The sequence below is a fragment of the Gorilla gorilla genome, chromosome 7, assembly GCF_029281585.2.
Source record: "Gorilla gorilla gorilla isolate KB3781 chromosome 7, NHGRI_mGorGor1-v2.1_pri, whole genome shotgun sequence".
Taxonomy (NCBI): domain Eukaryota; kingdom Metazoa; phylum Chordata; class Mammalia; order Primates; family Hominidae; genus Gorilla; species Gorilla gorilla.
The window spans coordinates 31,425,233-31,497,321 of NC_073231.2; the positions used below are offsets into that span (position 1 = coordinate 31,425,233).

The 72,089-nt window shown below is 43.8% G+C and overlaps 1 protein-coding gene across 5 annotated transcripts; it reads right to left on the reverse strand.

Moving 5' to 3' along the window:
• Positions 1–24,935: 24,935 nt before the first annotated feature.
• STMN4 (stathmin 4) lies at positions 24,936–47,011 on the reverse strand. Of its 5 annotated transcripts, XM_004046817.4 has the most exons (8): positions 46,755–46,862; positions 32,344–32,434; positions 31,030–31,125; positions 30,311–30,391; positions 29,688–29,896; positions 28,598–28,789; positions 27,858–27,911; positions 24,936–25,538 (listed from the first exon to the last, which is right to left on the reverse strand). In XM_004046817.4, the coding sequence occupies exons 2-7, from the start codon at positions 32,354–32,356 to the stop codon at positions 27,891–27,893; spliced, it is 612 nt and encodes a 203-aa protein (XP_004046865.1). In that variant the 5' UTR covers positions 32,357–32,434; positions 46,755–46,862; the 3' UTR covers positions 24,936–25,538; positions 27,858–27,890. The 5 variants fall into 5 exon arrangements, with proteins under 5 accessions (XP_004046865.1, XP_018888383.1, XP_004046864.1 ...); XM_019032838.4 differs by lacking the exon at positions 30,311–30,391; XM_004046816.5 differs by lacking the exon at positions 27,858–27,911.
• Between the last annotated feature and the right edge of the window lie 25,078 nt (positions 47,012–72,089).

Sequence of the window (72,089 nt, forward strand, 5' to 3'; positions counted from 1 at the left end):
AGTGCAGCGGCAAGATCTTGGCTCACTGCAACATTCGCCTCCTGGGTTCAAGTGATTCTCCTGCCTCAGCCTCCGAAGTAGCTGAGGTTACAGGTGCGTGCCACCGGGCCTGGCTCATTTCTGTATTTTTAATAGAGATGGAGTTTTGCCATGTTGGCCAGGCTGGTCTTGAACTCCTGACCTCAGATGATCCGCTCGCCTCAACCTCCCAAAGTGCTGGGATTACAAGCGTGGGCCACCGGGCCTGGTCTTGCACAGTTTACATGCAAATACTACAGCATTTTCTATCAGGGACTTGAGCATCCTTGGGTTTTGATATCTTCAGGGATCCTGGAGCCAATCCCCCATGGATACCACCGAGGGATGCCTGTTCTTCATACCCTTGACTGTATAATTTTGGTGAATTACTTAAAATTCCCTGAGTCCTGCTTTGCTCATCTATGAAATGAGAACTATCATACTGCAACTGCACTCATATTTCTTGTGAGAGTTCATGCTGATACCCAGTACCGTGCCTTAATACGGAAACTCAGTGTAAAAATGCTACTTCATCCTCACTGAAGTCAGAATGTTTTTGTTGGCATATCAACAGAGCGTAAAATATTTTGGAGAATTGCTGTAAGCAAAAGGGTCCTGGTGCTGCTAAATGAATTATGGAATGATTTGTTTCCATTGTGTTACATTTTAAGGCAACGGGATCTGTGATTCAAAGAAATTCTTGGGCAAAGCAAATATCCTCTAATTTATCTTTTCTGCAAACGGGGATTTTCATGTATCAGATATGCCTGAAGAAAAAATTGCTTATACTGGATACGTGCTTGTAACCAGAGAGCATTGAGAAACATTTCTCTCAAACATCCAGTTGCAGCATTCACAGAATTCAGGGTTTGGGGCTCCCTCCCAAGTAGACTGCATGTATGCTTCTTGTTTCTACATGGGAATCTGAGTTTTAATTTTGTATTTTCCCCTCAGTGAGCAGGTAAATAAGTATGGCAGTGACCCCAGAGCTTGGCAGTTTTGTACAGCTAAAAGAAGAACAACGTTAGAATCTGATGAGCACTTAATGACTGGCCATCCTGTATACTTCCGCACACCCCTGAGCAAGTTACCTCTAGTTTTCTCACTAGTAATAAAGTGGAAATATGTCTACCTCCTTTTATTTTTAGGAGGATCAATACAAATTGTATATTTGAAATACCTGTTCTGCACATGGACACAGGGAGGGGAACATCACACACTGGGACCTGTCGGGGTTGGGAAGCAAGGGGAGGGAGCGCATTAGGACAAATAGCTAATGTATGCGGGGCTTAAAACCTAGATGATGGGTTGATAAGTGCAGCAAACCACCATGGCACATATATACCTATGTCACAAACCTGCACATTCTGCACATGTATCCCAGAACTGAAAGTAAAATAAAATAAATAAATAAATAAATAAAATACAAACATTATATATGTGTTTTACATTATGTATTATATAAAATTAGTAGACAAAATTAACTCTTTTTCTATTATGTTTAAACTGGGGAAAATGACATTTTGAATTGTGTTCTATGCAATTTTTAAATTTGAAAAATCATTGTTTTAGGTAAAAAGATAGACATTAATTTAAAATCCTAGTTCAGTATCTATTTTGTATTTCATAAGGTTAACTTTTGAAAATATTTACTTTTCACACCAAGAATTCTGGACCATCTTCTTGTTTTATTTGGTATTTGGTATTAAATAAGGCGTTATCTTTAAATAACCAATCATCTGAAAGTATTTAGTTTTGAAAAATAAAAATATCTTAAAACCGATAGTTTATTGATTATTATTAGCCTTGTGATGATTATATGGATATTTAAAGTTAATTGAATGTGTATTTTGAACCCAACATTCCTAGAATGGGGGAAATAAAAATAATTTATATAAAGCAAAAAAAAAAGAAATACCTGTTCTGTTATAAATCATAGCTATTATTACTTACAATATTATATTTAGCACCTACTTTGGAGACATGGTGAGGGCATGGGATAAGAATACGAAAGAGTGATGTGTGCTTTAAAATATCTCTTAGCTCTTTCTCCCCACAATAGGTTCTGTGTTCATCCTGAAAAAAGCTTAAAGACAGCTGAAGAAGGAAGTTAACTTTTCCACTCTTCTCTCAGCCAGGGACCAGTGAGATGGCCTGAGGCAAGTCATTTGAAATCTAGATTCACATATTCATAAAATTTTGGCAATAGCATCCATTATTCTTATCACAAAGAAGTAACTTTAGTGTCAGATTGATGTAGTGAAGAAAACAAGAAGGAAGGAAGGAAGGAAGGAAGGGAGGGAGGGAGGGAGAGAGGGAAAGGAAGGAAAAAGGAAAAAAATAATTCTAGAAAATACTTTTAAACAAAAATATTAGAAAATACTTAGAAAATATCTTAGAAAAATAGTTACAAAATACTTAGAAAAAAATCTTAGAAAATACTTTTAAACAAATTATTTATCTGATGCCCACATACAATTCCATAAAGTATGGAAATTAAAATAGCCTGGCTCTCTTTGTTATGAAACCCAAGCAGGATATTTTTATAGCCAGAGCCTATTGAACTCAAACAAACTGAAATGTTGATTATATTAAGCCACAGTGCAACTGCCAAATAGCTAGTCAGGACAGACTCCCAGTTTCTGGTTCAGCATATAAAGAATTGAAAGTTGTTGGCTATGCTCATAACAAAAAAAAAAACACTGAACAAACTGAAAATCAGCAACTCTTCATAGATCCATCAGAGAATTGAGGTCATGGGGCAAATCACTGTCCCCAAAATTAAAGAAACAGACTGATACAGAGAATCACAACTTACCAGAGCAGAAACCTCTGTAGGAACCAGTATTGGAGCAGTAAAATCTAAACTGTAGCTGAAAGATTGCTGGGGGCTCAGCAAGAACAAGTCTTAGGGTTTGAAACTCCAGGGGAGGCCAGTCTTAGTGGAGCCCCCATGTTTTGTGAATTTTTCCTCCAGGATCTCTACCAGCTTCTCACAGTGAAGGTCAGAGAAAAATCCTCTCTTGCTTCCAGCAGGGAAAGGTAAAATAGCAATTTTGAAGTATGCCCAGAGAATTCTGTTCCTCATAACAAGTCCTACTCTCAAAATAAACTATTTTACCAGATCCTAACTGACTGGGGTTTTACTAAGGCCTAACCAATCCGGGGAAAGGGAAATACCAAAGTTCAGACATCTCTATCCTTCCTGTCTCACCTAAGGAGGAGAGGACTGAGAAGCACTTGTATAGGTCACAGCCCAGGGTACAGGCTCACTAAATGACTGAATTATAATAATAAGACTACAAGCACTCCCCTTTCCTCCACACCTCACTAATATATCAATAGAGCTCCTGTTTAATAACAGGGGGATACAACTGGAAGAAATGCATATCTCAGACCTTATTTAAGAAGAAGACTCTAGGGAAACCTAAAGACAGCAGGGGAGAGAAAACAAGGATGCCAGAAGAAATTTAGCCTGTGAGACCTACAACTATAGCAAACAGTAAACACAGTGTAACTCCTAGACAGATAAAGTCTCACATTAAAAGCTTGTTTACCACAGTTTCTTTTACCCAATAAATCATATCAAGCAAAGTATACTACAATCATGACAAAGTATCATGACAAAGTATGCCACAATACCAAAAACACATTCTGAAGACAGAGCAATCATCGTAACCAGATTCAAATGTGGCAAATATATTGGAATTGTTAGACCAAGAATTTAAAACAACTATGGCTAATATACTAAGTGTTCTAATGGAGAAATTGGGAAAGATAAAAGAAAAGGTGGGCAATGTAATCAGAGAAATGGAAAAATCTAACAAATAATCACAAGGAAATGCTAGAGATAAAAAAACGCTGTAACATAAATTAATAATTCCTTTGATGGGCTTATAAATTGACTAAACACTGCAAAGGGAAAACATCAGTGAGTTTGAAGAAAGTTCAATAGAAACTTCTAAAACTGAATGCAAAGATTAAAAAATATATATTAAAAACACAGACTAGAATATCCAAGAACTGTGAGACAATTACAAAAAGTATAAATATAAGTGGAGAAATGATAGTCTTTTCACCAAAAGGTGCTGGAACAATGGAATATATATACATGCAAAAAATGAGCATCAATGTATACTCAGAGGATATATAAAAAAATTAACTCAAAATAGACCGTAGACTTAATTTAAACCTAAAGCTATAAAATGTCTAGAAGACAACATTGGAGAAAAATATTTGTGACCTCCAATTAGGTAAAAATTTCTTAGCTGTGACACTTAAAGCACAATCTATGAGAGAAAAAAAAAATGATCAAACGGACTTCACTGACATTAAAAACTTCGAAAGAAACCATTAAGAAAATAGAAAAACAAGCCACAGACTGAGAGAAAATATGTGAAAAAATGTGCTAATTGACTTGTATCCAGAATATAGTGAGAATGCTAAAAATTCAACATAAGAAAACAAGAAATCCAGTTTAAAAAAGGGCAAAAGATGTAAACAGAGACTTCACCAAAGAAGACATACAATTGAGAAGTAAGCATGGGGAAAGATGCTCAACATTATTAATGATGAGGAGAATGCAAATTAAAAGCGACAATGAGATACCATTGCATACCTATTAGGGTGGCTGCAATTAAAAGGACTAACCATACCAAGTGCCAGTGAGGATGTGGATGAACTGGAATTCTCATACATTGCTAATAGTGATGTAAAATGTTATAACAACTTTGGAAAACAGTTGAACAGTTTCTTAAGAAGTCAAACGTACGCCTAACCATATGGCCTAGCTATGCTATTCCTGGGTATAAAACCAAGAGATAAGGAAGCATATGTCCACACAAAGACTTGTCCATGAATGCTCATAGCAGCTTATTTTTATTTCCCAAAACTGGAAACAACCCACATATTCATTAACCAGTAAACAGATAAACTTTGGTAAATCCATTCAATTAAATATTACTTAGTAACAAATAGACAAACAAATGAAATAAAATAAAGCAATGAACTATTGACATATGGAACAACATATATGAAACAAAATAATTATGCTTAATGAAAGAAGCCAGACCAAATAAAGAGTACATACTATATGATTCCTATTAAGTTTAGAAAATTCAAGCTAATCTGTAGCTACAGAAAGAAGATCAGTGCTTACCTGGGCATGAGGAGGAGGAAATTGGTGGGAAGAAAGGAGTATAAAGGGCCACAGGAAACTTTGGAAAGTTGTGGATATAAATTTATACATGTACATATGTGTCAAAACTTATCAAATTATACACGTTAGATATGTGCAGTTTTATTGTGGGCCAATTATACTCAAAAAATCTGTTATTTAAAATATAAAATCATCTAAACACTCCCAATTAAAAGACAGAGATAATCAGATTGGGTAAAAAATGTCAGACTCAGCTACATGCTACCTATAAGAAAGCCAGTCCAGCTTTATTTAGATTTGCACTAACTTGATATGTCTTTTTCACCCTTTTACTTTAAACCTTTTTGTGTCTTTATATTTAAAAAAAGTTTTTAAAATATAGTGTTTCTTGTAGGCAGTATACATAGTGAAGAGACAATAACTGAAGTTTTTTTAAATATAATGGAAAACCTCAAACTGCAGATTCAGGAAGCTCAGAGAACCCAAGACTGATAAATAATTCCTCTCTCCAAAAAGTCGTCACACTCTTTGACACAACTGCCAAAAACCAAACATAAAGGAAAACTTTCGAAGGCAGCCAGAGAAGAAAGACACATTGCACACAAAGAAACAGAGTAAGACTAACAGCAGACTTCTCATTAGAAAATATGCAGATGAGAAGACAATGGAGAGAGATTTTTAAAGTACCACAATACTTCCTTCTTTAGATCCAGACTGAGTAAAGAACAAAGAGGCCAGAAATAAACTATGAGGTTTAGCATAAGTAATCCCAGGTGTGAGGAAACATAGGAATATAAAGGAAGCTAATAATAATATCTAACACTAACATCTTAAGTGTTTACTATGTTTCTTGTACTATAATAAAGCATTCCAGGGGGCATCAGTAACTTCTCATGCCCCTCTGAAGTATTAGTATCTCCATTTTACAGAAAAGATGCAGGCATTAAAATTGTTCACCTTTTTGAGAACCAGAGAAACTGCATGTGCAGGTATTTCAAAGATTAAATCCATGACATACCAGGTTGGAAGGCAAGGATACAGTGTCAAGAGTCACTGGGATCTGAAAGATCAGCATCAGGAGAAAGACGATGGTTGGCAATGTGTGAGCAAATGGAATGGATGACTGCCAGGAATTAAGATAGGAGAGATCAAAAATAAGAAAATTCAGAAGAGAGCTGGGTTAGAAGGAGATCATTACAGAGAAGAGGTTCTACTCTTCTTGAGTGGTTCTACTGCACTTCCTTTTACCTTCTATGCAGCTGAAAAAAGAATTTTTCCCAGGGGCATTATCTAAGCTGTCCCAGGACCTGTCATTCATCAATAATCATTTATTCAGCACCCAATAAACACTGGATGCTAAGAATAAAAAGAAACCACAAATATTGTTCTCAAATAATTTAATTAGAGGCAAATAAATTAAGAGATTAAAAACAACACAAAGTAGCAGAATTGTAAATTCCAAGGGAAGGGCAGACTTTAAAACTACAAAGGCTTCACAGTGGAGATGAGATTTGAGCTGTTCTATGAAAGAAAAGCAGGGAATAGGCAGGTAGATGAAAGAGGAGCACACTCCAAGCATGAGGACAGACAAAAAATTGGGAATACGTATTTCACAAGAGACAGATTGTAAGTAGATTATGCTGTAGGAAAAAGAGCTTTGCAAAAGGGAATATTGAAAGTTAGGATTGGTGAGATAAATGCAGGAATGTGTGAACTCTTGAATCCAGACTGTAGGGCAATGCAGGATGTTCCATTTTCCAATCATTTTCTATTCCAATCCATTTCTATCTCTATTCTCTAGAGTCCCATAACCTGACAACAAGGGTTTATGCTCATAGTACTATATTTCTACCTCCAAGTACATGACAATTCCCTGAAATAACCAAGGAAGAAAGAAGGTAAGAAAATTAAGTGCACGTTACCATGAGTGTTCAAATACTTTTCTTGAATATTAGAAATTTAAAAAGATTAATATCCTGTTTTATTTGAGATATTCAAGACTTCTGAAACTAACTAAAAGTAGCCTGATAGCATGGTGTTCCTATGTTCTTAAAGCTTTCCATATGGGTAAGGGTCTTTTACTCCTGCCCTTTCACTGAAGCTTGTGGTTTATATGTGAAGAGATATAGTGACTTTTAGAGGGGCTTAGCATTGCTCAGTTATTCTTTCTGTATCATTGAGGGCAGAGCTTTTCAAGTGGCTTCAGAAGACTCCCTTCTTTATAGATTCAAGGAATCCAAATAAAATTACCAAGAAGAGACGTATGAAGGCTATACTTCCTTCCCATGAGAAACTTAGCCTGCAATGACTCATATACTTAATCTTAAAGTTCCTAGAAGCATCTCCTTTGGGTATTCGAAGCACATCTTAGTTTACCTCATTGAGTATGCACAACATACCCAAGTTCTCTCAGCCTGTAGGAGGCACAGCCAGAAAGTTCTTGGTGTTTTGGAAAGATCTTGGGTTCTAGAGTCAAGCTGATTAGAATTTAAATCCTGGTTCTGCCACTTAGAAAAATCTGATGACTATATCAGTCTCTGAGATCTTCAGCTGCTCTTTAAAATGGGTTCAATAATGCCAACTTCCTAGGGTTTCATGGTGATTAAACTGAACGAGGTAATATAGGCTTCACGCCAGCCATAGAATAGGCACGTAGTGGGAACTTTATGTTTGCTTTTTTCTCCAGTTTCCAGTATGAAATACAATATTAAGGTTATAAAATTTTCCTTTGGTATTTATAAAGAATGAATCTCAAATTAAATTAATTGCACTCAAATAATACTATTAGGAATTCAACCAAAAAGACATTTAATGTGTATTACCATTAACTCACAGAGAAGCCATGTAACAGACCAAGGCAGAAAGTGTGAAGGTCTCATTACAAATAAATTTAGAGACATTTTTCTCCTTCCCTAAGGCAAAAATGTTCCACAGCCTTAATTAAACTTTTCAAAATTTGTTTTGATTTTCCCCTCTATTCCTTTGAAATCTTATCTGATATTAGTCTTCAGGCTTTCTTCTCTCCCTTATCTGCCATCTGGAGCTTCTATTAAACATGCACACACATTCTCTCTGTCTCTCTGTCCTTCTGTCTCTGTTTCTTTCTGTTTTTGTCTCTCTCTCCCTTCCCCCTGCAACCTGCCCATAAAATACTTATAGTCCTTTGAAAAAAAAACTGTAATTATAATGTATTTCTATAAAGATGTCCTTCACTACTTTGCTGGCAACACACTGTGAAGTTCTGAATATGAAAATGTGTGATCATTTCAATGACAGGCTGTGAACAGATTTCTTGCCTTTGCAAATCATTTGCAAATCATTTAATTACCTGTAGATTAAGTCCAGATTTCTCAGTCTGACGTTCAGTGTCCTTCCCAATTGTCCATTCATTCTATGCCCATCTTCTACCAACCCCATTGTACGTGGTCTTCTGGCCACTCTGGATAATGTACTGTTCCCTGAACACAACAGCCTTTCAGGGAATGCTGCCTGGAAATTGTGCATACCATTGCATTTACCCACACATAAGCTCCTTGAGATGCCTTCACCCACCCCACTTCTCTACTCGATGATAGCATAAAAATGCTAAGGATTCATTTTGAATGTCACCCTCACACAGGCAAGGCTAATCATTCCCTCTTTTGTGCCCCTTGAAAACAACAAGTAATGGATCCTATCACCCATTGTTTTGGTTGGCGAAATATGAGTCTTCCCCAGTAGAACACAGGCAGACCTCAGAGATATTGCAGGTTTAGCTCCCGACGACCACAATAAAACAAATGTCACAATAAAATGAGTCACACGAATGTTTTGGTTTCCCAGTGCATATAAGAGTTATGTTTGCACTACACTGAGTCTAGTAAGTGTGCAGTAGCATTATGTCTGAAAAAGCAATGTACATATCTTAACTGAAAAATACTTTATTGCTAAAAAATGCTAATGAACATCTGAGCCTTCAGTGAGAATCTTTTTGCTGGTAAAGGGTCTTACCTTGATATGGATGGCTGCTGACTGATCAGAACACTGGTTGCTGAAGGTTGGGGCATTTAAGAAATTGCTGTGGCCAATTTCTTAAAATAAGACAAAAATGAAGTTTCACACATTGATCAACTCTTCCATGAAAGATTTCTTTGTAGCATGTGATGCTTTTTTATGGCATTTTACCCACAGAAAAATGTTTGACTTCTTTCAAAATTGGAGTCAATCCTCTCAAACCCTGGTGCTGCTTTATCAACTAAGTTTATGGAATATCCTCAATCTTTTGCTGTCATTTCAACAATGCTCAAAGCACCTTCACCAGGAGTACATTCCATCTCAAGAAACCACTTTCTTTGCTCATTCATAAGAAGCAACTACTCATTCGTTCAAGTTTTATCATGAGGTTGCAGCGATTCAGTCACATCTTCAGGCTTCACTTCCAATTCTAATTCTCTTGCTATTTCTACCACATCTGCAGTTCCTCCGTTCCCTGAAGTCTTGAACCCCTCAAAGTCATTCCTGAGGGTTGGAATCAACTTCTTCCAAACTCCTGTTAATGTTAATATCTTGACCTCCTTAGGGAGTCTCTCTGAACCTATTCTGGTTCAGGAGGCTGCCCAATTGGCAAAAAAAAATTAAAATTTTAAAAATATATATTTTGACCTCCTCGTATGAAGCACAAATGTTCTTCATGGCATCTAGAATGGTGGATCCTTCTATGGTGAATACTAACAATAAGGCTGTTTCACATTCTTATCATTTTTCTGTTCACTGGAGTAGCACTTTTCATTTCATTCAAGAACTTTTATTTGCATTTACAACTTGGCTAACTGGCAAAAGAGACCCAGCTTTTGGCCTGTCTCAGCTTTCAACATACCCTCTTCACTAAGCTTAATTATTTCTAGCTTTTGATTTAAAGTGAGAGACATGCAATTCTTTCTTCCCCTTGAACACTTAGAGGCCATTGTAGGGATATTAATTGGCCTAATTTCAAATTGTTATGTCTCAGGGAATAGGGAGTTCCAAGGAGAGGGAAACAGACAGGGGAAAGGCCAACTGGTGGAGCAGTCAGAACACATAATGTTCATCCATAAGTTCACCATCCCATATGGACAAAGTTTGTGGCACTCCTAAACAATTACAATAGTGACATTAAAAAATCACTGATCACAGATTACCATAACAGATATAATAATAATGAAAATGTTTGCAATATTGAGAGAATTACCGAAATGTGACACAGAGGCACAGAGTGAGCACATGCTGTTGGAAAAAAATGGTGCCAATAGACTTGCTCAACACGGAGTTGCCACAAACCTTCAATCTATAAAAAATGCAGTGTCTGGGAAGCACAATAAAACAAGGCTTGCCCGTATACGCTTCATGATGGCAGGGTCTTTTTTTTCCCCATACCCAGAATCCCAGAGTTTTTGATGCATTGTTACAATCCCAGGATGTGGGAAGGGCAAGAATTTTACGTGATTTTTGCTAATGAGAAGAAAAAAAAAAACTATAGCCAATACTATTAAATCAAATTGTAACTGACAGAAAAAAAATTCTCAGAAAAGTTTCTTTCCCTTTTATAAAAGCTCAGGTTGCAAGTCTGAAGTGAATTTGGATTCCTTGGGGTTAGAGATCCAGGTTTCCTCCACCTCATACCTCCATGCATGCCTCTCCTCCCATCTTCACCTCTGGATCCAAGACTATGACTCCATCACATCAACATTCAATCCAGCAGATGAGAGGGAAGAGAAAAAGGTTACATTAAAAACACTCCTGGAAGTTGTATATACCATTTCCACTTCCAGCTCAGCAATTGGTAAAGTGACAATACCTCACAGTAGCGGAGGCTGGGAAATGTAGAGTCTTTAATCATTACAGTTTCATTATGCAAATTAAACACAGGCTCTTAAACCAGACTTCCTCCAGCCACCATGACTTGCAATCATTTGACGTTATGCTGAAGGCAAGTTAAGGTGCAATACGTTTAGCATTCATTAGTAACTTCATCTTCAAGCATACACTTTCATACATATTTATAGCTAGGACATAAATTTAACTGGATCATGTGTTAGGATATTATTGCAGTCACTGCTTCTGAGATTGCATATGTCTGCTTTTAGCAGATTGTTCTCCCCAGCTTTGGTTGTTAAACATAGAGCTCCATTACTCCGCTTATGGTGTTAATGAAAAACAACTCATGAGTGAGTTATATAACTTAATTGTAATCAAGAACTCGACCTAGTTATATTACCTAAGGAAATCACATCTTAAATTCATCATACCCTCAACTGAATACCTTCCTCCAGAACTTTCCCCTCCTCCCATATTCTCATCCTGAGGGTAGCGTCATCATCTGCCTAGCAGGTCAAGTCAGAAACCTGGAAATCTCTCCATTCAATCACCAAATTCTGTTGATTCTTCCTGTTCCAATCCTTTCGGTTGCTCCATCATTATCAGAGTGTTTGTTCAGGTCCTCACCTACCTGGTCTGCTACACCTTCCCTGACTAGGCTTCCTGCTTCTGGTCACAGCCCCTCCTCACTGCTGTCAGAATGCCCACCAGTTACAAGTGTTCTGCTCCCCTGCTTTCAATCCTCCCTAACACTCACAGGATCATGCCTGTGATGGTTAATATTGGATTGAAGGGCGCAAAGTATTGTTCCTGGGTGTGGCCGTGAGGGTGTTGGCAAAGGAGATTAACATTTGAGTCAGTGGACTGGGAAAGGCAGACACACCCTCCATCTGGGTGGGCACCATCTATCTAATCAGCTGCCAGCATGGCTAGGATAAAAGCAGGCAAAAGAACACAGAAGGACTAGACTGGCTTAGTCTTCCAGCCTGCATCTTTCTCCCATGCTCAATGCTTCCTGCCCTCAAATATTGGACTCCAAGTTCTTCAGCTTTTGGACTCTTGGACCTTCGACCACAGACTGAAGGCTGCACTGTTGGCTTCCCTACTTTTGAGGTTTTGGGACTGGAAGTGGCTTCCTTTCTCCTCAGCTTGCAGACAGACTACTGTGGGACTTAACCTTGTGATCGTGTGAGTCAAGAATCCTTAATAAACTCCTCTTTATATATACATCTATCCTATTAGTTCTGTTCCTCTAGAGAACTCTGACTAATTCCATGCTCATGCTCCTAACTCCCACCTCTCCTGGCCAAGTGAAAATCCTGGATCCTGCCAATCCTTTCAGCTCCAGTTCCCGGCACATCCCCTTGGTGCCCTAAACTGTCTTTTAAGCAGCCATTGTCACTTTCACTTTGCAAGTGCTGATCCCTCTCCATCTGGAAGACTCTTCACTCCCTTCCCCTAATTCCTTCCTTGTCTTTCTTTGCCTGCCTGATCTCCCCTAGTTATCCTTCAAAAGTCAGTTCAGTCAGACATCATTCCTCTGTGAAACTTCCTCTGCCTCCCCTCCTCCCACCCCACTGTAAAACAAGGCCTTTCCTCCACTCCACTCACATAAAACATATGCTTTTATTATATGACTTATCACATTATTTTAAAACTCTATTTAATTATTTTATCGATTGCAAGATATTTGAAAACAAGAATTTTTCCTTGTTTATATTTGCATCCTCAGATCCTTGCACAATTCCTTTTTTTTTTAAGATAGGGTCTTGCTCTGCTGCCCAGGCTGAAGTGCAGTGGCACAATCCTGGCTCACAGCAGCCTCAAACTCCTGGGCTCAAGAGATCCTCCTGCCTCAGCCTCCAGAGTAGCTGGGGATACAGGCATATACCACCATGCTCAGCTGGTTTTTAAAAATTTTTTGTAGAGAGATTATCTTGCTATGTTGCCCAGGCTGGTCTCAAACTCTTGGCCTCAAGCAATCTTCCTGCCATGTCCTCCCAAAGTGCTAGGATTGGAGGTATGAGCCACAGTGCCGGGCCTCTTGCACAATTCCTAACACATAAGATCTCAACAGAATGAAAAAACAAACAAATTATCATTCTGGTGTGCATAATTTTATATGGCTGAGGATAACTGAATGTATAGTTTGATATTCTGTTTTTTCCAATTAAAATTATATAATAATCTTTTTAAATTTTTATACAGCCAAGTGAGTTAACCTCTCCTTATAGTCTTAAAATTTTTTATCAACATATATTGTATCACTGTCCTATACTTTTAGAATATTTTCGCTATTGAAGGACATTTGCATTTGTTGCATTTTTTGATATTGTATTTAATACTTTGATGAACTTTATTGTTCATAAAGATTTGTGTTTCAGAATTTTTTATTTAGAATAGATTGTTAGGAAGCAGAATTTCTAGAAAGAGAAAAAGTAAGTCAATGGATATGGACCTTTTTGAGGCTTATGTTTTATTAGGCTGGTGCAAAAGTAATGACAAAAACTGCAATTACTTTTGCACCAACCTAATATATTGCCAAGTGTTTCACTATTATATTGGTGCACAAGTAATTGTGGTAATGGCAAAAACCTTAATTATTTGTGCACCAACCTAGTAAAATGACGAAACCCATGTGGATTCACACAGGCAGTATATAAGAGCAAGCATCTCATTTTAAAAGAGGTGTAGACCAACCAGAAAGCATCTATCACAGAATGAAAAGAATTTGAGGAATCAGTAAAGCGTAACAAGCAAACAATCATTGAAGGTACACGGGGCTGGGTGCAGTGGTTCACACCTGTGACCCTAGCACTTTGGGAGGCTGAGGTGGGTGGATCACTTGAGGTCAGGAGTTCAAGACCATCCTGGCCAATGTGGTAAAACCTTGTCTCTACTTAAAACATAAAAATCAGCCAGGCGTTGAGCTGGATGCCTGTAATCCAGCTGGTATCCTGGGAGGCTGAGGCAGGAGAATCGCTTGAACCCAGGAGGCAGAGGTTGCAGTGAGCCAAGATCATGCCACTGCACTCCAGCCTGAGTGACAGAGCGAAACTCTGTCTCAAAAAAAAAAAAAAAAAAAAAACGAAAAAAGTACATGGAAAATTTACCTAAAGAAGAGAAGTAATGAGAGAAACCTGACAGATCTTTTCAAATATTTGAAACACCATCATTAGGAAGAGGAAGCAGATTTTGAGAACAATGATAGAGTAACTCACTACTAGGTACTGAGTGTTTGCTGTGTGCCAGGCATTGTGTTACGAGTTTTTGAATCTTCATTTCACAGATAGATAACTAAGACTTCAAAAGCTTTTGTCACTTTACCTAGTCACAGAGGTCACTAGTAGCAGATCTGGTATTTGTAAATCCAGGCTGCACTGGCTCTAAAGCTCATGTCTTAATCGCCACACCAGCACTTCCCAAACTTTCCCATCAAGGTGAATTTAACGGTAAAAAATAGTGAAAGCAAATCCTTAGGGTAGGTGAGGTATAGATGAAGCTAGCTGTCTATAAGCAAGGGAATTCCTAGAAGCCTTCATTTTGCTTTTAATCTATGTGCACTTTTACAGTCGCTATGGAAAACAACGTGACAGTTCCTCAAAAAATTAAAAGTAGAATTACCATAGGATCCCGCAACCCCACTTCTGGGTATACATTCTGTAAGGAAAGAGTAGTAGAAAATAGGACAGGAGGGTTTTCCAGAAGACCCCAGAGTCCTATGAATATCTTTCAAGGCCTATGCCTTAATGGTATTAAAAAGAGACCAAGAGAGAAATCACCCTATGAAACAGTTTATGCTTTAGCACTTCCACTTATGTTGTATTTCTCCTTACATTTTGAATATTTAGCATTCTTAGCATGGCATAGTTTTGAGTCTCCAGATATGTAAGTTTATGTAGTTAAAATGCTTGTGGGCATTTGCTTGCAACTAACAAAGATAAATCAAATAATTGATAGTAGAATACATTCTATCTGTATAGGAAGTAAGAAGACAAATGCCCTCTACCTACTTTCTGCAAACTGCCTGGTGACCCTAATATTGGATTTGTAGATTTTAAGGGTAATTTATTGTGTAGCTATAAGCTCTTGACCCATAATTCTTTGCTATGGCGGTCAAGGACATTGTCCCTCAGATTTTTAATGGACTGTTACAGCTAAAAGCAAGATGAGAAACAAGAATACCCAGGAACTACTTGATCAGGCATCAGCATGACTTCAGCTTGGAGCAAGCCTCCCATCAGCAAGTTACTTTTATGTTTGAAACTAGAGTGAGACTTTGATTTAAAGAGAGATGATTTCCTGTTGCTGAACAGTGTGCATGTGTGTGTGCACTCAAGTGTATGTGCGTGCACTCAAGTGTGTGTGCGTGCATGCATTTGTACACGAGTTTGGTAGATTCCTAATTCTCTATCATTCCTGGGGGCTAGTATTCTCACAGTCAAGCTGAAGGTATACTTCTTCCTTATTAATACACATGCTACTGAAAAGTTTCTCAGGTTCTCAGAATTCTCATTAAAAATTATAGTCCAAGGAAATTTTTTCAGATTTCAGATTCTCCAATGAGAAGAAAAAAGCTTGACATTCTGATTTCATGTTGGCTTTTACAGCTTTTAATTAAAGCATATCATATCTGCCCATCTTCTTTTCTCCAAATTAGTGCTATTTTGTACTAAAAGAAATTAAAGGTGAGGAATTAAAATTTGGAAAGGAAGAAATAATAATACTATTTAAGGATGACCTTTTTGAAAATCCAAAATAATTCAATACGTAGATTCCATTTTTCTATATGAACTTGCTTTTTTGAAAGGGTTTTTGTAGTTTGTGTCTTTCCAAGGAATTTGTCTATTTCATCTATTATGTATTGGCATCAAGTTCATCGTAATATTCCCTTATTGTCTTTTTAATAATGTCAGTGGTCATATTTCCTCTCTCATTTCTGATATTGGTATTTGTGTCTTCACTGTTGTTAACATAATCAGCCTACCAGAATTCTCTCAATTTTATTAATCTTCTTGATGAAACAGTTTTTGTTTTCATTGATTTTGTTTCTGTGTCTTTCTGTTTTTAATTTCATAGATTTCTGCTCTTTATTATTTCCTTCCTTCTACTTTGGGGTTAACTTTCTGTTTCTTTTCTGTTTTCTGTTTGTTTATTTGTTTGTTTTTTGAGATGGAGTTTCACTCTGTCGCCCAGGCTGGAGTTCAGTGGCATGATCTTGGCTCACTGCAACCTCTGCCTCCCGGGTTCAATCAGTTCTCCTGTCTCAGCCTCCTGAATAACTGAGACCATAGGCACATGCCACCATACCCAGCTAATTTTTGTATTTTTAGGAGAGATGGGGGTTTCACCATATTGGTCAGGCTGGTCTCGAACTCCTGACCTAAAGTGATCCACCTGCCTCGGCCTCCCAAAGTGCTGGGATTACAGGCCTGAGCCACTGTGCCCGGCTTTGCTGTTCCTTTTCTAAATTCTTAAGGCGGAAACTCAGATTACTGCTTTAAAATCTTCTTCTCTTCTAATTTGGCATTTAAAGATCTAAATTACCCTCTAAGCATCTCTTTAACTGCATCCTATAAATTTTGATGTATTTTATTTTTGTTTCCATTTAGTTTAGAATATTTCTAATTTTCCTTGTGATATATGCTTTCACCCATGAGTTATTTAGAGTGTGTTGCTTAATTCCCAAATATCTGGGATTTTCCAAGTATCTTTCTGTTACGAATTCTAGTTTAATTCCATCATGATCTAAGAACTCAATGTGTGTGATTTCCACCTTCTTAAATTTTCTGATACTATTTTATAAGCCTGAATGTGATCTTTCCTGATGAATGTTCCATGTGCACTTAAAAAAGAACGTATATTCTGCTGCTGTTGGGTGTGGTGTTCTAGTGGATCAAGTTGGTCAATTATTTCTCCTTTCAGTTCTGTTGGGTTTTGCCTCATGTACAGTATTTGGAAACTCTGTTACTAGACGCACATACTCTTAGAATTGTCGTATCTTTATGAATCAATTTCTTTATCATTATAAATTGTCCCTTGTTATCTCCGGTAATAATCCATGTTCTGAACTCTACTTTGTCTTATATGGGTATTGCCACTGCAGCTTTTTTTGATTAGTGCTTGTATAATACATCTTTATTCATCATTTTACTTTTAACCAATCTTTGTATTTATGTGTAACATGGGTAACTCTTGTCCAGCAGATAGCTGAGTCTTGCTTTTTATCCAATGTGACAGTCTATGCCTTTTTCATTGGAGTGTTTAGACAACTTAAACTTAGTGTAATTATCAATATGGTTAGATTTAAATATACCATCTTGCAATTTTCTGTTTGTTCCAGTTGTTCTTTGTTTCCTTTTATTTCACTGTTTCTCTTGCCTTGTTTTGGTTTGGGTAATTTTTTTTAGTATTCCACTTTATCTCCAGCCTTGGCTTATCAACTATAACTTTTTGTTTTCGTTTTCATCTTCCTTATTGATGTTATTGTTGTTTTCATTATTGCTCCAACGTTTGCAATATACATCTTCAACTTATTTCAGTCTATCTTTTAACATTGCACCACTTCACCTATAGTGAGAGACTTTACAACAGTATATGGAAGTTATATGCTATATGTATATATGTACACAAGTTATACATTATATGTTCCTCTTCTCCTTTTGTGCCTTATAATAGTACATCTTAAACCCCACTGTGCATTGTCATTAACTTTACTTTAAACATTTAAAAAATAAGAAAAAATGTTTTTGTATCTGCCCGAATATTTATGATTTCTGATACTTTTTAGCCCTTTGTATGATGACTTTGTTCTGATACTTTTTAGCCCTTCCTGATGACCTCCTTAGTCACGCAAACTGTGAGTCAATTAAACCTCTTTCTTTATAAATTACCCAGTCTCGGGTATGTCTTTATTAGCAGCATGAGAATGGACTAACACACCCTACATCCAAATATAGTCACATTCTGAGGTACTGGCAGTTAAGGCTTAAACATATGCATTTTGGAGATATACATCCAACCTATAACAATTTATTTCTGATAAAAATGTGCTGTGACTCTTAGCTTTAATCCTCTGTGTGATGTCTTTTTTCTCTTGCTGCTTTTGGGATTCTTTTTATCACTGTTTTTCAACAGTTTGGTTGAGATGTTCTTTAGTACGGTTTTTTTTGTGTTTTTCTTCTCTGTGTTTATTCTTTTTGTTAGAATTTTAAAATCTGATGCTTTATACTTTTCATAAATTTTGAATATTTGAATAAGCCATTACTTCAAATATTTTTCTGACCGCCACCCCAGGGTTCTCAGCTCTGGAACTCAAATTTCACATCTATTAAAGCATTCTGTCTTATTCCTCAGGTCACCAATGCTGAAACCACCTTTGCAAAATTGTGACTGAGACAGTGAAAGAGATCTAACCTAACCAATTCCATTTTGCTTTTAACCTCCAAGCTGTCCTTGTTCCTTCCTGAGTGTAGGCTGAACTAACTTTGGGAGGAACTTAGTTTATAATTTATAGTTTAAAACAAAGACAGTAACAGCCCTTTCCCAAAACAAACCTCCTTCTTGCCTGGGGACTAGACTGCCTTTGTAGGATTAACAAATTAGCCACAAAATTAAAAACGTTGGTTTAGGGGTCATGCAGCGGGAGGCTACAAGATTCTGACCCTCCCTAAACTGCTCCTAAGATCAGTACTTGAGATATTTTGCAGACCCTGCACTTGATGGATCAGCTGACACCACCCAGACCACCACAAGAGGACAGCTTCAACTTCCCATGACTTCATCTCCTACCTAACCAGTCAGCAGTCTTGGCTCTCTGACTTTTCCCCCACCCACCAAATTGCCCATAAAAACTCTGATCCCCGAATGCCTGGGGAAACTGATTTGCAAAATAATAAAACTCCCATCTCCCACACAGTTGACTATGCATGAATTACTTTTTCTCTATTGCAGTTCCCCTGTCTTGATAAATTGGCTCTGTCTATGCAGCAGGTAAGGTAAACCCACTGGGCAGCTACTATGCCTTCTTCATTTCTTTAGTCTTTTTCCCTGTCTGCTTTGTTTGGATCATTGCTATTGTTTTGTCTTCCAAGTTTTCTTTTGTGGTAGCTAACCTGTTGTAAATCTCATCCAGTGCACTTTCTTCCAAATACTGTATTTCTTATTCTAGAATTCCAGTTGGCTCTTTTTCATGTCTTCCATTTCTTTTATGTTTTCCAGTACTTCCTTGAACACTTGTATCATCTTTTTAAGAACTGTTTTAGAATCTTTGTCTGCAAACTCCATTTTATCTGTAATTTCTATATCTGTTTCCATAGATTTTTCTCCTAATTGTATGTAACATTGTTCTGCTTCTTTGTATATGTAATAGATGTTTACTGGATGCCAGATATTTTGATTTTTACATTGTTGGGTGTTGGGTTTTGTTAGATTATTTTACATTGATTTGGACTTTGTTCTAGTCAGACCTCCAGAGAGCCAAAATTCATCAGAGCTACATATATAGGCAGAAAGATAAGAAGGGATTTATTAGGAGAATTGACTCACTCCATTATGGAAGCTAAGTCCCAAGATAATCCATCTGCAAGCTGGAGACCCAGGGATCCCTGTAGCATGGCTTGGTCCAAATTCAAAGGCCTTAGGACCAAGGAAGCTGATGGTGTAACTCTTAGAGCGATGGCAAAGGCCCGAGAGCCAGTGGGGCAAGCAGAGGTGCCCGCTGGTATGTATCCTGAAGTCTAAAGAACAGAAAACCTAGAATTTTGATGTCCCAGGGCAAGAGAAGAAAGGTGTCCAGGCTCCAAAAGAGAGAGAACAAGCATTTGTCCTTCCTACACCCTTTTGTTCTATCCAGGCACCCAGACAATTGAATAGTGCTCACCCATGCTCAGGGTGGATCTTTCCCACCCAGTCCACCAATTCACACACAATCTCCTTCAGAAACAGCCTCACAGACACACCCAGAGCAGCCCAATCATTCTAATCAGAAGCAAAACCACCTGGGTTTTTCTTTCAACAGAAAGAGCATGGGTTCAGTGCCTACTGAAGCTTTGAGAATAATTAGTGCAAAATTGAGAATAAATGATATTTTACCAGCTCTCTGGGCATCCCTTAATCCAGTCAACTTGACACCCCAAATCAACCATCACAGACTTTGATTCTTTCAAGGCTCACTTTTCAGCTTTGCTGGGGTGACTCCAAAGTAGCTTTTTGCTGGGGGAAGGCACTGAGTAGGAGAATAGAGTTAAATCCAAGGGCAGAAAGTGAACCAAGAGAAAAAGGTCTCAAGCCATGGAGAGGGCATAGAGCGATAAACCAAATCAGAGCAAAGATCGGAGACTAGCAGAGCTGAAGACTTGCATTCCTGGAAAAGCCAGTGTATATTTAAACTGCAGAAAAACATTGTGTTTATATGTAAAACTGAGCTAGGTTCTGGGATTAGCTCATTATAAACAGGTTTCTCATTTACATTCAGAAGTGAAGAGTAACATGAGACATTCTCCTGGTGCACATCTAGCATTCTTGGCCTCCACCCACTCACTGGAAGCACTGTGCCTGCCTGCTCCTTGTGTCCACCAAAATTATTGCCACACATTTCCAAAGTGCCCCCTGTGGGAAGCATTACACCCCCACTGAAAGCCACTGGTGTAGGAACAAAGGATTTAAAATATGCCTCTCTTATTTTGCCCTTCATTGTCCCCATTTCCTCATCTTGCTGCATCATCAGGGAAATCCAAGGGTCCTTTTCTGTATACATTCTTCCTGGATGATGAGTTCACTCACTCCTGTGGCTGCAGCCACTGCCTTAATGCCCGTTCCGAGGTCCACTCCTGCATCTCCAGCCCTGCCTCTCCCTTTGTGCCTATTCAAAATCTGCTCATCCTCCAAGGCCCAGCTCAGATTCCACCTACTCCGCTAAGCCTCCTCCAAGGATTTCAGCTGACATTGACCTGTCCCTCCTTTTGCCCCTGGAGACACTGCCTAAGGCTTAGTTCTTAATTGTACAGAACTCATCAAACTGTGGTCATGATGGGCCTCCAAAAACCTGTGATTAGATTTAGTCATTCCACAATGTATATCTATGTGAAAGCATCATGTCATACACAATACATATGTATAATTTTATCTGCCAATGTTCATATATAAATAAGCTGTTTAACAACCAATTGGAATGGATGCCAGCCATAGTGAAACTGCCTTCGCAAAGATTACGGCAGTGAGAGAAATCTACCATCACCAACTCCATTTTGCTTTTAACTTCATAAGCTAACTGCTCTGGGTGTAGGCCAAACTATGGGAGGGATTCAGTTTAGAGTTTAACTTTTAAAGCAAGAATGATAATAGTTCCTTCCTGAAACTAACCCCCTCCTTGTTCAGGACCAAAACTGCCTTTGTGAAACTAATGAAGGGCCACAACGTTAGAATAATGATAGGAGCCTGAACTCTGCATAGTTAAGTTATAATCAGCCATTGTTCCCTGGCTTGCTGACTGCTCAGAAGTCAAGTAGCTGGAGGTCACAGGATTTGTGACTTCCCCACTTGCCCCTGTAGATAACATCACTATTGTAAAACCTAAGACTGGTCTTTGAAACATTTTCCAGACTTTTGCATTCAGGCAGACCAACAGACACCACCCCGACCTGAACCTGAGACTCATGCCAAACAGCTGACTCAACAGGGCCTGTGACCCCCCCACCCCAAGAAACTGACTCAATGCGTGAAGACAATTCCAACACTCCTATGATTTCATCCCCCATCCAGTTTGCAGCATCCCTTCCCTAGCCACCTGCCCACCAAAAAACCCTAGCCTCCAAGCTCCTGGGGAGGTGAATTTGAGAACCATCTCCCATCCTGCTTCTGGGCTGCCTTGTGATAATTAAATCTTTTCTCTCCTGCAACATGCCTGCTGTCTCAGTGTATTGGCTTTATCTGTGCAGCAGGCAAGAAAAACCCACTGTACTATGGCAACCATGAAGTGAGGGTTTGGGGGGCCCTGTAGCACCAAGCTTGAATCCTGTAGTCTTTCTGGATTGTGGGGAGGCACAGAGACTCCCAGGGGAGGAGATGCACAGCTGGAATGGCAAGGTCACCAGCCAAGCAGAAGGGACATTGGATGAATCAAGACCTACAATAGCTGTAAACCACTAGTTTGCCGACCCTGGCACATACCAACTTGACATAAATTCTGCCAGTGACCAAAAATAATTGAAAATAAGGTTAAAGCTTATTAAATCTTTGAAAAAAGAAAAAGAAAAAAAGAAAAAAACCCGGGGAATGACTTGCTAAAATGTAGTGTCCAGGGCAACACCCTCAAAGGATACTGTAACTCTGGGTGATTATTTCCATTCCTGAACACCCAAAGCAAAGAAATCTACACTTTAACAAGCCCTCAGAGGGATTCTGATGTAAACTGAAATTTTAAGAGCCATGGCTTTGGTACTTTCATGTGTGTCTCAACTGATTTGTAAACTCTTTTGGTGCAAGAATTGCTTTTTAATGCTTGGAAGCTAGCCCCATGCTGAGCGCATAATTAGAGTTTTCAGTTTTTAGTGTCAGGAGCTGGGGATTATTCCAGTTCTGGGGCTGTCTTTGGATGTGGGTTTTAGTCTCCTGTATAATCTTCAACAGCCATCTCCATTCTCAGTCTTACATTCAGTGCTGCAGTAAAGTCCTCACAAATGAAGCTTCCAGGTAAGACCCCCAACCTCTCTTCCAACAGAAATGCTGCTCCTAATCCCATCCTATATGGTAATTCTGGAGTAGTCACTGCCTGGACATGGAGATTAATAAACCTGATTTCTGTTTTCAAGGGACATCAGGTCTAAGAGATGAGAGGGATAGGTACATAAACAATTACACCATAATCTAAGCATATAAGAAATATAGAAACACTGGCAGAGTCGGGAAACTTAATATCTGGGCTGAGTTTAAAAGAATGAATAGTAATTAATTCAACCAGGCAGTGAAGAGCAAGCCTAGCAAGGGAACTGCATGGGCAAAGGATGGGAGTGTCAGTCAATGTGGTTTATGGGCAGGAGATGGATGAGAGAGAGTGCTGGGAACAAGGCTTCCTCTTGGCCCTGGGTTTTCCAGTGGGGAAATGCAGATGCTATGGGTAAATTTGTGAAAATAGACTCTTGAGGCCATCCATATGCTTGTCGCTGTTTGCTCAGAAAAAGTTGATTCTTGATGGAAAGGCTGTCTTGCTTTCTCAACCACAGCAGCTTCCTAAAGCCTCCTGGGCTGCAGCCTGGATGTCCTGACTCTGTCTCCATGTTGATTCTAAGGCAGTAACCTTCAAAGGGTTTTGATTGCCACCCCCCATAAGAAATGCACTTTATGCTGCGATCAACACATACATACACAAAATATAAAATTGAAACACAATTTCCATGAAATAATGCCTCCATTATCACCTGTCATCCATTTTGATGTTTTGTTTTTCTATTCTAATCCACTTAAAAAAGAAAAGAAAGGTTGGGTGGGATCCACTACGTTGATCTCAAGATCCAGTGAGTCACCACTCACAGCTTGAGAAACCCTATTCTGGGACTCAGATGCTAGTTTGGAGGTGTCAAGAAGCAGCACACTCCAGTGGCTAAGAATATGGACTCTGGGAGCAAACCACCCAATTCAAGTCCCTGTTCTCCCATTTACTCCCTGTGTGACCTTGCCAAGTTACTTACCCTTTCTAGACCTCAATTTTTTTGTCTACAAAATGGAATGATAAGAGTACCTACCTCCTACAGGTGGTGTGAAGATAAGTGAGATAATATAGATGTAAAAGTACAGAAAAGTGTAGGACATCTAGTAAGTGCTGCCTGAGTTAGCTGCTGCCATCATCATCATCATCATCATCATCATCATCAACATCATCTTTGATCCTCCTGTTATCTTATTTTAAAATAAAGCCAAATTACAGTACCACTAGTGAGAAGAAAGAAAAAAAGGCTATACCAAAGGGTTTATTTGCAAAGCTGTAAAAAACTACACAGTGTGCAGAGCAGAGTGGGAAGAGGTCCTGGGACCCGGTTAACACAGGCAGCCCCTGCACTCATGTTTGCAGGGAAAGGGAGGAGGAGAGCTTCTTTTCCAGCCGTGGTTCAGTGTCCTGGAGACCAAGACTGCTGGGTCTGGATGCCTCCTTTGCCTTCTACTAGCAAACACTTCATTTCCTTGCTCGTATTTTCTAATCTACCTAGAATCTCAAACCCCCAAAGCATGGAGGACTTCTGCTATGGTGTGAATGTTGCTGTCTCCCCCAATTCACAGGTTGAATCCTAATCCCGACACTACAGAATTAAGAGATAGGGCCTTAAGAGGTGAGATCATGAGGACTCCACCTTCATGAATGGGATTAGTGCCTTAAAGAAAAGGCTCAAGGAAGCCCTTTTGCCCTTCCCTTCTGCCACGTGAGGATGCAGCAAAAAGGCATCATCTTTGAAGCAGATGGCAAGCCCTCACCAGACACTGAATCTGCTGGCGCCTTGATATTGGACTTCCCAGCCTCCAAAACTGTGAGCAATCAATTTCTGTTGTCAATTACTTAGTCTAAGGTATTTTGTTACAGCAGTCTGAATGGTTGTGACTAAGACAAATTCCTTCTTACAATGCATCTTGGGGACCATATTAGGATGTCAGTTCATTGAAAGGAAGATTGAGTTTGTTTTCTCATCAATTTAGTGCATGCTATCCAATAAAGATTAGCCCACAGAGGGGATTTTAAAAAACAGAAGAGAAAACCTTTCAATTATGCCAAAGGCTGGCCTGATTCAACCCACCTCACCCAGGCTCCAGATGCTTGAATGGCAGAATTAAGGAAGCAAAGGGGCATCTGCCATCAGATGGATGAAAGCCAGGTTTCGAGAACTCTTTAACAATTACCCAAAAGGACACATTTGGGAAATAAAGAACTGGACACTTGGAGTCAATGTTTCATTGGTCATGATGATCAAAAAATGATGGTTCACACACACACACAGACTTCATCCCACCTGCTGCAGGGCGAAAGCAACACCACTGGTACTCACACCCCCTCTGGCTGGGTTCTCTGGTGCGCCCTGCAGCCGCTGCCCCACCCAGGACTCTGTCCTTCACCCTGAAGTTCTACCGCCCTGGTTTTCATCTCTCCTCAACATGGTGCCTGGAGGCTCAATGTCCAGGTAGAGATGTGAAAATCAGATCTGCGCCGGGCAGGGTTGCAACGTCCTTGAGTTCTTCTGCATCTCCCTTTCCCAAACTCTCTCCTCTCCCCTCTCCCACCCCGTCATTGTTCCCCGGAAACAAATAGGATGGCTTCACTGGTCAATTCTTAACATGTACAAACACCAAAAGCAGAGGAAACGCCCCTTGGCCACCCCCCTCCCCCCAAACCCCAGTGCTGGGAGTGCAGCCGGCGGGCGAGGCTGCCTGGAACGTGGAGCTGCTGGAGCTGTCCGGCTGACCTGGAAAGTTCTTTGGCCTCTAGGCTTTACCTGGAGGCCTCTTCCTTCAGCTCCTTGTTTTTCCGCACCTCCTCGGCGTGCTTGTCCTGGAAAGGAAGGGAGGGAAAAGGGCAGGTCACACAAGGCTGCCCGGGGACAAAAAGGGAGGCCGAGGGGCAAGAGAACCAAAAGCAAAGAGTGGCCACCACAGGCAGCGAAGAGCTGTGTCTACGAAGGCATCCCGAGAGGGGCAGAAGGTGGCAGGTGAGGCTGGCAGGAGGCAGGGGGCAAGCCTACTGGTGCTGCCCCAGGGAGCTCAGGGTCCTGTGGGTGTCAAACTGCAGCAGGGGCCCACCTTACAGTGACCGTGGGCCACCCAGCCTCCCCCTCCCTCACCTGGCCATTCTGTGGTTTGGATTAGATCGTATGGCTTGACTTAATATAAGGAGCTGCTGGGGGTAATTTGTGCCAGAGGAGCAGGCAGAACAGACAGGCCTCACTGCAAGCATCCCCTACAAATCACATGCACCTGCCTGCTGCTTCTAGTTCTCATCCATCTCCTTTGCGAGAATTGCCTTAACCCTCTTGGTGAAAGATGAGGATTCTTTGATTTTCCTTTGTTATTATTTAAACAAAAATAGAGATGGGATCTTGCTATGTTGCCCAGGCTGTCCTCTAACTCCTGGCCTCAAATGACCCTCCCACCTCTGTCTCCCAACGTGCTGGGATTACAGATGTGAGCCACCGTGCCCAGGTGTGGACTCTTAAAGTGCAAATCGACAGAAGAATTTTGAAAATGTTGCCCAACTCCAAAAAGTGGACTTTCTTACACCTATCATAAGAGAACCTTCTTTTATTTCACAGGGTAGTGCAGCCAAAAGATAGCATCTGCCTTCCAAGGCCCGTCTGCAGGAGGATCTTGGCTGGCTCACTTCTCCAACCAGGCCTCAGTTCTCTGATCTTTAAAGAGAAGGGCATAGACAGGTGGTCTTTCACCCCTCAAGTTGTGATGTTTAGTGTTCACCTGCTCACTGTGCAGATTCTCTGTTAGACGGTTCTCTGTTAGACGGTGACTTTCCTGTGGGCAGGGACCACATCTTCTCTTCTACTATGATGCCTTACACATGGCAAGCACTCAACCAATGTTGTCCCTCCCAGAGCCTGGCACTGTCACATCCAGATGACAGAATCAGCCTGAAGTAGACCCACGGAGGCACCCAGGTTTTCAGGATAAACTATAAACTACGAATCTGTCCCTGCAGACACCCTAGAACTTTCTGTGGCCTGGGAGTGAGGAGTGCTGTGCACAGGGCAGGGGTTCCCAAACTTTGGTATGTATCAGCATGACCTAGGAAGCACCATCCCTAGAGAGCCGGGATTAGTGTTCTGGGGAAGTTTCCAAGTATCTGTATTTTTGAATTTTATACCAAGTGAGTCTGGTACACAGGGTCAGTGACCCACACAAACACTGGCACAGCAGGCATTGTTGAAGGTGTCCCTGGCCTGGTGCACAGGTGGACAGGGCAGAAAACATACACCCAACTCTCACCCAACCTCCTGCCTCCACCAGTGGGTAAAGGGGAGCAGGGGCCGAGGTCCCAAAGGGATGTTGCCCCCTCAAATGTCTGCTCTGACCTCACACCTCTTTGAGTCTACCCGACCTCCACAGCCATCACTCTACAATATGGACCTTTCCAGTCTCTCTGCCTCTGAATCTACCGATCTCTCTGCCTCTGAATCTACCTCCATTCTTGGGTGAGCTCACTAGGCAGAGCCCTAAGTTCTGCACTCCCTTTCCTTGGCCTCCAAAGTCTCTCTTGATGACAAAAGGCTGGCAGGACAATAACAGGCTGGTCTCCCTGAACCACTTGGACTTGGAGCCAAAGATCTGGGTGCTAGTCCTAGCTCCACTGCTTATTAGTTTCGTGACCCTGGGCAAGTCATTTGACCTTTGTTGACATGTTTTTCTCATCTGCAAAATAAGGATAACACCTGTCCAACTTGCCTCAAGGACTTGTTGTGAGGATAGTGGTGAGAGGAAATGAAAGTATTTTGCAAAGAGTCTCTCAAGTGCTATATCCTGGGTCGAGCCTCAGTGATTTGTTTTGGGTCTGGCCTCAGGGCCATGCCCATCTTAGCCCAACCCCAGGTTTTTGTTAAGAGTTTGCTCCAAGTCATCCCTCCATAATGGAGAAGCCTGAGGGCCGACCCAGATCACCTCCCTCCCATGTGACACTTGGTGGAGGCCCTGCCAAGCTTTGCAGGCTGGTACATCAGAGCACAGGGGCTGCCTCGTGCTGGCCAGCTCCAGGGCCTATGCAACATTCAGACAACTCGTGAAGAAACCAGATCCTTCTAGGACCTGTTGCCAAGGGCCTGAGACTCTAGGTGGATGGGCAGGAAGGAGCGGGGACCACGCTGCTCACCATGGGACGAGGCCACCGATCAGGTCCCGGGAGTCACCGCGCAGCAGGCGGTTCCTGGAAATAAAACACAGAGCTGGAGCTCTCCCAGGAGCTGCAGGAGAAACTGGGGCGGCCTTGAGACTCAGGAAATGAGGCCAGCGTGTTCTCAGCAGAACGGGCCGGTATTCTGCTGACACACAGAACCAACCCCGGCCTCATGTTTCTCATATTTAGGTGACACCTTTCCATTTATTGACAAAAGGCAACATATTGGAAAGACCTGTGACTCACTGGGTCAAGAGGTTTAGAGAGAATCATGTTTCCTGCTCGGTGGGAATCTCAGCTCATCATACCCATGACTTAGAGCCAAGAGCTCAAGAAAGCATCTTTCCTTCCATCAAATCAGTTCATTCAGGGATGAAGCTACGAATGCCATACCTGCTTGTCTATCTCTACTCCTTTGTATTAGATAGGCTTCTTCTAGAAAATCAGACATATAAGCTCCCTAAGGCAATGAAGGATTTTAATTGTGTAACTGTGCAGAATATCCCCCAAGGAAACCCTGAGTCTGGTTCCTATTTCTTGCCTCTGACTTCCCTGATCATCCTTCGGAACTCTCTAAGGATCCTGCCTAATAAAAAGATCCTGATTTTTGCCCGAGGCTGCTTCCTCCCTGAGATGATCAGCAGGTCCCCGCATACTTGCTGCAGAAGGAAAACAGCGTGTCCCAGGAACCTCCTCTCTAGCCAGGGACCCCTCACCTTCTCTTGCAGCCGTTCCAACATGGCGGCGAGGTGGGCCTCCCTGTTCTCCTTGTTGGATTCCATCTTCTGGGCCAGTTTTTCCTTAGCCATCTTGATGAAGTTGTTGTTTTCCTCAATGGCCTTTTGGATCACCTCTCTCTCATGTTCCCGTTTCTCTGCTAGGTGTTTCAGGAGCTCCGCTTCCTGGTACTGGGGAAGCATAAAGGCAGAAGGAGGCCCTTCACAGTGAGTGTGCCAGGGTTTATTTTCACCATCGTGGCTGAAAAGCTGCACACTCAGAACACTCACCTCCCTGGGCCTGGTCCCCAGCCCATTAGCAGGAAACAAGGACACTTCCTAAATTCTCCCCACCACTTTCAGAGCCTTCCACATTCTTTGATTTTTTTTCCCAGCCTTTTCCTAAATACCTTCATGGCCCTTTTGCTCATTGCCATCATTCATTCATTCATCCATTCATTCACAAACACTAAATGATCTTATACTATGTGCCAGGCACTGGTCTAACAGCTTGGGGTAAAAAAAAGTCTCACAGAGATAAGACATATATAAATCACTAAAATCCAGACTAGTGTAGACATATGCCCTAAGGTGTAGACAGGATGCACTGAAGGAATTCATGATAGGGGATTATTTTCTTTTTGAAAGATAAAAAAAGTTACACGTAGAAGATGGTATCAGAATCAAGCCATGAGAATCCATAGAAGGCATCCCGGGCCTCGAGATGCACTACACCATGATCTTCTCTCCCTCCTCCAACGAAGAAGCTCTTTCCTTAATTCCCTAGCCTTTCCCTAAATCCTTAGTATTTGTCAGTCTTATTTTTGCCACCATGCATATAGGGCCACCTCTTGGAGGAACGTAGCAATGTCCTATCCCCCTAACCAAACTGTGAGCTGCAAGAGGCCAAGGGTGTTTAGTTCTTTGTTTTCCTCAATGGTGTCTCATTCTCCACCGCACACTCGGGAGATGCTCCCTAAATATTGCAGATTGGTGATGAGCTTACCCCAGCTCAGGTCCACCACCTGTCTTCTCCACCTCCCTCCCCTTTATGCTGAGAGGGAGGAAAGAAGGAAAGGGCAGCATTTACCTTCCTTCGCTCCTCAGCCGCTTCTAGTTTCTTCTGGATCTCTTCCAGGGATGGGTCTCGCCGCCTGGGCAGGGAGGCGTTGAACTCGGGCACCCCATCAAAGGAGGGTGGCTTCAGGATGACTTCAAAGGACTGGCCCGAGGTGCATTTGTTCAGCTCGATGACTTCCATGTCGGAAATGACGCACCAATTCAGGTCCACCGTGTCTGCTACAGAGGGCAGAGAAGGGGCTGCTCACGTCCTGAAGAGTGCACAGGCACCCAGCAAGCATGCGGCGCATGCACACGGGAGTGGGAGAGCTGGGGCCCCAAGCAAGCTGGAGACTGGGGTCTGGCTTAGTCCTGCACCCTAGTACCTAAGGGTAATGGCCTCTGACGGGGCTGAAGGAGTTTGTAGCAACAGTGAGGCTTCAGCCTGCAAGAATAGGGGGCCCCAGGCAATGTGATTTCCTACGACACTGGCTGCTTTTGCCTTTGCTTCCCCCACCAGCCTCCTCTGACTGCTGAGCTGCTCAATTTATCGTCCGTGGTGACAGGCAGGGGTGCGTTTCAGCCCCCGCCCACCCCCGGCCACTGCCCATCTGACGCTCGGCCTGCGGAATCCCTCCGCTGCCTCCCTCCTACCCTGCGCTCTTCTTTCTCTCCAGTCAGCACTGTCTTTCCGCTGGCTTTCATCCTTCCTCCTACACTGTCTCCCACACCAGCCTAGACAGAAAAAACAACCTCAGGTCATCCGAGCATGCCTGTTCCTTGGTGCCAGACCAAACCAAACCCATCCCTGCTTCTAACCAGGACATTAGGAGGTGACCTGGTCCCCGAGCACCCCTGGTGAGGACGTGGCCACCCAGTGCTCCCTGCTGGTGTCTTGGGGCTGTCCCGGCTACAGGCCCCACACAGCATGGCTGCCACAGAACCTCCTCTTCCCACCTCTGGACTCTCCCAGAGCATTCTCTACCCTTCCCAGAGGAGACCTGTTGACCTGGAAACTGACTCACATCGTCTCATCTTCTCTTCTGGTCTAGATGTTCCCCACAGGCAGAATCTCTGTCTGGCTCACCTTTGCATACCCCCCAGTCTCGATTTGCTGGATGCATGCACAGAGGTGACAAGATCGAGTGCACTCTGGGGGGCGCCTGATGCAGACCTTCATGGCCTCCCCCTAGTGCCCAGGCTGGACCACTGCAGCTCAGACCCTCAGGCTCACCCGCTGTGATTTCATCGGCACTGGGAAGGAAACTGTCTCGGGAGGAGAGATTCACTGAACTGGGGTCGGGGTGCAGGACCCATGAGGACAGGACACAGGGCCCCCTCCGCCCCACTTTCCTGGCTGAGCCTTCACTGACCTTCATATTTGTAGGACGACTTATTCAGGGGATCGGCCAGGAAGCAGGAGCAGAACAAGGACACCAGCGGGAGCTCCTTCATCTTCTCTTTGTAGGCTGCGGAAACACCCAGTCAGGTGAGGATGGCGCCTCTCCTAGCCTCAGAAGTCAGCGTCCTCACGGGTCTGGGGCTCTGAGCAGCCCAGGGTTCCACAAAGGCACTCAAACCACGCAGACACACGCCAAGGCTGGGGATCCAGGCCTTTTGCCCTGAGCCATGCTGTTCAGGATCCCTGTGTGGGATTCGAACCCACTCCTGTCACCTGTGGAAACCTAAGCCTTCCAGAGCATCAGATCCTTCTCCACAGTATGTCTCCTCCCCTTCCAGACCAGAAAGCAAAATGCCCTCATGGAAAGGTCCCAAGCACCAGTGCCTCAGCTCTCCATCCCCCAACGTCTGCCCCAGGACATTCCGATTCGTTTTCTCCAGGACACAGGAGACCCACACTCCATTCTACTCCAAATACCTGGCAGCGCTGGCCTGCAGGGTTAAGGAGCTGGATAGGAGGGGACCGTCCTCACCACCATCCCTCTGGTCTGCCCCTCACAAGGTCAGGCTATAAGCCTTCTCTGACCTTTCCAACACAGTGCACAGAGCCTGGGGGTCGCTGGTGTCCCCAAAAGCTGGAGCATATCCCTGCCACCCTCTAGTCTATCTGTGTTTGGGATGTCAGGGGCCAGAGCTGCCCTGGCTCCTGAAAGTCCCTCTCCTCACCGCCTTGGGGCCCGTGTATCTGGCTACTCAGGTTGCAGCCCTTAGCTGACCCCTAGCACAGCGCAGGTGTTCCCCCCATCCTCATTTGCTTGTACAATTTTTTGTTGAGATGAGGGCTTCAATATGTTGCCCAGGCTGGACTCAAACTCCTGGGCTCAAGCGATCCTTGTGCCTCAGACTCCTGATACTGGGGACTATAGGCATATGCCACTACACCTGGCTTCCTTTTACAGATTTGAAAATACGTGTAACTGCAAAAATAATATATAGGCATCATAAAAACTTAAAAAAACCACACATATACAGATGAGCAAAAGGAAGAAAATCTCAGCTGTGACACACCCCCACCACTTGTTCAATTTGTCGCCTGTGGTGACAGGCAGTGGTGTGCCTCCCGCCACTGCCTGCATGCCCCCAAGTCTCCCATCACTACCTGCACCCCCCCACACACACCCCGTGTGCTTCCTGCCAGCTGTGTGCTTCCCTGCTTCTGTGAGTCCATGTTGGGTGAGGGCAGGGGGAATAGCCTACGCCCCATCACACATGGTTTTTGTACCTACCAGCAAGGGTCATATTTCTGGGATCTGGTGGCTGAATCTAGCTGAAAGTTACAGAGTGGGTCTGTCACCAGCTCGGGACGCTGTCACCAACCTGAGAAAAGGGGAGGACAGGATTTTACCATCAACGGATTAGACAGGTTAGTCTCATAAGAAAGGTCTTTATACACTGGGGAGGGAATCTCAGGGGTACCTCATTTGCTCTTCCTCCCGGCCCTCTCCCCACCAACTCTCCCTGGGGGTCCCCTACCCCGACCTCCCTCCCACGTGATGCTAAACAAGCTCAGATTCCATGAACTAATGATACTTCATAAATGGCTTTCCAGTCTCAAGCCCCCTAGCGCATGCAAGCGTGGGTTTCCCAAAAACGTGTGGATCAAGGGGTGCTCATCTGTCTCCCTCCATAGCTCAAGAACCTGACCCAATTCAAGGGTTAGGGTGAGAAGCAAATCCTCCTGCAGAATCAGCTGGGAGGCATTCATAAAATAACTGTGTGTCCTGGACTTCTCCCCGCACACGCCCCAGAAGTCTTTGGGCCAATTCTGATATGGGAAGAGAGGCAATTGGACATAGGATGTTAACAGGCCTCTTCAGATGCCTCTCACCTTCCCTTTCCCAAGACGACTGACCTAAGCTGTGTTTGACCCTATTTAAGACAATCCGGGACACAGGAAAGAAAAACATTAAGGAATCATGTCATCATCACAGGGCCAGCCAGCACACCACCAGAAATCAGCATGAGGAATTGCTGTGGGACACAGAGATAGGGCTCCACACCCCCAGCATGAGCCAGGGAGCCTGGGAGGTGTCCCTGGTGTCAGTAGCACCTGAGCAGTGCCTTGAAGGATGAGTTAGAATCAGACAGGAGCTGGCAGGAGGGCATTGTGCAAGGGAACATCACGGCCAAGGGTTGGGGTGAGAACGCCATTCAGTGTCCGTGGGATCAGGTCAAGCTAGTTGACGCTAGATCAGAAAGTGGGAAGAGGAGGGGGCGGGGCAGGAGACAAAACAGGAGAGTCAGGGAAGGAGCAGATCTGGGAGGATCAGAGGGGTGGAAGTGATGGGAGCCCATGAAGGCTACTACAAAGAGAGTGAGGAGCAGCCAGCAGTGAGTGGCCATCCTCAGGACCATTTGATCCTCGGTCACCCTCTGTGGTGACTGTGCCAGGGGAGGGTGGCGAGAGCCAGCAGGCTCACTGCCTGCATCCTTGCCAGCCAGAGACTCTGAGACCCACTTCAAACCCCTTGCCTTTCTGTGCTGGCTGGAGACTGGCAGGAGGAGGCAATGGGGCAGTGAACTCAGCTCTGGCTTTAGGGCTAGACCAGTGTGGGGTCAAATACAAGCATCACCTCTCTTACCAGCTCTCGCTAGTCTCTTTCTCCATCTTAATCCTGCACAGAGCTGTACAAATTAAATGAGAAAAACCCATGCATAGCATCCAGCAGACAGGAAGCGCTGAATAAATGTTAGTCTCTTTGCCCTGTCTTTTGCATCAGGACAGCTATCAGGTGCCACATGCCTGCTTCAGAGCCATTACCTCTGGCCCCACAAGTAAGGACTGTTGTTGCCATGTGCGGATGGGGAAACTGAGGCTCAGAGGGTTTATGTGCCTGCTCAGGGCAATGCGGCTAGCAAGTTAGAGTGCCCATTTGAACCGAGGTCCAGCTGGACTTAAAGTGCTTTGTTCTCCTTGTTCTTGTTGTTGTGCTTTGGAGCCAGAGGCCCCTGTCATTGCAGCACAATGGGTCTTCTCTCTGCAGAACTAAGCTGGTCCTGACGGCACCAGTGAGTCCCTGAACAGAGAGGCAGGCCTGGTGCCTGCATGCGACTTCCCTGGTCATGACACCCCATCCCACAGTCTCTGCTCATGGCCAGGCTGACTGACAAGTCACTGGCAGAGTGAGTAAGCCCTTGCCAGAGTGGCAGTGGCCTTGGACTTCTACCTGGGGAAAGGATCAGAAGTGGAAGCCCAAATAGGTGGAGGGGAGGCAGAGAGGGATGCCTGAGAAAGAAGGCAGACGGAGTAGGAGCAGGCAGTTGGAGTTATGGAATGTGCCTCCAGCCCGAGCTAGAAATGATGATAGGACCCTGTGCTCAGGGGGCACTCCACACCCACCACATTATCCTAGTCTAACTTTGCATGAAGCTGGCTTAGGCTGACAAGACAGGCATCATCAGCTTTGCTTTCAGATGAAGAACCTGGGGTTTGGAGAAGTTCAGACGCTTGCCTGAGGTCACACAGCTCTAAGGGTGCAGAGCTGGGTCTAGTCTCCAGGTCTCTCGACTTGTAAGCTCTTCCATTGTAATCAGTGGAAGAACTAGATACTCACTAATGCTTCCTCTATGGTCCTGAGGACTCACAGAAAGCCAGCCTGGCCTGGGGATATGAGTTAACTTTAAAATATGTGGTAAGTGCTTTCTACATGGAAGGAAATGGGCTAGGAGTTTTAGGAACACAGAGAAGGTCAGAAAGCCAGAAAAGGAAAACCAGGGCAGGAAACGAGATGTTGTAGAGGTGGGCAGAGGTATGCATGGTCATGATCAAGGGATTTGCAATGGAGACCTCTCAGTGTTAAAAATGTGTGCTTACTGAGCAGCTGCTATGTGACAAACTCACTTTAATTTTCATAATAGCCTCGTAAGGTAGGAATTACTATCCCCATTTTATAGAGAATGAAATCGAGGCTCAGGGAAGCTAAGTGCCTTTTCAAGGCCATTCAGTACAGTAGGTTAAATAATGTCCCCTACATGCATACATCCTCATCCTAACCCCTACAACCTGTGAATGTGAGCTTATTTGGAAAAAAAGGCTTCATGAAGGATCTCAAGAAGAGATCATTCCTGCTTGCCTGAGAAAGCCTTAAACCCAATGGCAGGTGTCCTTATAAGAGAGACTGAGAGAAAAGGCCATGTGCAGACGGAGGCAGAGATGGGAGTAAGGCAGCCACAAGCCAAGGAACCTTTGGGGCCGCCAGAACCTGCAAGAGACAAGGACAAATCCTCCCCTGGAGTCTTCAGCAGAGTTCAGTCCATTGACATCTCAGCTTTGAACTTCCAGCCTCCCGGTTAGTGGTAAAGTGATGCAGTAGCCCCGGGGAAACTAATGTCCTCAGGAAGTGACAAAGCCAGGGCTCAAACCCATGGTTTTTTTCACCTCAGGTACCAGCATTCATACATGGGCTGATTTATTCCTCAAGATGATCTATGTGGCCAGGCGTAGTGCCTCATGCTGTAATCCCAGCACTTTGGGAGGCTGAGGTGGGCAGATCACTTTGAGGTCAGGAGTTTGAGACCAGCCTGGCCAACATGGCGAAACCCCATCTCTACTAAAAATACAAAAATTAGCCCGGTATGGTGGCGCATGCCTGTAATCTCAGCTACTAGGGAAGCTGAGGTTGGAGAATCACTTGAGCCTGGCAGTCACTTGAGCCTGGCAGGCGAAGGTTGCAGTGAGCCGAGATCGCGCCACTGAACTCCAGCCTGGGTGAGAGAGCGAGACTTTGTCTCAAAAAAAAAAAAAAAAAAAAAGATGATCTATTTACTTGTGCCTGTGGGTCCATAGGGCCCTTATAAATCCTCATGCCAACAGTCACATCATTTCTTTTGCACTCAGGACCCAAAAGATATGCCCAGGGAACATTCTGAGAAAGGACACAGAAGATAAAAAGGTGGGAAGCAGAGGGCACAGAGATGAAAGGAGTCTTTGCCACTGGGTGGCGCCAGCCATGGCAGGAAACCCAACTTTATCCCTAATAACCTGTGGCATCTGCGCCCGGTGGGGCCGGTCACATGTGCCTCCCCAGCACCTGGCCTGGTTGTGTGATGCCAGGTTGTCTTGTGGGGTTTGTTAAATGGCCGTGGTCATGTTATCATGCCACAGCAATATACAGCCTGCAAGGGAGCGAGGGCCACCAAACCTGTCCTGGAACTGTCAAAGAAGGACAGTAAAGGTGTTATGCCCAAGGTCAGAGCACACAGAGTGCCAGGGATTCAGGTGGCATGATGAAGATGAAGAGACAATAGAGGCCATAGGAAGCATGAGGCAAGGAGTGCAAATCCTCAATGGGAGATTCTATCCAAGACGTCAGCCAGCAGAGCAATGGAAGGCAAAACCCAGTGCAGAAGCAAACCTCCATCCCCATCCCTCAGAGGTTCCTTATGTGTTTTCTGTTAGGTGAGAGCCAATCCTAGCCCTTCGATTGTCCCTAAGGAAGACCAGGAAATTCATTGCACCCAGCAGCAACAAAGATCAAAGGAGCCCCAGACAGAAGGTCAATGTGGCAGTCATTCAGCCAATATCCAGAACCAGAGCTAGAGCTCAGGATGGCAGGCCCTCCAGCTCCTGCCTGGTGGCCACTGTCAAGCACTTCTGATGGACACAAACTGGTTGGTCAAGAGCCAAGGCCTCCCTGGGCAGCTGAGCCCCTGTGCTGGCAGGGATTGATGCAGTGGAGCAGGTAGAGAGAGGACTCTATTTATTTATTTATTTAGTATATAATTCTGTGCCAAGCCCTCTACTAGATCTTCAGATGGCAAAGGTTCGAGTGCGGCCTCATCCCAGACTGTGATGAGGTTACTATGCAATTGAGGTTCTGCAGTGCCTATCACCTTGCAATGACTTTGAACCTGACTGTGTGCCGGGGATGTGGACTGGGTTTACTCAGGAACACAGGAGGCCCACTGGGCTGCATGCAGGGTGCAGTGGGACAGAATGCTAGAATAGGAACTGGAAAATTGCAGAGACCTCTGGACCAGTGAAGGACTTTGTGCTTTATCTCCCACCCAGTAGGAAGCCAGACATCTTTTGAATGAGGGGAGAAGAGAACAGTGATGCTGATAATAATAGCAATAATAACAACTACCATTCTTGGGCAGGAAAAGCACAGCTGTTATCTCATTTTTCTATTAGGTTCTTTGAGAATGAGGACATTGAATCTCAGCAGTTAAGTAAATTATACCGTCGTCACACAGGTAGGTAGGGGCAGAGCTGGGATTTGAGTCCTCATGTGTTTCATTGGAAAGCCTCTCTGTCTTTAGGTTCTGCTGCGAGTGTAAAAAGATTCATCTGGCAGCATTCGTTTGGGGAAAAATTAGAAGGGATAGGCTGGAAGCCAAATAGCAGTCTGGGTACAAAGTGTGGGTTGGACCTGCTGGATTGAGTTCCACTCTGAAGTTTTCACATCTCACCCAGCACTATTTTTCCATTTACAAACTCATCCATACATTTCCCCCAGCACCAGCATCTAAGAGTCTGTACAGAAAAGCAAGGAACCAGAGCTTTTTGTTGATGGCTTGAACCATTAGCATAATTGTTAAGAAATAAATTAGTGGGTGATAACCCCCCGAAGCACAGAGCCAGCCATAAGGAAACACAGAATGAGTAAGTTTTGATTGGAGGCAGACGTGGCTGAGAGTGAAGTTGTAGGCTGTTGACTGAGGAGGGATCTCTGGTGGGACAGTGGGGAGAAAAAGGTGGTTAAAGTGAAGAGATCAGAGCCCTCAATTTCACCCAGAACATTTGAATGTCAGAGATGGAGACAAGAGGCAATCACAAGCCCATGGTTCTCGACTCAGTGCAGTCTCGCTCCCGGGAACTACATGGGACTTTTCAATGGTCGTGAGACTGAGGATGCTACAGGCATTTAGTGGGCAGAGGCTGGCGAGTCTAAATGTCTTGCATTGTATACATCAGTTCCACACGATAAACAACTGTCCCTTCCAAAATGCCAATAGCCTCCTACTTGAGGACCAAAGATTCTGAGGTCACGCAGAGAACTCCTGGAAGAGATGGGATGGATTCCAGTGTCAATGCCCTTCTCCTTTATACTTGCTCCTTCTCTGCCCCCAAACACCATCCTGGATGAGAGGGGACAGCCCACATGGTCACCAGAGCAGCTCTGAATGAGAAGATGGATACACAGAAGGGAGACCCCAGCAGGACACTTTCATGCAACCCACACTTCCAGGCTTTCCATAATTCAGCTGATGTCCAGGGGGCAAACAGAAAAGCACCAAGTTCTCAGATGACACGTGGCCACCTACTGGGTGTATGCCTGACCTCTTAGTGCCTCTGACTGCCCATACGATGGAGTGAACAAGCATTTTATTGGTCACTGTAAGAAATGCCCCAAGAATGCTTGCAGGATGTGTCAAATTCCATCTGGACTATTTTTGAGGGATGAGCAGATAATGCATGTCCCAGTGGCTTGAATAGAGTTGTACCTGGCAAGGGTTTCAGAAGACAAATCTAGAAACTCTGGCCAAGAATCAGGATGAATACCTCATGGTTGTGGGGGCAATGAATTCTGACTGAGGTCCTCTAACCACAAGCAGCACAGGAAGGTGGTTCTTTAAGTCTGTGCCCTATTGCCAATCTTCTTCAAAATCCAGTTGAGGTCATATATTTACCCAAAATTAGCTGCATAAGCTATCTAAATGCCACATTTATTTGCTTTGGGATGAATCATGCCAGCTCAGAACAGTGGCCCTGGTTATTTCATGCTGATCAAAAGGCTCTGATTGGCAGCCATGTGTCTTCTTTGGGTTTAAAATCAAAAGGAGATAAATTATTTTTTCATAAATGTGGTTTTCATTCTTTCTACAATATTTACTGAGTATTTAATTATGTGCCAAGCCCTCTGCTAGATCCTAAAATAACCACGGGAGTTTTTGTTGGAGGAAAAGTAAAACAGGTCCCTGGATGGGTATCTAGAGCCATTGGAGCCTTTGGAGGCTCTGCAGATGCTCTGCGGGCCTCAGCATGGTCTTCCGCGATAATGTGGACCATGCCATAAAGGGAGAAGGAGTGGGAATTAGAGTGCAGACCAAGAAGGAACCAGCGAGACCTACAGAGGGAAACTGGGCAAAACAGAACAGTGTGTGATTCACCGGGTCTGGGGAAACTGGCATTGTTTAATCACCTCTTAGGCTCTTGCTTCCAACAGCAGCTAGAGGAAGAGATGATGGGGACCTGGACAAGGGCAACTCCCAGAGGGTGCCCAACACGCTTAGGCTTCTAGGAAATAAGCACCTATGACAAAAGCAGAACTCTGAAGGCTTGAATCTGAGGAGTCCTTCTTAGCACTAACAGCTATGTCGAGAGGCAAGTCAGAGAAGGAAAATTAAACTGGAAAAGTGACAGCCCCAAATAATCCACAATGATGGGATTTTCTGGGCAATTTTTATTTCCAATTTAATATATGCAGAAGCGGCTGAGTGCGATGGCTCATGCCTGTAATCCCAACACTTTGGGAGGCTGAGGCAGGTAAATCATGAGGTCAGGAGTTCGAGACCAGCCTGGCCAACATGGTGAAACCCCATCTCTACTAAAAATACAAAAATTAGCCCAGCGTGGTGATGCATGCCTGTAGTCCCAGTCCCAGCTACTCGGGAGGCTGTGGCAGGAGAATCACTTGAACACAGGAAGCGGAGGTTGCAGTGAGCTGAGATCATGCCACTGCACTTCAGCCTTGGTGAAAGAGTGAGACTTCATCTCAAAAAATAAATATATATATACATATATACATATATATTATATATATATGTATATACATTATATATACGTATATATAATATATATACGTATATATAATATATATATACGTATATATACGTATATATATATTATATATATATACATATGCAGAAGAATCAGCATCACAGAAGTCAAGTTCAGGGCATGGACTTCCATTCTGGGCTGCTGGAGAGTGTGCAAGGCATGTGACCCAGGAGTTCTGTGAGGTCCTGTGTTAAAAGCACATGAAGCCATCAATATACAGGGCAAGCCCTTTTAATCTTACTCCCAATAACAACAATGTGATTGAATATTGCTTTATGATTACATCTATAGGCATATGTGCATCTTATAAATAATGCTTTAATTACAAACATATTCACATTATATTTTGGAAATTCTATGTAACAGAAAAAAAGAAAATAAATCCTTGTAGTCTTGCTACTTTATGCTATTGGCATTTTCTTCTAGGTTTTTTCCCCTCTGTCTACTATTTTTACATAAGCCAGGAACCAGGGCCTTTACAAAAGCAAGGGAATCTACATTAAAAAAAATTTTTTTTTTGCCATCTTTTTTTTTCTTTTTTTTAATTATTATACTTTAAGTTTTAGGGTACATGTGCACATTGTGCAGGTTACTTACATATGTATACATGTGCCATGCTGGTGCGCTGCACCCACTAACTCGTCATCTAGCATTAGGTATATCTCCCAGTGCTATCCATCTCCCCTTCCCCCACCCCACAACAGTCCCCAGAGTGTGATATTCCCCTTCCTGTGTCCATGTGATCTCATTGTTCAATTCCCACCTATGAGTGAGAATATGCGGTGTTTGGTTTTTTGTCCTTGTGATAGTTTACTGAGAATGATGATTTCCAATTTCATCCATGTCCCTACAAAGGACATGAACTCATCATTTTTTATGGCTGCATAGTATTCCATGGTGTATATGTGCCACATTTTCTTAATCCAGTCTATCATTGTTGGACATTTGGGTTGGTTCCAAGTCTTCGCTATCATGAGTAATGCCACAATAAACATACGTGTGCATGTGTCTTTATAGCAGCATGATTTATAGTCCTTTGGGTATAAATCCAGTAATGGGATGGCTGGGTCAAATGGTATTTCCAGTTCTAGATCCCTGAGGAATCGCCACAAAGGGCTAATATCCAGAATCTGCAATGAACTCAAACAAATTTACAAGAAAAAAACAAACAACCCCATCAAAAAAATTTTTTTAAGGTAGAGATGGGGTCTCACTGTGTTGCCCAGGTTAGCCTCAAGCTCCTGTGCTTAAGTGACCCTCTGGCCTCAGTCTCCCAAAGTGCTAGAATGACAGGCATGAGCCACCGTGCCTGGCCAGGGCATACATATTTTATCATTTTATTCCGCACACCAAATCTTATACACACTTAATAGATCATCAATTTAGGTAAGTGACTTGATTTGCCCAAAGTCATACAAGTAGAAAGTGGTAAACATGGGATTTGAATTGAAATCTTCTTATATCAAAGCCCATGCAATTTCTGATAAAGCTCCATGCTGTGTCCTCATATCCAAGACCACCCTAGATGTAAGTGCAATGGATGATTGCTGATGGCATGTGATTGAAGGGCAGGCAAATACCCCATATCAGCCTCCCTTCTATGGGTGCATTCCATGCTTAAAATTCTCACCATTATATCTATCCTTCAGCTCAGGCATTGCCTCAGAGAGTCCCTGTTAAAATGCACACAACTGACCTATCAAGTGTACTAAATTAACTCATTTTCATATCAGCAGAGGACAACCAATGAACCTTGTAGAAATTCCCAGAGGTCAAGCTCTCTGCCCATTCTGCAGTCCCAGAGTTAGTAGCAGCCATGGAGCTCTCTAGAGTGTCCATTCCTACCTCTTTTCAGAGGAGGAGACAGGGAGCCCAAGAAGTGCCTTGACTGAGGTCTCAGAGAGAACAGAGCCAAGCTTCCAGCCCACATTGAACTACGCTGAAAGAGATTCCTTATCTTTTGCAATATTGCTCTTGTCTGCTTTATTCTTTCATTCTCCAATGCTTTGTAAATTTTACATATTACTTTTAATTTTAGCTTTATGTTAAAATCTTTTATGTCTATATTTCACAACATTAAGAACATTAAGAATAAAAGAGTATCTAATGATTTTATTTGTGTGAGATGAGAGGTTTAGCAACAAACCTCTCTGTACAAACCTGGTTTTGTCAGAATGATCTGGATTTTCAGTTCTGGATTATCGTTATTGAGTTCTTTCTTACATTATTCATTCAACAAATATTTATTGAGGATCTACTATGTGCACGCTGCAAAGCACTAGGGATCCAGTGATGATCTTACAAACACATCCCCTAGCCTCAAGATGTTTGACATTTGCATTTAGCTTTACAAATATGCCAATTATAACTAGACAATGGCTCTAAATTCTGGTGTTTTCTTTACTTATGACCATCATTGATACCATGTTTTTTTTGTATTTGATTTCTTTAATTTGATTATTCTTTTGATTAGCTAGAGTACTTCTTGGAGTAATTGTTTTTCAGAAAGGAATTGTTTTTTTTTTTAAGACAGAGTCTTGCTCTGTCACCCAGGGTGGAGTTCAGTGGTGCAATCTTGGCTCACTGCAACCTCCGCCTCCCGGGTTCAAGCGATTCTCCTGCCTCAGCCTCCCGAGGAGTTGGAATTACATGCATGCACCACCATGCCCAGCTAACTTTTGCATTTGCAGTAGAGATGAAATTTCACCATATTGGCCAGGCTGGTCTTGAATTCCTGACCTCAAGCGATTTGCCCACCTCAGCCTCCCAAAATGTTGGGATTACAGGTGTGAGCCATCGTGCCCGGCCCATGGTATGTTTCTTAAGTCCTTACACATCCGGCTTGATGGCAGGTGCAGATGCTAGACAACCCTTTCCAAGATCAATCGTTGAATTGTGTTTGTGTTGTGGGCAGACAGAGCCTGCCTGAAAGGTGCTACTCCCTATCCAACTCTTTCCGCATGCTCAGTGTGAACTTTTCTCCCTCTAGTCTGGCTGTCTAGGCACAGACTCCCACATGGTCCACTGACACTCTGCTCATCCTCCCACTCTGGGTCTTTCATCCTAGATCTGCGCTCAGCTCCTTTCTCTGGATTCATATTCTCCAGTTTGTTATCCAAACTCTCGAGTTGCCTAAAGCCCATCATGAATCAGGCCAACCAGCCCCAGGCTCCCGCCTTTTCTGATCTGTTCTGTTCTCCTGCCTCCCACCACCCGCCTCTGACAGCAGGACCCTAGAGGAGTGGACACGCAGCTCTCAGTTTTAATTGATGGAAAGGCCAGCAAGCTTTGGGCTTCGGTGGGGAGGGATAGGTATGTCTATGTGTGTGTAGGGGATGGAGTGGGAGCACTCATATATGTGTGTGTAGGGGATGGAGTGGGAGCACTCATATATGTGTGTGTAGGGGATGGAGTGGGAGCACTCACGTGTGTGTAGGGGATGGAGTGGGAGTGTTCAGATGTGGGGGTTGATGTGTGTGCATGCATATATAGGTGGGAAGGGTGCAGGTGTGCATGTATTCATTTGTCTTCCTAGAGGGACTAGAGATGTAAAACTCTGGAAAAAAAACCAATTTTTAAATGGCAGGGAAGAATTTTTGGTATCCATCCCTCTCTAAAGAAAAACAGAAAAAGCAACCTTTCCCAGGCTGTCACATCTCTAAATATAGCAAATGCTAATTTAATAAGCAAATCGAATTATACATGATGCATGTTTATTTCTCAAGCTTAAAAAAAACGGATTTGTTCCCTAAGTGGCGTTACAAAAATTACACTTTACATGTTGTATAATTCCCCAAAATTTCTATCCCTCCTCCCACAAAAGCAGTTTCATTTCTCCCCATCTGTGTCTTCAAAATCTCCAGGAACTCTATGTTTCCAAATGAGAATCTCCAGGTAAGTATGAAATAATATAAAGATATCAGAGGGGGCAGGGCAGAGAGTCTGAAGCGTTCTTGAAAAATTAAGCCTTTCTTTGATTATGATCTTGATACTTAAATATCCTATTATTTAAAAGCAAGAACACAAAATATCTGAATTTTTCCAATCCTTCTATACAGTTGGTTTAATATAGACACAATTCTCCTCCTTTCTTTATCTCTCTCTTACCTTCCTAATTTATTTGCCCCATTTTCCTTTTTCCTGCTCAAGTACCCTATTCTCTGAACCTCAGTTTGTCAATCTTTGTTGCTCTATTTTAAAAGTTATCAATCAGCCCACATCCCCCTACAGGAAAAATGTGGTTAAAATGGCCTAGTCCAGTAAAAGAAGATAGCCACTTGGAATTTGGGTTTCTTTTATTGAACCAAAGTGAAATCTAGCTATTAAGCAGCCATCCAAGCAAAAATGCAGGACACTTCCACCGTCCCTCCACCTCTAGTTGACAACCTGGCCACTGTGGACAATATGAGACCAAACTTCTCCGTCTTTGATAGGTCCTTTAGAAGGAAGTAACTCACTAAAGAAGGACAGCTTCCCATAAAAAAAATATTTAGATTTAATTACAACTTAAAGGCACTTATTTTTTACTTGGGAATAGGGACACACAGTGTACAACATGGATGAGCCTTGAAGACATTACACTCAGCGAAATAAGCCAATCATAAAAAGACAAGTACTGTATGATTCCACTTATCTGAGGTACCTAGAGGAGTTAAATTTATAGAGAAAGAATGTAGGATGGGATTTTCCAGGGGCTGGGGCACAGGAGAATGGGAAGTTAGTGTTTAACGGGTATGGAGTTTCAGTTTTGCAAAATGAAAAGAGTTCTGAAGATTGCATGCACAGCAATGTAAATCTTAATACTACTGATTTGTACACTTAAAAATAGAATGGCAAATTTTATGTTATGTGTATTTACTGCAGTTAAAAATTTAAAAAAAAAGGTTGACTATCTATTGGGAGTTTTTCATAGGCTTGTAGTCTTAGGGTTAGGAGAGGTAATTAGAAGTCACTTAGCCTAATGTTTCTCAAACTTTTTTGACTGAAGCTCATAAAAGGTGCTACATTTCATATTATGATCCAGTATGTATTTGTCATGATATGGACATATACACACATATATGATTACGGATACAGACATATATGCACATTTGTACACACAAATATACACATAACTGATATGTAACTAAAGACAGCATAGGAAGCATTAATTATCCCATTACATGAGATGTGCTCTAATTATTTTCTACTCTTATTTCATTTTATTAAAACAAAATACCATTTACAATCCATAAATTGATTTCACAATGTACTAATGGGTCTCGCCTTCAGTTAAAACACTAATCTAGACCAATCCCTAACATCATGCAAAAATCTCCTCCAAAGCCTCCCTGCTGGGTGGCCATCCAACTTCTGCTTGAATGCCTTCAGTGATAGGGAACTCACTCCCTACAGGGCAGCGTGCTCTATGGTAGACCCATCTAGCACTTGCAGATCCTGCTCACTCCAGAGCTGTTCCAGGAGTGGCCCGGGTGGAGCTGAGAATGCCAGGAGGGCTGGGACCAGCTGACAGGTGCTCAGTGGTTTCCAAGAGGGGTGAAAGTACAGCTCCTAGCAGCAAAGCGGAGGGTTGGGGTGAGCCAGAGACTAGGGCAGCGTTGCTGGGAGACTCTGGCTTCCTTCTGTGGAGCTGCAGATCAGACCTTTTCCTCTCTGCCTTCTCACTGCTCCAGCACTATGATTATTTCCTCATCTGAAGGATGATCTCATTCCCCTAGCACCCGCCTGTGGGAGAGGTTTCCTCCCCCTGGGAGGCGGGGGCTCAGCCTCAGGTGGAGACAGATTCCCTCATATTCCCTCTCAACCTCCCACCCATCCCTCGAGCCTCAGCAGGCCACCTCTGGCCATCCCACCTTGTATTCTCTTGGTCTTAAGACAGGGGGTATCCCTTCCCAGGGTATTCAGATAAGGGTGCCTGAACATTCCTGACCTCTCCCTCCCACCCCCATACAAACACACACAAACACACACACACACACACACACACACACACACACACACACACACAGCATTCTGGAGACCTGCTCATGTTCAGGACAACAAGACTCCACCACACCTGTTTGTGTCTTCCTGGGAGAAATAAAACAAAGACAGCACCGCCACGTGGGGACAGCTGACTGCTGGACATCAAAACCCTGGGTCCCACGATGAGAAATGAATGATGCCTAAACTCCTGGCGAGCGTGGTGGGCTGAATAAGGAGGGGGGCCGGCCAGGGCCCCAGTCAAGGACCAGGGCGTGGCAGTTCTGGGTGTCTGCAGTTTTCAGCTTTGGAGCCAGCCACCTCTGGCCAGGTAGGATTAGGTTGACCTCAGGGTGGGGCGGGGCCAAGAGGAGGTGATGATCTCATTGCATCCTTAGAACCAAGAGAAAAAAGTAACCCGTGCATAGAGCCGAAGGAAAAGATGGGTGATCAAAATGGGAATGGGAGACAAGAAAAGCTGCGTCTGAGGAAGAAAAGGTAAAAACACAGGAGAGCTTCCCACTTGAAAGGGATCTTCAGGTCACAGCCAGCTGCAGGGGCAGCCAGACTCGGCACAAAACCTTTCTCCTTAAGCAACAAAACATTTTTATGCAGAAATAGCTCACCGTAGCATCTGACAATTCCCACCCATCCTGCCTCTCCTGAGCTCTGGAATAAAAGTAGCACCCGGAGCCCACCCTCACCCCTTGGCTGAGCGCCATTCTTTCTGCCTCACCCCCTTTCCCCCAAGATCTGACAAAGTTTAAATGATTGAGTAAAACCAAAGGTGACACAATAGGTGCTAGGCCCCTCGCTTCTCCCCACTGTAGCTGCTGTCTTGTTTTTTCTTTTGCCTGAAAAGCCTCAAATTAGTTGCATTTTATTTCTACTTACGTGCAGTCCAGTTAGAAGCGAGCTGCTCTCTTCCTCACTCCCTCAATTAGTGGTACCCTGGGCTTCTCTCAACATCAGCACCACTGCTCGCTCTCGCCATGACATCACCTCCAAGCTCTGTGATTGGCCAGCAGTGGGTTGCTTGGCAATTGGACAGTCTCCTCTGGTGGAGCAGGGATTGCCTGAGTGAGTAACTCTTAGCAGGCCAGGGAGTGAAAGATGATGTCAGACAAAGAGCCTGCTTTCTCTGCTGCCTGTGGAGCTGGAGAACCAGAGGGGTGAGGGCGGAGAGGAAGAAAGAAAGAGGGAGTGGTACAGCGAAGGTTGGGGAGAAGCCACAGCTTGTGAGCTGGGGGTATAATGAATGATTTCCAGGATCTTTAGGTCCTTTAAATCTGGGGGTGAGAGAATATGCAGTCCAGAGAAGAAATAAAAAAGAACAGATGAACCCTAAAAATAGCTTCCTGGAGGGCTTGGTGCCTGTTTCCAACTCTGTCAGAAGGGCTGGTGGGTTTGAACGATGACTCAGAAGGCGGGGGGTTGCGGGGACTGCAAAAACCCCAGGATTGGGAGCTGATGAGGGCCCTGCACTGGAGTCTCTGGAGAGTAAGGCTTCCCTCTGGCCACCTTTGCAAAGGTATCAGCCACATCTCTGCTGACACTAGTGGGTCCTCACTGCCCCTCCCATCCAGCCCTCCTGGGCCTTCCAGAGGGAGCCACAGGTAGGAAGATGGACTGGTCATTACACTGGTGATTCCCAAATATGGTGGATTTTTTAAAATTTTCAATAAGTTTTTGGGAAACAGGTGGTGTTTGGTTACATGAATAAAGTTCTTTAGTGGTGATTTCTGAGATTTTGGTGCACCATCACCCGAGCAGTGTACACTGTCCCCAGTGAGTAGTCTTTTATCCCTCACTCTCCTCCCACTCTTTCCCCCAAGTCTCCTAAGTCCCTTGTATCATTCTTATGCCTTCGCGCCCTCATAGCTTAGCTCCCACTTATGAGTGAGAACATATGATGTTTGGTTTTCCATTCCTGAGTTACTTCACTTAGAATAATGGTCTCCAATTCCACCCAGGTTGCTGCAAATGCCATTATTTCATTGCTTTTTATGGCTGAGTAGTATTCCATGGTGTGTTTGTGTGTGTGTGTGTGTGTGTGTGTGTGTGTGTGTGTGTGTATTACATTTTCTTTATCCACTTGTTAATTGGTGTGCATTTGGGCTGGTTCTATATTTTTGCAATTGCGAATCATGCTGCTATAAGCATGCGTGTGCAAGTATCTTTTTTGTACAATAACTTCTTTTTCTCTGGGTAGATACCCAGGAGTAGGATTGGTGGATCAAATGGTAGATTTACTTTTAGTTCTTTAAAAATTTTTCACACTGTTTTCCATAGTGATTGTACTAGTTTACATTTCCATATGGTGGAATCTTGAGGGGGGGTGACGGGTCAGCGATGGTGGCTTCTGTAGTTCCCTCAGGGAATGAGGGAGCCACTAACATAACCTTCACAGGCTGCTGCCCTCAGCCAGTGAGCTGGAGAGGGCAGGGTGAGGCAGGAGAGGAGCCAGGCAGCTGTGGAGCGAGACCCCCTCCTCCAGAACACCTCTCCAGATTAAATCCCCCCAAGATGTGTCCATCTTCCCCACATTCCACCGTCCAGCCTTGCCTCATGTGTTCTTCTTGGTGGGGAGGGGTAATTTTTTTTTCTTTTTTTTTTTGAGACGGAGTCTCGCTCTGTCACCCAGGGTGGAGTGCAATGGCATGATCTCGGCTCACTGCAACCTCCACCTCCCAAATTCAAGAGATTCTCCCGCCTCAGCCTCCTGAGTCACTGGAACTACAGGCACGCACCACCACACCTGGCTAATTTTTGTATTTTTAGTAGAGATGGGGTTTCACCATATTGGTCAGTCTGGACTTGAACTCCTGACCTCGTGATCTGCCTGCCTCAGCCTCCCAAAGTGCAGGGATTATAGGCATGAGCCACCACGCCCAGCCAGGGAGGGGTAATTTTATTGTGGCTGAACATGTCCAACATAACGCTCACCATTTTCACTATTTTGAAGTGTACAGCTCACTGGCCTCATGTGCACACGCATTGCTGTGTAGCCATCACAGCTTTCCATCTCCAGAACTTTGGCATCTTCCCCAATATTCATATGTAACAAGTAAGCAATAACACTCCTTTCCAGCTAACCCCAAACTACTTTCTGTCTCTATGAATTTGCCTATTCTAGGCACCTCATATCAGTGAAATCAAATAGTATTGTCCTTTTGTATCTGGCTTCATTCTCTTGGCATGTCTTCAAGGAGCATCCATGTTGTAGCATGTGTGATAATTCCATCACCTTGCTCCCCCCTCCTTTTTTTTTTTTTTAACAAAGTCTTGCTTTGTCATTGAGGCTGGAGTGCAGTGATGTGATCATGGCTTACTGCAACCTCTGCCTCCCAGACTCAAGTGATACTCCCACCTCAGCCTCCCCAGTAGCTGGGACTACAGGCATGCGCTACTACACCCAGCTAATTTTTTGTAGAATCAGGTTTTCACCATGTTGCCCAGGCTGGTCTCAAACTCCTGGGCTCCCACCTGCCTTGGCCTCCCAAAGTGCTGGGATTATAGGCATGAACCACCACGCCTGGCACCTCATCCTATTTTAGGAGGGTTTGTTCACCCTCTACCACCACGCCCCTATTGACTGAGAACACGAATAAAGACAAAAGTTGCCTTGAATTCAGCCCATGCTTTGAAGTTATTATTTTTAAACTACAGTAGCATCAATGAGCATTTGAAAATCATAGTTAATGCATGGATGTCACGTGTTCACCCTGCAGACTGTGCTGGGGATTAAGTAGATTCTCAAGCCCTGGCATGAACCCCTGACCTGCACCCCACTGCCAGGACCTGCAAGCTGGCACCTCACCACAGCACCCCGTATGGTTCTCCAGGAGGCCCCATGTAGACACACATCTCCAAGCCCCCACTTCACATCAGAAGGGGAGGGCTCCAGTTAGGCTGCCAGCCCCTGGCCAAGGGGTGGCCAGGATGAGGAATGAGCCCTGACAGCCTTTGGGGTTTTCAAAGCACACCAGGGCTGAATCTATGGTGTAATCCCTTCAGCAGGGCTGCAAGGACGGCAGGACGAACACTGTGCTGTTTGACATTCAGTGAGTATCATTGAACAACATACTTATCATTCATGCCACATGCCACCAACCCAGGACCCTCAGCCATCAAGCTGAGCCTTTTCAGAGGGAATCAGGACAACTAAGGATATCAGAAAGTCATTCCCTCAACATGTGGAGACAGGAGAGGCCACACTGCATACCAGGCTGGAATTTGGAGTCCAAGCAAACCCCAAATGCATGGCTATCCTAGCTGTGAAGGGGACCTCTCTGTCCTCCCCTAGTATCTTCCCTCCCAGCCCTGAGAAGTCTGGAACTCCACAAATCTGCTGGCTCTGGAAAGTGAGGGATGGGGAGAGAAGGCAGTGGGTTGCCATGGTGATGGCAGCCAATCAGAGATCCTCTGCTGCTAGGGGAGGAGTAAGTTCAGTCTGAGTCCCCCTCACTGACTGTGAAGGAGGGTGGAGCTGGAACAGGGGGAGAAAGAGACAGGACATCACTGCCTGACAGCAGAGACCAAGGTCGGGGAGAAGGGTCATGGGGAGGGTGGCTCTATTTCTAGGATTACCTAGTTTCCATTTGGTACTAGGTTGTGATGGTTACACACACACACACACACACACACACACTCAGTACATCTCACAACTGCCCTGTGAGAAAGGGATTATCCACCCCATTTATAAAAGAAACAGACTCCAATAGGAAAGGTAACCTCAAACAGCCTACCTGTTATGCAGCGAGGCCTGGATTTGAACTCTGGGGAACGGGATGCGGGAGACACTGGCGAGAGAGTGAGTAAGGTAAGCAGGGTAGAGCCACGGCCCCAAAGACCTACTGGGTGGGAGAGTCCCTGGGACTTCCCTGAGATGGCATAAAGCAATATGTTGATAAAACAAGAAACACAGTGATGGTAAGAAAATGTACCAAACACCAAGTCCATAGAACAAAGGGCAAGGAGAGACCAAAATCAGAAAAGAAATCAGCAAGGTCAAAACTAGGAGGCTCAGAAGGACAGGATGGCGATCAGGGAGCAGGTGGAGGGGAAGGCGAGGTGGGCGCTCTGTTCCTCACACCGCAATACAGAAAGCCCCTGTGAGCCTTGTTGAGAAAGGTGGGCTGGCCCTGGACCTGCCAAGTCAACTTCGGGTTAGACCTGTTGCTTGTGATCAATCCACCCAAATGCTGGACTTAGCCAAAGGGGCATGGGGCCCACAACGCCCCTCTGCAGACACCACCTCTCACATCCCAAGTTGCACTACAGCAACAATACTAGGATGGAGTGTGTGTGGCCATTCCCTGAATCCCCACGCATTGCCTGGCTGCACCATGCGGACCCAATTCCTATATCTCTGCCCAGGAATCCCAGGGCAGCCACTGCTTGGTGAGTTGACTCACCATACAATAACTCACACTCACAGCCTCTCAGGCACAAAGGAAGGGGCCCCTGCCCTTCTCAGAGGTAGTTCTATCATAGGCCAGCTGGGAAGTCACCCTGGGGACCCTCATGGAGCCTGGGATCTCTTCCCAACCCTCGGAAAAAGTGGACCTAGTCTCACATGGGAATTCAGAATATCTAATCCATACATGCGTGTCTCTTCCACTCACACCAGTGTGGTTTGTAAAAACTATAGAACATCAATGGGAATTTATCAATGGGAAATTGCAGTTTGTGGGATTTTCTTCTGTAGAATTTGTTGAATTGAACATTATCAGTTATTGACTTGAAACAAGTAAAAACATGTTTGCACTACGTCATTTTAAAAATGTGAACTCTGTTATTTCACCTGAAGAGTGGCTGTCCTGACTCACATGCTCTGGAGTCACTAGTGGCTTAGATTTTCCTTCAACCAATTAAAACACAAATCAATTCAATCGATTTGAATCCAAGCAAAGCCGGATTGCTAGGGCTGTTTGTTTATGCCCCTGATTAGATTTGTTAACTAAATTGTAATGGTGGTTAATATTTATAACCACAACATATGATGTTTATAAAAGCAATATTTATCAAGTGAGCTAAAACCTGTAAATCACTTAGAACAGTGCCTAGCACAAAGTATGGGCTCAGTAAATGTTAGCTATTATTATGATGTCATTAAACACAAGAGCAGACTGTGAATGAGTCTCAGGTTTGCACGTAACAGAAGCACATTCCAAGGTTGTTTATTTTTTAAAAAAGACAATTTATATTAAAATCTAACAGTAAAACAAATTTTAAATACTCACTAGGCTCTCACCTATAATCCAAGCACTTTGGGAGGCCAAAGAGGGAGGACTGCTGAGCCCAGGAGTTCAAGACCAGCCTGGGCAACATAGCAAGGACCCCATCTCAACAACAACAAAAATATTTAACAAAAAAAAAATTAAAAAAAATTTGGTTCACAAAAACAAACAAACAAAACCCATTCAATCCAATTAGAAAAGGGACAAAAGATAGGAAGAGATGTTTCACCAATGAGGATATACAGATAGCAAACATATGCATGACAAAATATTCAACATTAATATGATAAGGCAAGTGCAATTTAAGACCATGATGCCTTAGTACACACCTGTGAAAAAAGCTAAAATAAAAAACAGTAGGCCAGGCGCAGTGAACTCACACCTGTAATCCCAGCACTTTGGGAGGTCAAGGTGGGCTGGATCACTTGAGGTCAGGAGTATGAGACCAGCCCGGCCAACATGGCAAAACTCCATCTCTACTAAAAATAAAAAAGTAACCAGGTGTGGTGGCACGTGCCTATAACCTCAGCTAATTGGGAGGCTGAGGCAGGAGAATCGCTTGAAACTAGGAGTCAGAGGTTGCAGTGAGCCAACATCATGCCACTGTACTCCAGCCTGAGAGACAGACAAGACTCAGTCTCAAAGAAAACAAAAAACAAAAAACAAACAAACAAACAAAAAAACAGTAGGCCAAGTGTGGTGGTTCACACCTGTCATCCTGTCATCCCAGCACTTTGGGAGGCCTAGGCAGGCGGATCATTTGATCTCAGGAGTTCAAGACCAGCCTGGGCAACATAGTGAGACCCCTGTCTCTATTCATTAAAAGAAAAAACAATAGTGACAATACCAAATGCTGGTGAGAATGCACAGAAACTAGATAGCTCCTGCATTGCTGGTGGCAATGGAAAATGTTACAACCATTCTGGAAAGTCATTTGGGGGTTTCTTAACTAAACATATACTTGCCAGATCACCAAGCAATTGCATTCCTGGGCATGATTCCAAGAGAAATGAAAATGTATTCACACAAAAATCTTGTACACAAATATTCATCACAGTTTTATTCATAATAACCCCAAACTGGAAACAACCAACATGTCCCTCAATAGGTGAATGGATAAACAAACTGTGGTTCATCCGTACCATGGAATGCTATTTGGTAATAAAAAAGGATGAACTGCTGATACACACAGCAACTTGAGTGGATCTCAAGGGAATCACGCTGAGAAAAAAAAAAGCCAGTCTCAAAAGGTCACAAAGTGTATGATTCCATTGATAGAATATTCACAAAAGGACAAGACTATAGAGATGGAGAACAGACTGGTAGTTGCCAGGAGCTAGGAGTGGTGGAAAGAAGGAAGGATGACTCTAAAAGGGGTAGCAAAAAGAAAATCTTTGTGGGATGGAACAGTTGTGTGTCTTGATTGTGGTGGTAGTTACATCAGTCTACACAAGGGATAAAATGACATAGAACTATAGACACACATTGCACCCATTTCCTGGTTTGATACAGTACCACAGTTATGTAAAGTGTAACCATGGGAGGAACTGAGTAGAGGGTAGGTGGGACCTCTCTATTATACTATCTTTGCAACTTCTGAATCTGTAATTATTTCAAAATAAACAGTTACTAGAAAAGAAAAGGGGAGAAAAGGGGAGTTGGGAATTCTTTATTTAACCCAAAACGGAGGGTTCCTCCCAAAAAAGAAGAGTCAGGAAAGCAATCACGAGTCAGTTCTTTCTTTCTCTCTCCCTCTTTTGTTCTCTCTCCCTCTTTCTCTCTCCCTCCCTTTCTTTCTCTCTCACCCTCTTTCTCCCTCTCCCTTTCTCTTTCCCTCTTTCTTTCTCTCTCTCCCTCTTTCTCTCTTGCTCTTTCTCTTTCTCTCCCTCTTTCTCTCTCCCTCTTTCTTTCTTTATCTCTCTCCCTCTTTCTCTTTCTCTCCCTCTTTCTCTCTCTCCCTCTTTCTCTCTCTCCCTCTTTCTCTCTCTCCCTCTTTCTCTCTTCCTCTCTTTCTCTCTCCCTCTTTCTCTCTCTCTCTCTTTCTCTCTCTCCCTCTTTCTCTCTTCCTCTCTTTCTCTCTCCCTCTTTCTCTCTCTCCCTCTTTCTCTCTCTCCCTCTTTCTCTCTCTCTCTCTTTCTCTCTCTCCCTCTTTCTCTCTTCCTCTCTTTCTCTCTCCCTCTTTCTCTCTCTCTCTCTTTCTCTCTCTCCCTCTTTATCTCTCCCTTTCTGTCTCTCTTTTTCTCTCTCTCTCTCTTTCTCTCTCTCCCTCTTTCTCTCTCCCTTTCTCTCTCTCCCTCTTTATCTCTCCCTCTCTTTCTCTCTCTCCCTCTTTCTCTCTTCCTCTCTTTCTCTCTCCCTCTTTCTCTCTCTCTCTCTTTCTCTCTCTCCCTCTTTCTCTCTCCCTTTCTCTCTCTCCCTCTTTATCTCTCCCTCTCTTTCTCTCTCTCCCTCTTTCTCTCTCTCCCTCTTTCTTTCTCCCTCTCTTTCTCTCTCTCCCTCTTTCTTTCTCTCCGTTTCTCTCTCTCCCTCTTTCTCTCTCCCTCTTTCTCTCTCCCTCTTTCTCTCTTTCCCTCTCTCTCTCCCTCTCTCTCTCTCCCTCTTTCTCTCTCTCCCTCTTTCTCTCTCTCTCCATTTCTTTCTCTTTCTCCTTCTCCCTCTCTCTCCCTCTTTATTTCTCTGTGTCTCTCTCCTCTCTCTGCAAAGCTGCGTCATTCATCTTTGCAGACCACCTTCTGTGCTGCTCATGCATGTGGCTGCCTCACAGCCATGAAGGATGCCAGTGCTTTTTGGTGGTGCTAGTGTTCGTTGTAGTTGGGCCACACAGAGAAACCCATTAGCCCTCTCTTAGATTCAGTTTAAAGCTCTCAGGAAAACAAAATCCACTAACCCTGCCTGAGCCTGGAGTCCATGCCTCTTCCCATGGCAGTGGGGTCGCACAGTACAGATGTAACTGCCTCCGGGAATATGGACACTTCCTCCTTTCTACACAGAGGTGAGGTCCTGATCCCAGGAAATGCCCCTTTCTCCTCCAGATCAGTCCCAGATGGATGGGTCTATAAAGCAAATGACAAAAACCCACCATCTATAGCCCACCTGATATAGAACACTGGGAGAAAGGCTGGCCAGTAGCCATAAAGCTTTCCCACTTAAACACAAAGAAGGAAGGACCCTCAAGACAGCAGCCCCTGGGCAGGCTACTGGTGTTGAAACCACCTTTCCAAAAATTACACACTAAGAAAATGATGGCAGTGGGAGAGATCTGATCTAGCCAAACCCCATCTTGCCTTTGGCCTTCAAGCTGCCCTTAATTATTTCTGGGTTTAGGACAAGCTAACTTTAGGAGAGATTTAATTTATAGTTTAAATAATAATCAATAAATAATAAAGTTTAACAATAGCCCTTCCCCAAAGCTTTAGCCTTTGTAAAGTTAATGAGAGATCGCCAGGCTAGGAGGAGGAGAGGAGGCTGAATTCGGCTAAGGTGCAGACATAAACAACTGCCAGCCATTATTTTGGAGGTCACACGATATGCAATGTCCCCAGTCACTCCTGCAAGTAACATCACTATTGAAGAACCTAAGATTGGCCAGTTGAGATATCTCTTCAGGTTTTTTGCATGTTTGATGACCAGTGGCTCCATCTGGGCCCTCCAACTGCTCCTGTGGCCCCACCCAGAAGCAACTCAGTGTGCAGGAGGAACACTTCCCATGCCCCATGATTGCGCCCCCAACCAATCAGCAGCAACCACCCATTGCCTCGCTACCTCCACCCCTTCCTTCAAACTGTCTTTGATAAACCCTAGCCTCTAAATGCTCAGGAAGATTGATTTGAGTAATAACTCTGTCTCCCCCATGGCATGACAGGCCTCATGTCAATTAAACTCCATGGTCTCCATCAATTGGTTTTGTCTGTGCATTGGGAAGGAAGAACTCATCAGGCGGTTACAGTGTAAAGTGTGGACTGCCTCCCACGGGACACACGACGAAGCTTGTGGCCCCCTGCATGGTGACTCCAGCTGACACCTAAGAGAGTTCCTTGGTGAGCCAGTAAACCAATTTAGGCTCTGCCCACAGGGATATTGCCCTTGTCCAGGTTCCTCCGGGCCCACCTCGGAAGGAGCCTGAGAAGAAACTGACTGTGGTCATGTGATGTCTTCTGAAGGCAGCTGGCAGTCTTCCGGCTTGGCCCACAGCGTGCCTGAGGGATGAAGATGCCCTGTGTGTGGTTGGTTTGTGTTGATCTAAAGACCCTGTTCTCCAGGCTTGAGGTTTTTTTTGGCAGCACAGCACCTATAAAACCTTAACTGGCAGCCTGTCGATTTAATTTAGGGAGACTGCATTTGTTGAAAGCTGTTTCTAGACAGCTTGTGAAGCTGAGCAGCTGAGCTGGGCCCTGCCTGTGGGGCTGCAGTTTCTTAGAAGGAAGCCCGAGGGCTCCGGTTCTCTGCTTAACGGATTTCGCCTTAGGGTGCGCAGGGCAGTTGAGAAAGTCCACCTTCACCTTGTTAGTTTGTAGATCATCCCAAACCTGGTTCCAAAGGGTGCTTCACAGTGGGAGGCACCCCCCATCTTGTCCAGCAAGAGGGTGCAGAAAAATGGACCAGAAGAAGTTTGGAAGATTCAGGGTTTCCCAGCTCCCCTGGCCTTTCCTGAATGTCCTTATTCCAAGTGCCAGAACCTCGTTGTTTCATAATTGGTGCACCAAATTTAGTTCTCGATGTAGGTTGCTGCAGAGTGTAACTGCTGCAGCTCTGTAAGTCCTGTGATTAACTTCGAGAATTGACTCTAAGTGGTCTCAGATCCTATACTATGAGGAGAAAGGACTTCAGGAGCAGGGTTTGCATAACTGACCTAGTTTTCCTGTTTTTCCCATCCACTTTAAGCCCAACAGCCTCAGACTTGACCCCATGCACTTTACTGAAATCCCAGAGAGTCAACAGCATGGCCTGACATCCTTCAAGATGGCCTTACAATCCCCTAAAGCCTCAGTCTCAGTAGAAAAACTGTCCAATTTCCAAAAACCAGCAGCACTGATTTCACCAGCTGTTTCTGTTTGTATATCACTGACAGGCAGCCAGCTTCCCCAATCCCAGAATGATGGGATCCTATTGTCTCCATGCCCTGAAACGGGTCAGTTATGTGGTTATGTGTGGCTTCATTTCCTAGTACCAGGTTGCACCTTATTTAGAGTTCATTTGGCTGCAAATTAACAGGAATCTACTCCAGATTACCATAAGCAAAAACAGGAAATTCGTTCAAGTTTAGAAAGATATCACAAAGAAACCAACACAAAAAGACAGCTGGCTGGAACCAGGAATCAGCAGCAGCAGCACCTGGGAAGTCTGTCTCTCTCTCTTTCTCTCACCCCCACCTTATTCTGCATCTGCATCTCCCATCTCCAAGACAGACCCCCTCTCTGCTTCCAAGCAGTGGCCAGCCCATGATTCTTGGGGTGACAGAGAGACAGACTAGCCTTCTGTCCATCCTGATTTCAGAATGTCCAGGCAAGAGAATCCGTCTGGCTCACTTCAGGTCAGGTGTGTGTGTCTGGTGCCAAGGATTTTGACCAGAGGGTGGACTGCATTGTGCAAATCTGTATGGGGTAGAGGTCCTTTTCTGGGGGGAGGTTAATGGAGAGCCCAGCAGACACCCCACATGTGTGCTCCATCAGGGTCAGCAAGTAACAAGCAAAAAATAATATTGTGTTCATTACAAAAACGCCTGAACTTAAGTTCATTGCCAGTGGTGGAACATTTTAATTGGGTTAGGCAAGCTGGGGATGGGAAAACGATTTGCCTTATGAGTATCCTGACCTCTAGCACTACAGCTGCCTCTCCCTACTGCAGAATCCCCAGGGGCTGAACATCCCTAGAGATGTCAGAGCAGGGTGTGAACAAATGAGTCTTTTAACATGGGTTGTCAAAAGGGCCAGAGACTGGGAGGGAAGGAAAGGGGGCCACCTCTTCCCCAGCTGTCCAGTTCTATCTGCTGCATGCTTTTGTGTGCCGAATGTGCTGGAAACAGGGAGCTGGAATCAGCTCTGGAGTCACCCTGCACATTCCCTCCCTGCTGCACTCAGGAGCACACAGAGATTGATGAGGAAGGCCCACCTTCCCCAGCCCCCTAGAATTTAGATTTAAGGACAGTAGGGACTTGGAAAATCATAAAGTAGGTTTTAAAAAGGGGTGGAATAGAAAGAAATGCATACAGTCCTCTGCGGCTGCTAAGAAAACGCTGCTGTGACTCCCATGCCTCTTCGTTTGTAGTTTAGGGTCGGCCTCATTCTACTCGATGGGTTCAAAACCAATTTCAGACATACATACACCAAATTCAAGCACAGCAATTTTTTTTTTTTTTTTTTTTTTTTTTTTTTTTTTTTTTTTTTGAGACAGAGTCTCTTGCTCTGTTGCCCAGGCTGAAGTGCAGTGGCAGGATCACGCTCATTGCAATCTCGACCTCCTGGGCTCAGGCAAGCCTCCTGCCTCAGTCTCTCAAGTAGCTGGGACTACAAGTGCACACCACCATGCCCAGCTAATTTTTGTATTTTTTTTTTTTAGACAGAGTCTCGCTCTGTCTCCCAGGCTAGAGTGCAGTGGCGCCATCTCGGCTCACTGCAAGCTTGGCCTCCTGGGTTCACGCCATTCTCCTGCCTCAGCCTCCTGAGTAGCTGGTACTACAGGTGCCCGCCACCACGCCCGGCTAATTTTTTGTATTTTTAGTAGAGACGGGGTTTCATCCTGTTAGCCAGGATGATCTTGATCTCCTGACCTTGTGGTCCGCCCGCCTCGGCCTCGCAAAGTGCTGGGATTACAGGCGTGAGCCACCGCGCCCGGCCAATTTTTGTATTTTTTGTAGAGACAGGGTCCCACTTAGTTGCCTAGGCTAGTCTTCAACTCCTGGGTTAAAGCAATCCTCCTGCCTTGGCCTCCCAGAATGTTGGGACTATAGGGGTGAGCCACCATGCCTGGCCTGCATGACTCTTCTTGTTTCACTCAAATAATAGAATATCCTTTTTTCAGTCCCCCAGACAGCTTCAGTTCAATGATTGATATGTCCCATGGAAACTTTCCACTTTGATGTTACCACTCTGGCCCCCCTCCAGCCTGGGTATCTTTGGGGCTGGGGTCAGCTCCTTTTTTCTGCCCCTCCTGCCCAATCTGCCAGAATGGGGATACAGGAGAAAGGGAGGAAAGTGAGGGAAAGAAAGGTCGTCTAAGGCTGTGATGGTCATGATGATGACCCCTTGGCGTTCTCTGGGCCTTGTAGGTGTTTAGAGCTTACTTTTCCCCTTGTAGTACTTTGGAGAGTTCTTCAAAGAGCCTCCCTCCACCTGCCACCCATTTCTTATTTTTATTTACTTAAAAAAAATTTTTTTAGAGACAGGGTCTCGCACTATCATGCAGGCTAGAGTGCAGTGGTGTGATCACCACTCACTGTAGCCTCGAACTCCTGGGCTCAAGTGATCCTCCCACCTCAACCTCCCAAAGTGCTGGGATTACACACAAGCCACATCTGGTCCTCAGGGCATTGTCACATGCCCTTTGTGGCAGACTGGCAGACTGTCCCTGATGCAGCAGCCTCCCTTTCCTCTGCCATCAGAGCAGTCAGCCAAGCATGGACGCTCTCTGTTGAATTCCTCAAGCAATGGTCAGATGGTGGCCCACTGTGACCTCCCAGCTCCAGGGGTCACATAGCAAGTATTCCGGTAGTTCATTCATGTTGGAGGAAGAGAAAGACATGTCCTTCATTCTCCATGGCTGTGGAAGCTTGGGCTTGGGGTGGGAAGGAATTGGAATGGTGAGATTGGGAGGAAGGGTGGGATCACAGCATACCAACAACACCCTCGCTGGGCACGGTGGCTCACGCCTATAATCCCAGCACTTTGGAAGACCGAAGCAGGCAGATCACCTGAGGTCAGGAGTTCAAGACCAGCCTGGCCAACATGATGAAACCCCATCTCTACTAAAAATACAAAAATTAGCTGGGCTTGGTGGTGTGTGCCTGTAATCCCAGCTACTCAGGAGGCTGAAGTAGGAGAACTGCTTGAACCCTGTAGGCAGAGGTTGCAGTGAGCCAAGATCGCACCATTGCACTCCAGCCTGGGAGACAGAGTGAGACTCCATCTCAAAAAAAAAGAAAAGAAAAGAAATCTGTCCTCTAACCTCTGCTCTGCCTTTGATTTTCCAACTTCTTATAGGCTGAAGGAGGAAAGTCCACTGAAGTTTGCAAAACAGGCTGTCAGCTTCCTTGGATACCCTGCTTTGGGTTCCCACTCCTCACTTTAGACTGTAGGAGAAGTGGGCCCTGTTTTCTTAGAATCTTAGCCTGAAACAATAACAACAATAGCTGTTAGACACCGATTCTTGCACAGGCCAGGTCCTCTGGTAAGTTCTTGACAAAGATTTTCCACAATAAACCTACCTGGTGGGAATGACTATTACCAGTTTACAGATGAGGAAGCTGAGCCTCAGGGAGGTTAACTACCTTGGCCAAGGTCACATGGCTATATGGTGGGGGCAAATGATGAACTGGAGTTTTCTGACTGCAAGACTCTATGTTGCGCTGGACCCAGGAGCAAATACTTTATGTCGGTTGATATTATGAAAGTAAAATCCACGGTTTTGTGTCAGCCTTCAAGGAGTGTACAGTCTAGATGGGGCAGACGTTACCCCATGCTCCTTCTCTTCTACCTGTCCTGCCTTCCTCCTCACAGGAAGCCCCGCCTTCCCCACCCCACCCCACTGCTCCTTTCAGTTCTTGAACTGAATGTTGTCCCTGCACTTGCACAATATATTTTACTCCCATTAGACTATGAGCTTCTCAAGTTCGAGGACCATGTCCTGTTATCCTCTTATCCTGTGCATGTATCTCAGTGCCTTGCAGAGGCTCAAACACAGTGAAATGTGAGAAGTCATGAAAAAAGAAAAAAACACAAACAAACAGATAAATAAACAGGAAACAGACTGTCCTTGGCTATCCCAACCTGGGCCTGAGGATTTGGCTGCAGAACTTGATGTCCTAGGTGTTGTCTGGGATGGAGAAAGGAAGTGGGTTTCACGCTCCCAGACTGTAAGATGATGGGGCTGATCATATCAAAGGCCCCTTTCAAGGACGATCACCATAGCTCTTCAAAAGTCCAAAGAGAAGAAGGAAGATAGTGCATTGTCTCTGTCTGCTTCAGTTTTTTCCTTGGACTGGGTGGAGCATTTCAACAGAAACCCACGTGCAGTGCAGGTATCAGGGATTCACCCAGCAGATTCTGAGCCCAGAATGTAGGAAACACCCCAGGAAGAAGGAAACAAAGAAGAGTACTCTTGGGGACAAAAGCTGTAGATGGAGTTATTCTGCAGTAATATAGAATCAAACTTACTATTTCCTGGGTAATGCATTTCAAGTTTTGAACACTTATCCCCCAGATGAACTGTTAGAACCCAGACCACTGTAATTTAAGATCCACCTTCATGGACTCTGAGGGAGGTTATACAGGATTCTGTAGAGGAGGAGCCTACAGTGCTGAGGACCTATTTCATGTTGGGTCTCTGTTTCTTAGGGAGATTATGAAAATTGACCAGAATCAGAAAAAGGCATTGTCAAATTTCTTCCCCATCATGGTCCATTGACTTTGTTGTTGTGGGTTTATAACTTTACTAACATTGTTATGGTGTCTCAGAAAGATGAGGGAAACCTGGGCACAGTCTACCTTCTTGGACAGAAGGGCCTAACATTTATTTTCATCTTTAACACAGGAGTTTTCTTTCTAGGAATTTATCGTAATTGAACAGGACTCCTAAAATACAATGTATATATAAGTGTGTAAGTGTGTCCATTGCAGTATTGCTTATAATAGTGACCTGGGGATTTTTTTTTTTTTTTTTGAGATGGGGTGTTGCTTTGTCACCCAGGCTGGAGTGCAGTAGCGCAATCTCAGCTCCCTGCCACCTCCACCTCCCAGGTTCAAGCGATTCTCCTGCCTCAGCTTCCCAAGGAGCTGGGATTACAGGCACATGTCGCCATGCCCAGCTAATTTTTGTATTTTTAGTAAAGATGAGGTTTCACCATGTTGGCCAGGCTGGTCTCGAACTCCTGCCCTCAAGTGATCCACCTGCCTCAGCTTCCCAAAGTGCTGGGATTACAGGTGTGAGTCACTGTACCCAGACTTGTCCTGGAAATTTTAGAAGTCAATTATGATATACTCAGCACAAATCACTGGAGCCAGTAAAACTGATGCCATAGATTTCCATAAAGGAAAATGGTACACTTATGGAATGTCTATTTAGTTGAAAAGGTTTACAGCCGCTAAATCCTATACATTTGAAGATATTTAATAGGAAAGAAAACAGTAAGTGAATAAAAACGGCTACAAAAATGTAGTGTGATCTAATTTATGTACAAATCTCACACTTTTGAGTTTAAACATATAAAAAGAAACTGCATAAAAATGTTTACTAGTATTAACTCTGGATGGTGGAATTCTGGGTGATTCCTTATACATATTTCTGAATCAACATACATTATGTATAAATATATGGTCTATATTATATATGGTATATTATGATGTATATATGGTATATGGTATATTTTTTATATATGGCTTATATAGTATGTATATTTAACAATACTCATATAGTTAAATATATTTATAGAAATATGTAAATTTATATATGGCATACGTAAATATATATTTATATAAATTATATATAAATATATATATGTATATATGTAAATATATTTATGTACACCATGTAAAAATATATTTATATAGATTTAAGGTATATATACCTATATCTATAAAACCTGCCCGTCTGCTCTTACTCAGTTTATTTCCATTTCCACCTTCTTACTCCTCTGTCCGGCAAAGCACAGCGAAAGAGTTGAGGAGGGTTGTTTTTGTAGCCCCTATGGCTTAGGAAGAGTTAATTAACTCCTAATTAACGCATTAGACTAGGAGGAGCAACTGAGTTCAGATTGGATGACAGTGACATCATGCCAGTCGCGGGAGCCAATAGCAGCGCCCCTGCCGCTGAAGTTTCTTAAGCCCCGGATGCCTTAATGAGCCTCCTGCACCCGCTGGGTAGTAGTAGTTGCCCGTTCTGTACGCAGCCGTCTGAGCTCCTCGGGCGCCCGCCCTGCATACCCGGACCTTCTGGGCTGTGCCTAGCGAGGGCCCCTTCCCACTCTAGTTCCTCCCCCAGCCTCTCTCTTCCGGGGCGTCACCAGTTTCTCTCCGGGGAACTTCGCCACTTGTTTCTCAGCAGGTGACGGCGTCCTGCTAATGAGTCAAGGCAGCGACTTTCCTTTGTCCCCATATTTTTCTCTTCCTCTCTCTTGGGACTCAGCTCAGGGGTTACGCCCGCTCTCGCTTGTGGTGAGGCTTCCTCATAGCCTCGCAACTCTTAAAAGAAAACCCTGTGTCCAGGGCACCAAGAAGCACCTACTAAACCAAACCTAACAGACTGGCGTTTTCATACCGCGACCCTTTCTCACTATAAATATCACGCTTCTCATTCTAGAAAACAGAGGAGGAGTCGGAGTCTGGGGGTAGGGGTCAACAAACGTGCAAACAGCATCCAAAGATATCCATGGCTTACAATATCTAAAATATGATAGATTTACAAATTTGGCATCGCACTGACTATAGTTTTAGGTTTGGCTTTAGTCAAGTAAGCATTTCCTCCTCTCTTTAAATATTCTTGTTTTTTTTTTTAATTTTTTGTTTTTAAATTATTATTATACTTTTAAGTTTTAGGGTACATGTGCACAATGTGCCGGTTGGTTACATATGTATACATGTGCCATGCTGGTGTGCTGCACCCACTAACTCGTCATTTAGCATTAGGTATATCTCCTAAAGCTATCCCTCCCCCATCCCCCCACCCCACAACAGTCCCCAGAGTGTGATGTTCCCCTTCCTGTGTCCATGTGTTCTCACTGTTCAACTCCCATCTATGAGTGAGAACATGCGGTGTTTGGTTTTTTGTCCTTGTGATAGTTTACTGAGAATGATGATTTCCAATTTCATCCATGTCCCTACAAAGGACATGAACTCATCATTTTTTATGGCTGCATAGTATTCCATGGTGTATATGTGCCACATTTTCTTAATCCAGTCAATCATTTTTGGACATTTGGGTTGGTTCCAAGTCTTTGCTATTGCGAATAGTGCCGCAATAAACATGTGTGCATGTGTGTGTTTTTTTAAGTGGCTTCACAGCATTCCAGCATATGGAATAATGTACTGAACTCTTCCCCTATTGTTGTATATTTAGATTATGTTCAACTATTTTCTATTTTAAATAATTCCATGATGAACGATGGATCTTTTGTACATATTTTCTTGTCCTAATATCTGAATATTTCCTTAAGATAAATCTTAGTGAAATTATCATTTTGTTTTCCTAAAAATACCTTGCTTAACTTTTTTCTTGTTATTCCAAATTAAATAAAAATCATTTTGTCTAATTTCAAAACCAGACCTCTAGGTATTTTGAGTTATGACTGTCTGCTTATTCTAATTAGTTTTTTAGATTTCAGTAAAGTTTCATAGTTCTGTTTTAAAATTTAACTCAAGGTAGTTTTATATTTCAGTTGCTATTATGAATGGAGTCTTATTTCCAGTATATTTTCTTCCTGGATATTGCTGATATCAAGAGTGTTCCTATTTATAAATTAATGTCATTTGAATTCACTTCACCAAGTCTTTTATTATTTATCAGTTGATTTTTTTGAGTTTTTAGGTAATCATTATACCACCAAACTTTCAGTGTATGTCAAAGAATTTGCCTTATGTATTTGATGGCTTTTTTTTTTCCAGGAAAAAAAATCTCTTTATATCTCATTTTGCCCTTTTCCTTTGAATTCCTGCGTGAAATTATCACCATCCTGTTTTCTGTTTGGATCTGTTTTGTTAGAAACCAGACTCCTTGGTACTGTGATTCAGTTGGTCATTATTTTGAGATATTTTTTATCAGAAGCTGATTATCGGGTTTTTAAAATTTAATTTGAGAATCTTAGTTTTTAATAAGAATATTTAGATAATGTGTATCTGCTGGATAGCAATGATGACATTTTCTTTTGTGACTATTTCATTTGTTGTCATTCTTTCTGCATAGACTTTTTTCCTTCTCTATTTTTTCATGTTTTGGAAGAAATGTATGTATGCTGTTTTAAAAGTCTCCTAGTGTTTTAGTGATCCCTGAAAGCAAGCTTTCAACATATACTTGTTTCAATATCAGAAATACATAATAAAACAGTATTTAAAAAAAGAATTCTGTTCCTTCCCACCTCTTTTCCTCCATATGGGGATTTAAGAAACTTTACTTCCTTTGCCTCCAAATTTTCTGGGTTTGGTTACTATAATCTGGAGTTATATAACATGATCACTGTTATTAAATTCTATTTAACATTATATATCATCTTTTCCAAGAACAACTTTTGACATTTGCAATATAACACATATTCAATCAAATTATTCCAAGTGGGGTTCATTTATGGCATATTTTCTGAATCCTTGCATTTTGAAAATGTCATTTTTTTACCTTTGCACAACTTGTCTGGATATAAAATTCCAGATGATTCACAATCTTTGCTCAAAATCCTGTACATATTTTCCCATTATTTGTCTTTTGGCAAAGCAGACTGATTTTTATTCCTTGGTAATTGCTAGGTTTTTATTGTGTTGTTTTGCTTTGTAGTCCTGGATGTTATTACAATTTATTTTGTATCCTATAATTCAAAGTATTTGCCATGAATTTGTTTGGAATGTGACAAGCACTTCCAATCTTCAATTCCATCAGTCATTTCAGTTTTAATTTGTTATTTTTTTCTTATAATTTTTGTTAGACTTTAATCCTCCCCCTCCCCTCTCTCTCCTCCCCTTCCCTCCCCTCCTCTTTCTTTTTCCCCTCTCCCCGTCTTCTGGCAACGTTTCTCAAATTTGTCTTCCATGTTGCTTACTCCATTTTTCTCAATCTTGGTTACAGCTCTGTTCTTGACTGTCTCTTCTATGAGTTTCAAGTCCACTGTGATCTTCTCAGTTTCCTTGCAGTTTTGCTCTATCTCACTCACTCCCTTCTCATACTCAGCCTCCTGTCCTCTTCCTCCCTCTGTTCCTGCTTAAAGAGACGACTCCTTATTAAGGATGCCAAAGCTTCCTTCCAGGTACTGCAGATGGCCTTTTAAAGAGATTATTTTCTTCCACAGAATCTTCAGGATAATTCCTCCCCTTTGCTCTGTGGTATTTTGTCATGCCCCCATGTTGTTTTTATTTTATTTATGTTAAGAGACAGAGTCTCACTGCCGCCCAGGCTGGAGTCCAGTGGTGTAATCACAGTTCACTGCAGCCTCGAACTCCTGGGCTCAAGAGATCCTCCCACCTCAGCATCTCATGTAGCTGGGACTACAGACACACACCACCATGCTCAGCTAATTTTTTTTTTTTTTTTTTGGAGACAGAGTGCAGTGGCACGATCTTGGCTCACTGCAAGCTCCGCCTCCAGGGTTCACACCATTCTCCTGCCTCAGCCTCCCGAGTACCTGGGACTACAGGTGCCCGCCACCATGCCCAGCTAATTTTTTTGTATTTTTAGTAGGGACGGGGTTTCACCGTGTTAGCCAGGATGGTCTCCATCTCTTGACCTCGTGATCCGCCCACCTCGGCCTCCCAAAGTGCTGGGATTACAGGCGTGAGCCACTGCACCCGGCCTATGCCCAGCTAATTTTTAAAAAATTTTTTGGAGAGACGGGGTCTCGCTTGTTGCCCAGGTTGGTCTGGAATGCCTGGGCTCAAGTGATCCTCCCTCCTTGGCCCTCCCAAGGTGTTGGCATTACAGTTGTGAGCCACTGCACCCAGCCTGTTGTTTTTAATGAATAGACTCAACACCAAAGGAGGTGAAATCTAAATCCTAGATTCCCTCAGCTCCACATAAAACTCACACAAGAGATGAGAAGGTACAATGAATAGCAGTTGGGGTAACCCAGCTGCCAGCACCCTCCCAGCTTCTCTCAGCATCAAAGAGGGTGGCTCTGCTGTCTGGAGGCAAAATCTTCTATGCCTATAGCACTCCTGAAACTATGAAAATGAGGACTGACAAAAACACAGAACAATAAACTACAAACCCACATGCACACTGGAAAAGGTGCTTCCTATCCCTGCCACACTGTCCTGTAGGAATTCCACCTCCCAGGGTGCACCATGTTGCCACCAGTTCCCCCTTCTCTCTGCCCAGTTGCTTCCTGGAGCTTGCAGTCGCTAGGATGGTGCTGCAGGATGAAGGACAGAAGAAAACAGGATTCCTGGTCACTTCAAAAAGCAGCTGGAGAACAGTAAAGAGTTAGGACATGTCAGAAAACTCCCTTAATTAAAATAATGCCCTGATGCTCAGGAGAATGGCTAGATCCCACAGCTCAATTTTTGTTTCTGTGAACCCCGAAAATCTGAGACAGGTCTCAGTTAATTTAAAAGCTTATTTTGCCAAGGTTGAGGATGTGCGCCTGTGACACAGCCTCAAGAGGTCCTGACGACATGTGCCCAAGGTGGTCAGGGCACAGCTTGGTTTTATCCATTTTAGGGAGATATAAGACATCAATCAATGTATGTAAGGTGTACATTGGTTCTGTCCCAAAAGGCAGGACAACTCAAGCAGGGAGGGGGCTTCCAGGTCACGGGTAGATGAGAGACAAACAGCTGCATTCTTTTGAGTTTCTGACTAGGCTCTCCAAAGAAGGCAATCAGATACGCATTTATCTAAGTGAGCAGAGGGATGACTTTGGAGTGTGAGGCAGGTTAGCCATAAGCAGTTCCCAGCTAGACTTTTCTCTTTAGCTTGGTGGTTTGGGGGCCCCAAGATTTATTTCTCTTTCAAATTTCCCAAATTCACTTTCTCCCTGGGGGTTGATTCAATTGTTTAGGCATTCACTCAACAAATATCAAGCTCAGTAAGTGCCCCTGTCACATGCTGCAGATGTTCCTGGAGCCCCAGAGTGGGAGTCCTCCCTTAATTCCTACAGCTGAGACCCAGCTCTCAGAGAGCAAAAGGGCATGCTGCAAGGAGTAACCCAGGAGCACGACTCTGCAGCACCCAGATCACCTCTTTGGACCCCAAAGGTCCAACATCGGAACCTCAGTGGCATCTGATCCTCAGGGTGTAGACAGGGGAGAGGGAGGAAGGGACAAAGAAGCTTTCGATGTGTCTGGGTGGCTGCTGAAACTCAGGCTCCATGGGCTTTATAGGGGAAATCCTCCCCAGTTTCTGCCAGTAGGCTGGTCATCCATCACTTTTTGTTGGTCATCGGTGTTTTCATCTTTGCTTCTGTCTTCCCTGGTACTGGACAAAGCCATGCTGGGGGCTGCAGGCTGTATGCCATCTTAAACGAGTCAATATGTTACTTTCCATCCCCCTTACACCTGAATTCGGGGTCTTTTGACACCACTGTTCAACGTATTTGTATTTGCATCTGTTACGCCGCCTTCCTTTGGTTGCAGTTCTGCCTCTATTCACTCCTCCTAAGTCTTTAACCTGAATCCTCAGCCCCCCTCTAAAATGTGCCCGTGCCACACGACTCCGTATCTCCCGTGCAGATCCTGGACTCCAGAGCTCTCTAATGGCCTTGAGCTCTCTAATGGCCTTCCCTGTGCTTCCACCCAATGTCCTCAAACACTGCACTGACCTCACCACGCCGCAGTGACCAGCACCAGTCATTCAGGCCAGAAACCTGGTAGCCCCCTTTCTTCACCCGGTCCAGTCTGTACACAGTCTGCCTGGTAATCCCACCTCCTCCAGGATTTCTAATCGCCCACTTCTCCCCACACCCCCTGCCTTACCCCCACACCCGCATCTTAGTTCAGCCCCTCATCAACTGAACTGCCTGAATTATACCACATTTACTGCTGCAAACCCAGATGTTTTGAGATCTAGGGACAGTAACACCAGACTAGGGTCTGAGGTTCAGCTCTGTCACTGATTAGTCCTGTGACCTTGAACAAGCCCCCTGACCTCTTTTTAAAGCCTATCTCACACAGTGCTCAGGTAGTAGGGATTAAAACAGAGCCTACATGAGGTGCTTTATTAAGTAAACAAGGAGGTTTTGCACGCCTATAGCCAACTTAAGAGGGGATAGACAGTAAAAAGCACCAAAATCTGTTGAGCCCCAAGTATGTGCCATACCCTGGTTGGGGCACTTCTCACACACCACCTCCCTCCATCCTCAGGGCTCTACACTGCTGCCTATCCAGAGAGCAGGGGAAGATACGGATTCATGTCCCTAGAAGGGGGCCGTATGCAACCCGGCTGCCCAGACCCTCCAACTCGTTTCCATGTGCATTTATGTTCCTCCTGGGTCCACATTGTTCCCAGACTGTCTGTTCTCTGAACTGTTATGCAAATCCCAGCTAGTCCAGTATCCATAGAAACCAGAATCTCCCATCTTCCTCAGCTTATTCCCTGGCAGGAGAATCCCACTCAGGTGACACCCACAAACAAGGACAAACAGCACCCCAGAGAAGGGGAGCTTCCCCCTGCCCTGGGCCATCAGACTTCAGTACTTATTGTTTAGTAGGTCCTGAAGGCATTTGTCAGGTTCTCCAGGCATGGCTGGGAGGAGGAGTGAGTGGCACAGGCCAGTGTAAGCAGCTGCATTTTCGTTTTGAAATCTGGAAGGGAGATGCTGTAATCCCAGCATCTCACATCACTAACAATCATTTTTGTCCAACCCAAATAGCTCCACTGCTACTGGAAGTTAAGGTCACCTTCACAGTGGACATGAGTCAGTATTTGTCATCATCTTTAATCTCATACATATGAGTACATATGTCATCTCTGGAACGTAATGACATGATTTCATTGTGCATAATCAATTACTAATTTTATGAACATTTTTTAAAGATCTCACTCCTCTCCAGAATAACCTTTCTTATGCCTAAAACATTATGACTCATTAGTCTTTTTTTTTTCCGCTAGGGTCAAAACATGAGACAAAAGTTTCTGCTCCCAATCCCAGGTTCTGGAATATTGGCCGGCAGCAGCACCCTGAGTCAGCAATCCCTACTGTGCACAAGACATAGGCTTTTGCTAGTGACATAAATTATGAATCACAGGATGCTAGAATTGGAATGACCTGGAAAACACATGCAAATGCCCAAGTTTCCCTGTTTACAGAAAAATACTTCAATGGCTATATCCTGCAGCTATTTAAATAGCAGAGCCAGGTAAGACAACAGTAAACCCTCAACTGTGCCAAATCCTCTTCTAAGTGTTTCACACATTTGCTCATTTAACCTCATATCCACCCTGTGAGGTAGGAACTCTTACTATCTTCATTTTCCTCACGATGAAACTAAGGCACAGAGAGGTTAAGTAACTCCCCCAAGGTCACACAGTGGTTCAGTCAGGGTTTAGGTCCAGGTTGTCCAATCTGGTATCCCAGCCTCTTAACCACTAAAAACCTTTGTAAGGGTTCTAGTGAATTGAGATTTTAAAAATGTACATTGAGGCCGGGCACAGTGGCTCATGCCTGTAATCCCAGCACTTTGGGAAGCCAAGGCAGGCGGATCACCTGAGGTCAGGGATTTGAGATCAGCCTGGCGAAACCCCATTTCTACTAAAAATACAAAAAGTAGCCAGGTGTGGTGGCACATGCATCCCAGCTACTCAGCAGGCTGAGACAGGAGAATTGCTCGAACCTGGGAGGCGGGGGTTGCAGTGAGCTGAGATCACACCACTGCACTTCAGCCTGGGCAACATGTATATTGAGGTCTCAGCTTTAAGGTCTCTGCTTGGCTTTTTCTCTTTGTTTTAAAACCTTAAGGTGAAATATTTAAACACGAACAAAAAGTAAAATCTATCCACTGAATGGACTGCATGAAAACATCGTACAAACCTCCCCCTTGAGAGAAAAGGATTTTAATAACATCTTTGGGGTTTTTGCCTCTTGGTTGGGTTGCTTAGGGATGAGAGCTAGAGTTGTCTGCTCTAAATTATAATGTATTAGGGTGAACAGAATATACCCATCAACAGGATATGTGCTATGCATAAAATATCTCTGGGAAGATTGAAAAAAACTAGTAATATATATTGCCTACCAGGGGGGTTGCTGAGTGTTTGGGCAGAAAAAGGAGACAGACTGTTCTAGTACATTTTGTACCTTTGGAATTCACAGCCATGTAAACAGATTATCTAATCAAACAACACAAATTAAAGACAGGCTCCTGCTTGTCTTGTTGTGAGTACGCTGCATGCCTGTACTTACTGCTTTGAATCCTATTTTTTTGGTTCTTACAACATAACCATTTTCTCATGCTACTGAAAGTTTTTCATGAACATGAGTTTTATGCAAACGTTCTTGTTAAAAATCTGAAGAAATCAGAAGACTCCCAAAACAGATAACTTCTCTTTCTCAATCTCTCACTTTTCTTTGGGATTTGTCATTATTGGGAATCACAATTTCTACATTCAGAATCTCCCATTTCTGAAGAATTCACCAATGTGTATTAATCCTATCCTAGGTTTAGAACACAATACTTGGCATTTTTACCGTCATTTTCCTCATCGAATCCCCACAAGTGCCTGAGGTAGATATTGTCATCTTCGTTCTGTGTGAGGGAGCAGAGGGTCAGAAGATTCAGGCAGCCCAGAAATCACAGGGCTTGCATCTGGATCCAGAATCTGGACTGTGGGCTTCATGCCACTTTCTCCTTACCAAAATGCCACCAGTTGGTCTGTGGCACTTTCAAAGGCAGCTTTCCTGCCCACAGTGCACGTCTCTAACCATACATGCACTCAACAATGATTTATTTATTTTTTTATTATTATTTTTTATTGAGACGGAGTTTCACTCTTGTTGCCCAGGTTGGAGTGCAATGGCACAATCTTGGTTCACCGCAACCTCCGCCTCCTGGGTTCAAGCGATTCTCCTTCCTCAGCCTCCCAAGTAGCTGGGATTACAGGCATGCGCCACCACGCATGGCTAACTTTGTATTTAGTAGAGTCGGAGTTT

What these genes read in the sequence shown, in the direction of transcription:
- STMN4 (XM_019032837.3), bottom strand. An exon ending in GTCGTCCTACAAATATGAAG is followed by an intron (nt 30,392 to 31,029) that starts GTCAGTGAAGGC and finishes TTTTCTGTCTAG; the next exon opens with GCTGGTGTGGGAGACAGTGT. An exon ending in CGGCTGAGGAGCGAAGGAAG is followed by an intron (nt 28,790 to 29,687) that starts GTAAATGCTGCC and finishes ATGCTTCCCCAG; the next exon opens with TACCAGGAAGCGGAGCTCCT.